Here is a 70,580-nt window from a genome sequence, read left to right on the forward strand (position 1 = left end):
AGTGTCGGGCCTCCACCAGGGCGCTGGCGGCATTTCACCTGGGGGACTTCTTGGGCACTGGAGGGTATTTAGGACATCTGGTATCTAGGACCCACTAGAGACTATTTCAACCTCTCTAACTGGGACAACCCAAAATGTCTTCACACATTGTCAGATATTCCCTGGCACAGGTGACCCGAGGCTGAGAACCACTGTCTTAGGATTAATCAATAAGCAACAAATACTAATCATTCACTAAGCACCAGGCCACGCAGTGGGAAAAGCAGTCAAAGTGGAGAGAACAGACACACCGAAGCAGCCCCCCCCCCAAGCAATTCATCAGATGCCCGTGTTCTTCAAACCCACAGGCACCATTTTCAAGGACGTGCAGACCGTTTGCAGCCAAGATCTATATGTATATCCCTAGACCTCAAGTAAATGATGCCCCACTGTGTTTATTTATTCTGATGGTACCATTTAGTTACAGAGTATAGAAGCTGAGTAGATCTGAGTGTGAAGGATTATTCCTAAGAAAATTAAGTTGAGTACTTTGGGAAAATATGATAAGCAATTATTTGACAAGTTAAACATGACTAAGAGCACCTGTAAAGAGGCATAGGAAAAAAAAATCACGGTGTCAATTCTTCGTATACTTGCAAGGATTCCAAGCTGGAAATTTCTGCCAATGAATTATAGATTTGAATTAGATAATACGAAGATGTTAAGTTCAGTGACCTGGTCTTTCTCAAGGAAAAGGCCTGTGCCTTACAGAAAGGTGAATAAAAATGCACACTGTGTACCAACCAGCTACCTGTCTCTGTTGCTTCAGATGGCTGGCATCTCTCAGATTACCCCCACTTCTAATACGAGAAGTTAGAATCACAGAAACTTGCAGGGTTCTTTCTAAAGAAGATGTAGTCCTTGAGTTATTTGGACAATCGAATGTAAAACACAAACATCAGGTCAAATAGTATCATTTATTTAATTTTTTTTTCAGGCAAGGTCTACAGTGTAGCTCAGATCGGCATTGAACTTATACGGTAGCCAAGGCTGCCCTTGGTGCAATCCCCTTGTCAGCCCTTAAGTATTGGGACTATAGAGATGCTGCACCACATCCATGAAACCACACAATTTATGTGGACAATATAAATGGCAAAATTAAATGGGGACACTTGAAGAACTCTTTGTGCGCTCGGTTTTCTGTTTACCTTCATGGGAGATGCGGTGGCCTTAAGGAGCATGGGGAAGAGAAGGCAGGCATTTGCTGCAGTCAAGGAACTTCCCATGTGTGAATAACCAGAAATGATTACAATAACTTCCATGTTGTGGGGAGCCAATGCAAATCCAGTGTGCAAAGGCAAATCCCAATAGAACATCTACTCCAACTCGGAGTGCTTAGGGGACGGTCCAGCGGGCAATGAGGGAACACCAGACACACACACACACACACACATGAACACTGGGACAAGATGTGTCATGAGGTAGGATGGAGATCCACCAATAGCAGCCTGGAAAGTCAGAGAGTTGAAGGAGGCCTGTGTCATCTAGGAAGAAGAAGCTGCTGTGAGTGAGAGTTCCTGTGCACACTGGTCTTGGCTAAAGGTCAATCATTACTCCAGCCAGGACAAGACTTTGGTATTCTGGTGATCCTGACTGGGGAAGGCATGGCCATCCCTATGGGTCTGAGTCACTGGGGTCCATGACAGGACCATGCTAATGACAACAATATGCATTCATCAGGGCTTTAGCTATTCCATATAAATATCAAAAATGTCTTATCTTGGTCCAGTATAGTAGCTCATGCCTATATTTATAGCACTCTGGAAAAATGAGTGTTGGCCTCTGGTCTCCACATAGCTACAGATGCACAGGCAGCCACGTGCGCATACTCATATGTGGGAGAGAGTTTGTAAACTCAAAAATATGAAAGTGCTTAACAAGATAATATAGTAACTCAGACATAGTGAGTCTTAAATAAAATCAGGGTGAACCTAGCCATAGTTGACTGTCCAGTTCCAGATTATAATAAAATTAAGAACTTTAGTTTAACTCAAGACACCACAGATAAAAATTACTAGGTGGCAAATTGGGAAGTGTTTGCAATGTCTAAAGCCCATAAAGGTTCAACATTTAGGATCTACAAGGAGTTTTTACACATAGTTTCTTTCATAATTAAAATATAAAAATAGAAACAATGAGGGGCAGCTGTGGTGGTGCACACTTTTTAATCCTCACAATTGGGAGGACAGAAGCAGGAGGATCTCTGTGAGTTCGAGGCCAGCCTGGTCTACAGTGTGAGTTCCAGGACAGCCAGGGCTACAATAGTAAGACCCTGTCTCAACAAGCAAACAAACAAAAGAAAAGAAAAAACAAAAAAGTGTATACTAGAAAATTGACAGAAAAAGAACAGCTGTAGAGCAGTAAGTACTGAAGAAAAGATAATAATTTTAGTAATGGTGGGGGGTGAAGGAATGACATCATCCTACGTCTGGCAGAAGGAAGTTCGGGATAACGAGTTCGGTAGCAGGGAGGCTGTGCTCTCTCCACATTCAGCTGTGAGAATCCGGAGACTATGGGGGCAGCCGCTCCAGTCCTCTATCCCTAACCTCTCGCTCAACAGCTTCCTCCTATGCATAGATCTCCAAGGAATCTTTATAGCATTCTTATTTTGGCTATGTAACGTGTGTGTGTGTGTGTGTGTGTGTGTGTGTGTGTGTGTGTGTGTGTGTATACCTGTGTGTGTATACAGGTGTGTGTGCACGTGTATGTATACCTCTCTGTGTGTGTGTGTGTGTGTGTGTGTATGTGTTATAGCATTATAGGTGAGCATGGGTCTGCTATGAAGCAGATGCCAAGACAGACATGCCAAGTTATTACCAGGTATTATTAAAGGAAACACCTGTGTCTATAACCTGGGAGGGATAGAGACCTCATTCCAGAGTCTAAGCCCAAGTCAAAGAGCGATGGAAAGACTGGCGGGTGCTCTGTAAGGTGGGTTGATAGAATCTACCAGGAAGACCTCAGATAAAGTTAAGTGTGTGAGGAATCCCACTCCCCTAGGACGGCGCTTATCTCAGTGTCACTCTTAAGGTAGTTCATGTTCATTGTCAGCTTGAGTGAGCCAAGACAGCTGAAAGGGGAAAGGAAGAAAGCCGAGTGGGCATAGAGGTTCTGCCTCACTCGGTTCCTCCATCATGTATAAACTCCTCTACAGGGATGCCTGTGTGTGTGCGTGCATGCGCTCGTACGTGCATGCAGGAGAGCATGCGTGCTTGTGTGTGAACGTGTGTATGCGTGTGTGCATGCATGCGTGTGTGTGTGTGTGTGCGTGTGTGTGTGTGTGTGTGTGTGTGTGTGTGTGTGTGTGTGTGTAGCTCTCACAGAGGACCCAAGCTCGTTTCCCAACACAAGATTCAGCTCACCACTGCCTATAACTCCACATCTAGGAAGATCCACCACCGCTGGCCTCCATGGGTGCTTGCAGTTACATGTGCATTCATGCACATGTGCACGTGAACGTGCATGCCCCCCCCCCTTAAAATTTAAAAGCCGGGCATGGTGGCTCACACCTTTAATCTCAGCACTCGGGAGGCAGAGGCAGGTGGATTGCTGTGAGTTCAAGGTCAGCCTGGTCTACAAACCAGGACAGCCAAGACTACACAGAAAAACCCCATCTGTGTACGATGTTGGTACACAAGCTTTTGTGTAGTGGTATACTTTCACTGAGCATATTCCTAGCAGTGAAATGCTGGGTTGTAGGCTAACTCTACATCAAGCCTTGTGAAGAACTGACAGGCTGCTTTCTAAAGCAATCTACACAGTTTCACGCTCCCACTGGCACAGGCAAGGGCTCCGGTTTTCCACATCCTTGCCAACAGTTGTCATGGTCCATTCTGGTCCCTCTCTGGTTGTTTCTGGAATATTTTTGCATGCTGGAAGGAAGGAAGCACTGCACTGCCTACTATCCTGGAGCTGTGTCACCCGCCTCACCTGGGCCCCCGGGGCTCTTGGCTCCAGCTCCTCCTAGGCTCTTAGGCTCTGAAGTGGCCGGTCCTCACTGACATGCTTCCTTTTGACAGGGTTCTTTAGGTTTCCCATGCAAGGCATCCCACATGACTCTAACAGAGCTAGCCCTGGACTTTGTCTACCAGGAAGGGAGTGTCCACAGCAAGGTACCCAGCATCCCACTCTCAAAGGGAAAGGGGAGTGTGACCGAGTTACCTTTGACTTTGTCATGGTAACCTGACTGCACTAGAAGATAGCTGAGAAAACGTTTCTGGTGTCGGAGAAGATGCTTCTGGGGGAGAGTGACATTTGAGTCAGCAAAGAGAGTAAAGATGGCCACACTTATCTTTGGTGTGCATTGTTGATTAGTTTAGCTTCTTTGTTTTGTTTTGTTTTAGTTTTTCCAGACAGGCTTTCTCTCTGGGTAGCCCTGGATGTCCTGGATTCGCTCTGTAGACCAGGCTGGCCTTGAACTCATAGAGATCTGCCTGCCTCTGCCTCCCAAGTGCTAGGATTAAAGGTGTGTGCCACCACACCCGGCTAGTTTAGGTTCTTAACCATGAGAAGGCAGAGGAAGCAAAGACTTGCTTTCTTCTTAAGCTGGGACATCTAGTTTCTTCTGTCTTCAGACATTGGAGTGCCTGGTCCTCAGCCTGCAGATGTGGAGCAGTTCACACCTCTGGCTTTCTTGGGACTCTACCATTGAGAAGGCAAATCTTGAGACACATTGGCCTGTTCTGGAGCATAAATCAAATTCTATAGTAAGTCTCTCTGTCTGTCTATCTATCTATCTATCTATCTATCTATCTATCTATCTATCTATCTATACACACACACACACACAGATGTGTGTGTGTGTGTATATGTGTGTGTGTGTGTGTGTGTGTGTGTGTGTGTGTGTGTGTGTGTAGCCTTGGCTGCTCTGGACTCACTTTGTAGACCAGGCTGGCCTCAAACTCACAGTGATTTGCCTGCCTCTGCCTCCCAAGTATTGGGATTAGATTCTTAACAGGATGAATTTTTAAATTTATTGTGCATACAATGTTGTGTCTGCATGTACACCTGCATGCTAGACGAGGGCATCAGATCACATGACAGATGGTTGTGGGCCGCCATGTGGTTGCTGAGGATTGAACTCAGGACCTCAGAAAAAGCAGCCGGCGCTCTTAACCTCTGAGCCATCTCTCTCGTTTCCTTAAGTCATTTTATTTCACAGCTGCAAAGTTGGGGAGAAACAGCAGTGGGTGTGGGGTACCATAAATCAGGGTTTTTGCTGACAGCAGCCTACATTCGATAATGTTAATTGTTTCTCTTATCAATGGCTTCTCTTTTATGGCTGGCTTATTTAGAAACAGCTGTTGGCAATTGTACCATTTCTGCTTCTTCCAGGATGAAGAGTTCCAGTGCAGGGTGAAACAGATCTCAGGGTTCTCACGGCTGAAGGAGCAATGTTGTCAGCACACAAAGAAGAATCGGAAAGCCTTGGGTTGTGTTTCTGTTTAACTCTCTGTTCTGAGTCTGAGATCATGTGATTAGAGGGTTTTGCCTTGATTAATGGACCTGCCGTGGCAGTTCTCAAATGCATTTGAGGTTTACTTCAAGAAAACAGGCTGGACCCCTATGTGCCCATTTCCTGAGTGAGGGTGAGTAATCTCTTTAAACACACACACACACACACACACACACACACACACACACACACACACACACACACACACACACACGCTCTTGTGGCCAGGTGTAATGACATGTGCTTTTAATATCAGCAGCTGGGAGGCAGAGGCAGGCAGCTCAAGGCCAGCCTAGACTGCATAGTGAAGGAAAAAGGCCAGCTAGAGTTACATAGTAAGACCTGGTGACAAAACAGACAAACAACAACACTCTTGGGGCTATCACAGGGAGAAAATAACACCATCTTGCAAAATAGTTGATAAAGTATTGTGCATTTAATGCATAATTCAATATGTGCTGATAAAATGAAATATTATACTCATGTTTAGTTATTTGTTTGAAATATATGAAAGAAAACGATACTACTTAAATGACACAGGTCTTCTGCTATTGCAGAAATATTTCACAATAATACTTTTAAAAGAAGTTAAACATTTTGAGATAGGGTCTCTCTGTGTAGCCTTGACTGTCCTGGACTCACTTTGTAGACCAGGCTGGCCTAGAATTCACAGAGATCCACCTGCCTCTGCCTCCCAAGTGCTGGGATTAAAGGCGTGCACCACCACACCTAGCTGAAAAAGAAGTTAAGCTTTATTTATTTCTTCTTTTTTTTTTAAAAAAAATAGAAAGGCCTTACTAAAGCAACAAGAAAGTGGGTGCATGTGTAGTCTCCCCAAAAGCCCAATGCAGGCAGCTCTCCTTCAGTGCTGGGCATTTCTCTAGTTGAATACCACATGAAGGAGCTGGCCTGAATTTACAGGCCATGTGGTACTAAAAGGAAAAAAAAAGTAGTGTTTCTTTAAACACCAGAGTTATGCTCAAGATGTTTTCACAATGAGAATCCAGCCAGTGAATTAGAAGGTTCCTCTTGTCCACCCAAACCTAACCCTGGAGGAGGGAGAGCAGAGTCACTGATCTCTTTCCTCACACTCATTCCTCCAGCTGTTCTAGTGACGAGGTGGTCATGGAGAGGGCTCCCCTCTCTGTTTCTCCCTCACAAGTCCAGTTCCCAGAGATGTGTGGCTCCAACTCCTTTGTCTGCCTTTCTTTCTTTTCTTTTCTTTTCTTTTTTCTCTTCTCTTCTCTATCTCTCTCTCTCTCTCTCTCTCTCTCTCTCTCTCTCTCTCTCTCTCTCTCTCTCCCATTCCCTCTCTCTCCTTCTGTTTCTATTGCTGAGACAACTGTAGCACAGTCTAGCCTGGAACTTGCTCTGTGTAGCCCAGGCTGACCTTTAACTTGCAATCCTGCCTTGGCCTATCAACTGCTGGGATTTTTATAAGCAACCATGCTCAACTTATTTGATACTTTTAGTCTGTGTGTGTGTGTGTGTTGCACATGTGTGAAGGTCAGAGGACAGGCAACTGCCAGTGTCAGCCGTTGCCTTCCCCTCGGTTTGCTGTGATGTAGGATCGCTTGTGGTTTCCCTGCAGCGTACACAAGCCTAGCTGGCTATGGGGCTCCAGGAACTTCCGTGGGGTTTTCGGGTCTCTGCCTTCCACGGGGCTGTAGGAGTGGGATTGCAGGGTCTGTTTTCAAATAGATGCTGGGTGTCTGACTCAAGCTCTCACACAAGCGTGGTAAATGTATCATTCATTGAATTATCTCCTTCGTGAAGATTTTTTTGGTTTTGTGTTTTGTTGTTGTTGTTGTTGTTTGTTTTTTTCGAGACAGGGTTTCTCTGTGTAGCTCTGGCTGTCCTGGACTCACTTTGTAGACCAGGCTAGCCTCAAACTCAAGTGATGCCCTTGCCTCAGAGTGCTGGGATTAAAGGCATGAGCCATCACGCCTGGCTCTCATGACAATTCTTTTTTTTGTTTTTGGCTGTTTGTTTTTTTCGAGACAGGGTTTCTCTGGGTTTTTGTTTTGTTTTGTTGGTTTTGTTTGTTTTAGTTTTTCAAGACAGGTTTTTTCTGTGTTATATTGGCTGTCCTGGACTCACTTTGTAGACCAGCCTGGCCTTGAACTCACAGGGATCCGCCCGCCTCTGCCTCCCGGGTACCGGGATTAAAGGCGTGCACCACCACACCCAGCAAGAAAGATACTTTCAATGTTCGATGAGATACAAGCATTTTACTTCTAAATACTGCGTTGGCAAGAGTATATGAAGTTAAGAACACTTGCATTTTGCCTCTCTTTTCTGAGACTGGTGAGGTAAATAGAAATTTCCAGGCAAAGGTAAGTACTCTTTTCTCTCTTTTGCTCTGATACTGATTTTGATGGGATTATAAAAGGCTAGCGGGCTGAATAACCATTCTGCAAGTCAGCTAGTCTTTCATTCTCTATCTGCAACAAAACTTGAGTTTATAGATCATTTAAAAATATGGGTTCTCACTGCGTGGCGGCGGCGGCGCACGCCTTTAATTCCAGCACTTGGGAGGCAGAGGCAGGTGGATCTCTGAGTTCGAGGCCAGCCTGGTCTCCAGGGCAAGTTCCAGGACAGCCAAGGCTACACAGAGAAACTCTGCCTTGAGAAAAAGAAATATGGGTTCTTTCTCTCTCTCTCTTTCTTTTCCTCACTCCTCCTCCTTCTCTCCTTCCCTTCCCCCTCCAGTGCCGCTTCTAATAAACCTGCATTTATATACTAAAAAAGTATATACATATATATGTATACATATGGGTTTTGCCATGCTGTATAGTGTATGCCTTTAGTCCCAGCTCTTGGGAGGCAGAGGCAGGCAAATCTCTTTGAGTTGTTGGGCCAATCTGATGAGTTCCAGGACGGCCAGGGCTACACAGAGAAACTGGATCTTTCTTTCTTTATTGGTTCTTCGAGACAGGGTTTCTCTGTGTAGTCTTGGTTTTCCTCAAACTCACAGGAATCTGCCTCCCAAGTGCTGGGGTTAAAGGCATGTGACACCACGCCCAGTAAGATAAACGGATTACAAAGAATTTCAGACAGATTGGTTGTTGTGGTGCACACCTTTGATCCCAGAATTTGGGAGGCTGAGGCAGGTGGGTCTCTTAGTTTGGGGTCAGCCTTGTCTACAGGCTGAGGTCCAACAACAAGCAAAAAAGGTTTTAGAGATGGGAGTGGTGGGACATGCTTTTAATTCCAGCATTCAGGAGGGAGAGGCAGGCGGATTGCTATAAATTTGAGGCCAGCCTGGTCTACAGAGGGAGTCCAGGACAGCCAGGCCTACACAGAGAAACCCTGTCTTGAAAAACCTTTTTAAAAAGTAAGGTTTCTAGATGGCAGTGGCTGGGTGGTTGACGGAGAGGCAGAGGTGAAGGCTTCTTAGCAGAAAGTACAGTGGGACCGCCTGCTAGGTGACCTCGATGTCCTTGGAGCCCTGAGTTGCCTTTTTTTTTTTAATTTGATGAAGAACTCCATCAACATGGGACGGAGATCAACATCCTCCACCAAGAGTGGGAAGTTTATGAACCCCACAGTCCATGCACGAAAGGAAGCCCGGAAAAGAGAATTGAAAAAGAACAAAAAACAGAGCATGATGGTATGAGCTGCCGTGTTAAAGATGAAAGATCCCAAACAGATTATTCAGGACATGGAGAAACTGGATGAAATGGAGTTTAACCCAGCGCAACAGCCACAGTTAAATGAGAAAGCACTAAAAGACAAGCGTAAAAAGCTGCGGGAAACTTTTGAACGAATTCTACGACTTTATGAAGAAGAAAATCCAGATATTCACAAAGACTTGAGAAAGCTAGAAGTAGGGTATGAGCAGAAGCTAGCTCAGCTGAGCCAGTACTTTGATGCTGTCAGGAATGCTCAGCATGTACAAGTAGAGAGCATCCCCTTGCCAGACATGCTGCATGCTCCTTCCAGCATCTTGAGCCAGGGCACTCCGCTTCCTGGTGCCCAGCCACGCTCCGTCCTTAGGAAAACCTCGGCATATGGGCCTCCAAGGTGAGCAGTTTCTCTCCTTCCTCCTCGGCTAGGCATGATGCGCCCACCCTTGGTGCCTCCTCTTGGACCTGCCCCACCTGGCCTGCTCCCATCAGCTCCCTGGCCCAACCCAGGGGTGTTGCGTGCCCTACCCAGCCTCATTCAGTGACTGAAGGCAGACTATGCAAGTGCAGCTACCATCGAGAAGAAAGCCACAGAAACCATGCGTTTTATTACACCGTTTTTGTAGATATGTGTTTTTATACTTTGTTCTCAATCACTTACACGTCCAGTGCTGTCACTGGTGCTCCTCTGCTCGCTGGTCCCCTTCCTCTCCAATAGTGCCCCCATATGCTTTTTTAATCACATGGGCTCCCTTCCTCTTCCCCTTCACTACCCAAGACATTTTTCCTCTGTAATGACTCAGTTCCTATTGTCATAATTCACCCCCTACCCCCACCCCCGTAGTGAGAAGTTTGGTGTCTTTAAATGTGTTTTTGTTTCAGTCCCAGGTGTGGGGTTATGGGGTTGCTTCAGATGGTCCACAGCAGTGACTGTGATTTGCCTCATGCTCTGGCATGGCTGTGATTTTGCCAGAGGCAGATAGTGTCTCCAAGTGTATGCTGTTTGGAATTCTGGGGACTCTTGACAGGGTATAAAAATGCTGCCCCAAGCAGGGCGGTGGTGGTGCATGCCTTTAATCTCAGCACTCAGGAGGCAGAGGCAGGTGGATCGCTATGAGTTCGAGGCCAGCCTGGTCTGCAAAGTGAGTCCAAGACAGCCAAGGCCACACAGAGAAACCCTGTCTCAGAAAAACAAAACAAACAAACAAAAAAATGCTGACCCCCAAGAAGGGCTGCTGCTGCTGCTGTTGTTTGTGGTGGTGGTGATAGTGGTGGTGATGGTGATGGTGGTGGTGGTGGTGGTGGTGGTGGTGGTGGTGGTGGTGGTGGTTGCTGGCTGCCGTTCTTGAGGTTGGCTGCTGTTTGTCAAGTAGTCCTGTGCAGAGTTGAGAAGGTGACATTGAATATCCTGAGGGCAAATATCAAATTTGCTCCAAGGAACTCGGCACCCCTTTTTATTTCTCTCCATTCTTTTAATTTCTCTCCTATCTAGTGTTAGAGCCTTAATAAGGGTGGAAGAGAGGGGAAAAAAAACGCACAAAGTAGCAAAGTTTGGTTACAGATATCCCTTTTTAATTTGTTTTATGTGTGTTTCTGTGCACCATGTATGTGCAGGTACCCATAGAGACCAGAAGAGAATGTTGAGTCCCCAGGAGCCAGAGTCATGGTGGGTCGTCGGGCACTCTATGTGGGTGCTGGGAACTGAACCCAGGTCCTTGCAAGAGCATCAGATACTCTTAGTTCCTGAGCCCTCTCTCCAACCCTGATTTTTTTTTTTGTTACTTGTTTAAATAATGGCAAAGGATATGATTTAATGACCATTAAAACTAAAGTCTACATAACACTTCAAAATGTGTGCAATAGACGCTTAAATACCATATAGAATTGATATCATTCTTTAAAAAAATAAATAAACAGTGTGTGCACACATGTGTATATGGGAGGTGTGTAGCCAGACTTTTGGGTACTTTGTGGGTTCATTTTTTCCCCTACTCCACCCTTCTAACCGCCCTCCCCCCCCAATATTAGGTTGGAGAAAAGACTGTTAGAGGCAAATGGGCAAGTCCTTGGGGAAAGTTTCATCTTTGCTGTCTGGATACCTAACGTATTCTTCTCATCTCTTTGTTTATTCTTTGTGCACAACTACGTAACAAACCGCAACCAACAGCATCTGACCTCTAAACAACTAACAACAACCGATCGTGGTGGCGCACGCCTGTAATCCCAGCACCTGGGAGGCAGAGGCAGGCAGATCTCTGTGAGTTCGAGCCCAGCCTGGTCTACAAAGTGAGTGCAGGACAGCCAAGGCTACACAGAGAAACCCTGTCTCAAAAACCCAAAAACCAAACCAAACCAAACCAAAAGGAAAAGAAAAATATCCCCCAAACAGCCAACAACAGCAAAAACACCTCTCAGGCCCCTGCTAGAGCACTAGACAAATCATAGTCACCAGCCATGAAGCAGTCCTAGGTCTCTACACCTGGTACTAAGATGAAAATAGAGTCCTATAACATTGCTGCATTTTCAAGAGAAACCCAAATTACAAAATTCTCACTACAGATATCCAGTTGAGTTCGTGAGAGAGAGCGCACAGTTATTAAGAATATTTTGAAGACTGGAGAGATGGCTCAGCTGTTAAGAGCAGTTGCTGCTATTACAGGAGTCCTCAGTACAGTTGCCAGCACCCACCCTGTGGCTGACAACCATCCGCAACACCAGAGCCAGGGGATCTGATGCCCTCGTTTGATCTCTGAGAGCACCAGGCATGCAAGCGATGCACAAAATACATACAAGCAAAACACTCATACATGTACAATCAAATGAATAAATCTTGTGTGTGTGTGTGTGTGTGTGTGTGTGTGTGTGTGTGTGTGTTGTAACTTAAAGGTAAAATCAGTTAGCCTGGAAGGTGGAATTGGGGCCACTAACAAGAACTGTAATTGGGGCCACTAACAAGGACATGTTAGCTTAAGGAGTCCATCTTATTTTGGTGGCCTTGACTCTTGGAGAAGTCCTCATGTCTGTGGACCAGCCTCCAGCCTCCAGCCTCCTTTCGCATGGACGGAGAAGACCCTTTTTGATCTGTGTGAGGTCCTCTTTTACTTACCATGTAAACCATTTCCTTTTTGTCGGTAAATCCTTATTAGGCAAAGCTTATCATCATCAGTTCACCTCCTCAGACAGTAGCCACTCTTGCCAGCAAATTGTTCAGGCTAATTCTTGAAACTGTATTAAGCCTAAAATCTCATTTAATTCAATATCATAGTGGATAAGTAGATGCAATTAGGGAAAAAAAAAAGGAAGTAGCTTGGCTTGGTGCTGGCTTGAATTATTATCATTACAATCTTATTCAAAGCCTTACAGAGCAGTAATTTGGTGTTGGGAATTGTCCTGGGGTTTAACACAGGGCTTTGCATATGCTAGGTAAACCCACAACCACTGAGCTCAACCCCTACCAAGAGGACGAAAGTTTAAGTGACTGTTCAAGGGGGGATGTTTATTTATTTTTGTTTCATGTGCATGGTATTTTGCCTGTATATATGTCTGTGTGAGGGTCTTGGATCCTCTGGAACTCGAGTAGCAGTTGTGAGCTGCCACGGGGCTGCTGGGAGTTGAACCTGTGTCCTCTGGAAGAGCAACCAGTGCTTTTAACCACGGAGCCACCTCTCCAGCCCCTAGATGAAAATTTATATTGGAAGCTCCTGGGACGACCATGACGTACTTAACTGTGTTCTTTGTTTGTTCGGTTGCTTTTGAGGCTGGGCTTTGCTACATTGCTTGGGCTCTAGACTCCTGAGTTCAAGAGATCGCCCTGTGGGGACCACAGGTGTATACCACCACACACAGTTCATAACCCTAACAAAACAACAAAAACCCAAGCAAACAAAAAGCAAGAAATGTCACCACAATTCTGCTTCTCTGGGACTCTGGGTACGCTGGGATGTACGGAGGTCCTGGCTCCACATTTTCACTGGTCAAGAGCCTGTCTGCTGCTGAATACTTACTGCTGCTCTGTTAGCCAGTACATACCAGATCTGCATTTGCTGTATTTGCTGTCTCTCTGGCTTGTGTTTATGCTAGCCTGCCTCACTCCTCTCTGGGTTCTGCTTGACTTTGATAGGCATTTTAAATGGAGGTGTCAAGTTTGGATAGCTCATTAATTATTCCCCCTTGGGTCAGAGAGAGTCTATAGACAGCTGAGTGTTGATATTGCATTATTGTAACACCACAGCAGACAGTAAAAAGCTGCAGTTCTCCCTAAAGAAGTTAGGGGAGAACAGTATCTCTGGTGCTAGGCTGGAGAGATGGCTCAGCGGTTAAGAGCACTGCCTGCTCTTCCAGAGGTCCTGAGTTCAATTCCCAGCAACCACATGGTGGCTCACAACCATCTATAATGTGATCTGATACCCTCTTCTGCAGGTAAAGCACTCATATGAAATAAATAAACAAGTGCTTTTAAAAATATATCTTTGGTGCTTTAGAGGTGAACATATTTACAAACCTAGGGACAGGGATCCATTTTAACCACCCTGAAGTTCAAGCATCTCTGGCAGCAAACCCTTCACCATTACTGGCCACGCTGACACAAAGCAGCAGACAGAAACGCTTCCTAGCATCCTAAACCAGCGTGGTGTAGACAACGTTAGTTTAAGAAGACTGGCTGAAGCTCCGCCCAAACAGTCTGAGGATGGAAAAGCACCACTTGCTCCTGGAGAGGATCGTGATGAAGTTCCAGATCTGGTGGAGAATTTTGATGAGGCTTCTAAGAACTGGGCAAACTGAATTGAGGCAGCTGCCCCTTGTCGGTCAGGTCATGATGGTCCACACTTTTAATCCCAGCACTTGGGAGACAGAGACAGGTGGATCTCTATGAGTTCAAGACCAGCCTAGTCTATAAAGTGAGTCTAGGACAGCCAGGGCTATTATACAGAGACACCTTCTCTGGAAAAACTTAGAAAAAAGAAAGAAAGAAAAAAGGTGACACTTGCTATTTTATTTTTGTTATTTATTTAGGTTTTTAAAGACAGGGTTTCTCTTCATGTATCCCTGGTTATCCTGGACTCACTTTGTAGACCAGGCTGACCTCATACTCACAGAGGTCCGCCTGCCTCCGCCTCCCAAGTGCTGGGATCAAAGCAGGCTTGAGCTGCAATTTTATATCACGACTGCTTTTTACAATTCTTTTTATTTATGGATCTTATAAACTCTACATCTCTAATATTTTAAAGCCCAAACCTCCTGGGCACTGCAGGTCTTGTCAGTTTTTGTTTATATACAATTGATTCTTTTTGGCAAATTAAGCTGAAGAAGCCTGGGAAATAGGCTTGGAATAGGGTTAATAAAAGTCTTTCCCTAGTTAAAAAACCAACAACAAAACACAACCCTGCTAATTTATTTATCATTTTATGAACTTTTATAGACACAGACAAAGCTTCCCCTGTGATGTGGAGTTTGTAAGCTGTCAACATGACAAAAGAGAATCCGCAGGAACCTCTCCTGTTCATGTGGAGCTGTGAGCCCACAGATTTCTCAGAACTGGCTAATAGAATCTAAGGCCACACTTATGTGGATTTGCCAGCTTTGGTAGGATGAACCATTTTTTTCATGGTGTAACAAATAGGCAGGCTGCTGGAGTTGCCAAGGGCTGTGTCTATGGCTCAGCCCACCTGTCATGCTCGCTGCCTGTCCCTGAAGCTGATGTCTTGCACTCCTTTTCAAGCCAGTCTTTTAGTTTGAAAAACTCAACGCCTCATTGAGGACGGTAAGGTACAACATGTGCCAAGCCTGTTGAGTTATTTGACTGAACAAAAGGTCGTGTGATAATGTTCACAGTAGAGAAAAGTGTAATTTTCCATGTCTTTTGGATGTTTTAAAGTAGTTGAGTGATTTTTTTTTTCTGTAAAATTTCCACAAAGAAATAACTTTTACCAGTGTTCTTGGCTTGCTTTTGAGCGTGCCTTGGCAATACTCTTCACGGTAACTCTTCCTTCTTCCCAAATCTTGTCTCCAGCCGCATCCTCTCCAAGGGATAGGAGAGACCCTAGGCTAAAACCCGAACAGTTCAGTTTGAATTAAGAGCATGAAAAATTTTAGCTTTTTATAATTTTTGAAGTCCCCCTCCCCCACCCTCCACTTTTCTGCGTAACAGAGCCCTGGCTGTCCTGGACTCACTTTGTAGACCACACTGGCCTTGAACTCACAGAGATCCGCCTGCTCGAGCCTCCTGAGTGCTAGGATTAAAGGCATGCACCACTACACCTGGCAAAATCTAGCCTCTTAAAAGTGCTTAAATTTGCGGGCCGTGGTGGTGCACGCCTTTAATGCCAGCACTTGGGAAGCAGAGGCAGGCAGACTACACAGAGAAACCCTGTATTGAGAAACAAAGAAACAAACAAACAAACCAAAGTGCTTAAATTTAGGACGTTACAGTGCAAACCTCACTTTTGCCGTTTATATTCCACGGTCCTAGCAGCTGGGAGGAGAGCTCTGGTGTTTGCTGGCACTCTTTCTAGACCCAGGTAAGGCCCTAATGAACTTTTCTGTTTGTGTGTTCATCTCCCATGGGTCCAGGTAGTGAAGACCACCCAAGGACACTGTGTCTTCCAAGTTTGCCAGGGTGAACCCCTCAAACTGTCTTACACAATCTAACTCTGCAGGCCACTAGCCAGGTAGTGTATATTTTTGTGTACTTTGCTCAGTGAGAATGTAGACCTACCAAAGGCTAGACTTCCACAGTGCAAAGAAAGTGGCAATCTAGCCCATGTCGGAACAGACAGATCTGCTAAATCTACTCTCTCCTCCCCATATCCACTTACCCATGGGACTACATTTACTGTGTAATCTCAAACAAACGTTTGCCCCTTCTCCCGGGGGAGAGGTATGAAAGGCAGTTTTTGGAATTCAGTTCCCTCCGTCTTCTAATAGTTTTATCAAGTGTTTATCTCTGGGTCATCTTCCAGACTATTTGTGACTAATAACTCCCAGGACTGGTCTTTTTTTTTTTTTTTTTTTTAATTAAACGTATAGCTTATGGATGTCTTCTTTGGGCCGTGCAAGCGTGCTCATCATGTCTGCCCTGTCAGTCTGCGGCCTTTTCTTCTGAATCGTCCTTAACTCTCAGAGCCTGTCTGGCAAAGGTCTTACTTCCACACAGTTCACTCCACTCCAGTGAACGTCACACCGATGCGCATTCCGTTCCTGCAGGTGCCTTGGTCGACGGTGGTGTGCTTCCTGCAGGCTCGCCCTTTGCCGTCCATCAGCCAACTCGCTCACTTTCCATCGCGTACTCTTCTCACTTCGGGAAGTCCGTCGAGTCCTTCTCCAAGTCTGCCCCCCCCCCCCGCCCCCGCCGCCACCTCTCACCTCCCTCCCGCCCCCCCACCCTCCCACCCCACCCCGGGCTTCGGGTCCTCCACCGCACGGGCCGGCCCTCCGCGCCTGCTCGTCCGCAGTTCGCCTGGAACTTTACTCCAGCCGGGGCAGAGCGCCGTGGGCGCGCGGGGCGGGCGCGTGCAGGAGCGGCGGCCGCGGGAGCGCCGGACGGCGTGGGTGTGCGAGCGGGCCGGGGGGCGTCGCGGGCCCGCCTGCCCTATAAGGGGCCGAGCCGCCTCTGCCTCCGGGCGGGTGCCTGGCGGGCCGCGGCGGCGGCGGCGGCGGCGGCAGCAGCGGCGGCGGCGGCGGCGGAGGCTGCGATTGGCTCAGGCGCCCCATCCGGGGACTGGGCTCGGCGCTGCTCGTTCGCCCTAAAGGTACCAATATGGCGGAGGTGAGCGGAGAAACCGGGCAGCGGCGGCCGTGCGGGAGCGGGAGCCGGGGCGGGACCCCCGGAGCCCCCTCAGCAGCTTGCCGGAGACCCACGGCTCCTCCCGCGGGTCCTCGGAAGGCGGCGGGGCGGCGGCGGGGGGGCGCGGGGCGGCGGCGAGGCGCGGCGGGGCTGCCGGGGGGGCGGGAGCGGGCGCGGGAGCCGTCTCCCTCCGGGACTAGGCCGCGGCGGCTCCGACCCCGGCCGGGCCGGGCGGCGGGGGGCCGGGCGGTGGCGGGCGACGGCAGCTAGCCTGGGGCCGGGGAAGGCTCCGGGCTTGGCCCCGGCGGGTGACGCGGGCCGCCGTTCGCTCGGCGCCTTCCTCCCGGGGTCTGGGTGGGTGGAGAGCGGACGATCCTCCGTCGGCGGCCGGATTGCAGCGCGGAGAGCGGGCTGCGCCACTGCCCCGCCGGAGTGAGCCGGCCCGGCCCGAGGCTCCCGGACAACCCGCCGCCCCTCCTGAGCCGGGGCTCCGAGGCCAGCGGGACTCCCTGCCCCGAAGCCTAAGAGGTGCGGCGTCCCCGGGCACAGGGGACCGACCCTACACCTCGACGCCCTCTGTCTCCGGCCGGCCGAGCGGCCTCAGAGTCCCTTGACCCCGGGCCGGACGGCGGAGGTTGGGGGGAGCCGGGCTGTCCCGGCTATCTCCCCTGGGACCCAGAGCTGGGGGAGGGGACGGCGGGATGGGAGCACCGGGGCTGGGCAGGGCCGAGCTGGCGGGCCAGGGTCTGACCGCTCACCCGGGGCGGAACCGGCTCCCCCCAGACCCGGTGGCCGGGGCTCCGGCCTCAGTAGAGGTGGGGGTGGGAGGCCTCCGGCTCTGGGTTGGGGACCAGAGTCTGGGTCGAGCTGGCCTCAGCTTGGGACAGGAGGACAAACCCCAGAGTTTGAAGCCACCCGCGCCCCCAAAGGGCAGGCTGGGTCTCAGAGGGTGAGATCCTCCTTAGGGAAAGGGGTTGCGTTTCAAGGAGTTGCCCCGAGGCCAGCGGAGAGAGGCAGGGTGAGCTGTGCCGGGGACTCCCGAGATGCCCGGGATGAAGGACTTGATGCTACGAACCGACTAGCCTCTGGCTTGGGCTTCTCGGCTTTCTAACTTGCCGAGACTCAAACGGTGGCTCGGAGTTGCCTGTCTCAACTCCAGCCTTTCGTCCGGAGTCTGCGAGTTTGTACACTGGGGACTCGGGGAGGAAGGCGAGGCAGCCAAGAGGGGGCCCGAAAGGGGCCGGGAGCGATTGGAGCGAAGCTGTGTCTTGCACTTTTTGGCAGCTGCCTGGGAGCGCTCGGCTCCGCCCCCTCTGCGCCCTGTTGCCTGCGCTGCCTCCTTTCCTTTCCTTGCGAGTCAACCTCACAGTTTTCTTTCTCTCTCTCTCCCAGGCTTCTTTTGGAAGTTCGAGCCCAGGTTTGTTCAGTTTTCTTACCTCTTCTGGGTAGGCGTGTGTGTGTGTGGGCGGCGGTGTCCCAGAGGGAAGTCGGGGCTCAAAGATCTGTTGCTAAAAGGGTTCTGCACACAGAAATTTATCCTGGGAGTTTTTCCGTTCTTTGGAGCTTAGAGTCCTGCTATGATTACTCTTTTGGAGGAAGAGATAGTTTACTGCTATTCTCTGTGCATGTTGAAAAAAAAAATACCGCAGAGTCCTTTTTTACAAAGCTTCTGACAGATATTTTTTAAAGTAATGTTTTTTGTTCTTGCATAACTTTCTCCTTTAAGCTAGAAATAATGAATCCCAAATCAACTTTCTGCAAATTTTAGCACTTAGGTTTTTGTTTGTATGTTTTTTCGAGACAGGCTTTCTCTGTGTAGCCCTGGCTGTCCTGGACTCACTTTGTAGACCAGGCTGGCCTCAAACTCATAGCAATCCACCTGCCTCTGCCTCCTGAGTGCTGGGATTAAAGGCGTCTACCGCCACTTAGGCTTTATTTTTATTTATTTATAACTATTTATTTATTTTTATTGTATGTGTCTATATGTATGTCTGTGTGAGGGTGTCAGATCTTGGAGTTACAGACAGTCGTGAGCTGCCATGTGGATGCTGGGAATTGAACCCGGTTCCTTTGGAAGAGCAGTCAGTGCTCTTAACCGCTGAGCCATCTCTCCAGCCCCTATTTATTTATTTTAAATTGTTCTAAGCTGGAAGTGGTGGCACACTCAGGGAGGCAGAGGCAGGCGGATCTCTGTGACTGACTTCGAGCCCAGCCTAATCTACAAATCAAGCCTAGGACAGCCAAGGTTACATAGAGATAACGTTCTATGCCTCCAGAGCGCTGGGATTAAAGGCATGCAGACCACACCTGGTTTGTTTTGCATTCTTAGTTTTCTATTTAGGTAACTTTCAAAGAACTATTTGACTGTCTTTTAAGTTGGTAAAATTGATCAACACAAAGTGAAAGGAATTTGTTTTTTTTGTACAAGAAATGCTTTAAAATTTTTTCCTAACTTTAAGTCCGGGTGTTGGGGGCATGCCTTTAATCCTAGGCAGGTGGATCTCTGAGTTCAAGGCTAGCCTGGTCTACAAAGCAAGTCCGGGACAGCAGGGGCTGTTACACAGAGGAATCCTGCTCAAAAAACAATTCTCCCCACCCCTAGCTTTTAGACAAACAGTTCTAAGTTCAGGGAAGAAATGTTTATGTTCATGATTTGAAGCATCAGGTCATCTTGTCTGCATTTAAGAAGTTGCAATGTAAGTAAATCCAAAAAGCAACCTGGCTTCAGGATCTAGACAGACACTTAGTATGTAATGACTTAGCCAATGTTTAGAGAGAATTTTGGAGCTGGAAGGGACTCAGTTCATCTCCTTAGCTCCCTGTATTTCACAAATGAAAAACTCAAGCTAGATCTATACATTTTGAATGGCCTGCCTCAGGTCTCAAGTCAAGGACAAAGCCAGGAGTAGATCTGCAGACCCTTCTGTTTGATCCTCACTTTGGCATACCACAGGTGTTTCTCAGGAAAGAAAACCCATAGTAAACTCTAAAAGTAAGCTAAGCCATAGCCATCTCAACCAAAATGAGCATGTGCTGTTTTTTAGCTTAAAAACAAAAACAAAAACCTCCTGGCAACTAAAGTCTCAGGGAGATAGTGTTATTTGTGTGTATGCATGTGTGACAGAAGTGTGTATGCGTGTGTGACAGTGTGTATGCGTGTCCAGACAGACATATTCTCCCACTTTGCGGTGTGCCCAGCCCTTGCTCTTGTAAGCAAATGAATTTAACTGATGAGAAGTTGGACTGATTTTTCTCCTCAGACCATGCCACTGAAATCGTTGTTGCGGTTGTAAGTTGTCTGTTTCATGGTCCAGATGGCAGTAGACGCGTTGGTGAATACTCTGCTTCCTTCTTTTGCTGGTTTAGATGATTTTTCAAGATCACGTAGATATCAAAAGCAACTGGAAGAGCAGCACACACTTTTATTTTCTTTTGTAATTGCCTTGTGGATGTGTAAAGTGGCTCGGTGTGTTTCTTTCTAGTTGGGTCTTTGTCTTCTGAAGATCATGATTTTGACCCCACTGCTGAGATGTTGGTCCATGGCTATGATGATGAAAGAACCCTTGAGGAAGAAGAGCTGATGGAGGAGGGTAAGAACTTCAGTTCGGAAATTGAAGACCTAGAAAAGGTAAAGGGTTTTCTTTAGTATTTTACAACACAGAATTTGGCAAAGGCTTACATTTTTCTTTTTGGTCCTCACCTCCTTCCAGACTGGGTTTCCCTGTGTAGCCTTGGCTTTGGACTCACTCTGTAGACCAGCTTGACCTCAAACTCAAAGAGATCCACCTGCCTCTGCTGGGATTACCAATGTGTGTCACCATGCCCTGCACTGGCTTAAAATTTTTACTATAAGTTATTTTGGAACCTTTCTGAAATAAAAAATATTTTATATGTCTTTTTCTTTTTTAACCTAACTTAATAAAGTATTATAGATGTCCTCGTTATTTTGAGAGAACTTAGTCCTGTAATAAAATAGGGAAAAAATATTTTCCTTCAAAAGAGTTATGCTTGGTAGGATTAAGTTTTACTGTACTTTCAAATGTAAATTAGTAATACTCCATCTTTACCCTCTAGTCATATCCTGAAAACTTGGCTAGGTTGAGTATAGTTCATAACTTCTTAAACCCAAAGTTAATATAAATTCCAATGAATTCACTTACACTAGGGCTGTAGTGAAAGACATCCATAGGGTCACCTTGGAAAGCTGTAGGATTACACTGTTGTAAATTAACCCCATCGGGGAGTTTCAAATCACACAGTAACAAGCCTTCAGGAATACAAGGAGTATTAGCGGTTGTCCGAGTTTCCCTCTCTCCCATGCTTCCTGTTTGTTAGAATGCAGACATCGTGCCCCTTGACTGTGGAGATTGCTGGGCGCTGTAGTCACCTTTACCTGTTAGCAAGCAGGGAAGCTGACTCGGACGCTTGCTCCAGCACACCTGACGTCAGTCACTGCTTAACCAACCCAGTATGATTTATAATTAAGTTTATGTATTCATTTTATCTCTAGGATAGACGCTTACGCCTTGTAAGGCAGAGGCAGGAGAACCACAAATAGAGGCTAGTGCAGCCTGAACTATAAACACACAAACAAGCCTATTCAATAATAAGAAAGACTTACCTGCTTAAGTGTGCAATCCCTCTTTCTGTGCTTTCATCTTTATACATCTGGTAATTACATCTTTGGCGTTTGACACCAGTCTCTGAATTTGTACCCTGAGAAAACTTATGCTTTCATAGTCTCTAAAGTGTAACCGTGCCTTCATTTAGACGGTTTTGCTTCTTGGCAGAATACAATGGTCTTTAAGTTTCTGTGAAGACTCCAGAGCTATGTCTACATTCAGGAGGAGAATTTTTCTTGAATTCTGCTGCTTCCCTTGATTGGTGGCTCTTCCTGCAAAAACATAACTTTCTACCCTTTGTAGCTATTTAATGAAATACAAAATGAATAAAAGAAGCAGATAGAGTTATTTTGATTTATTTTTATATAATTTAAGATAATATGTTGATTTTTATTATTGGATCCACAATTTAGGCAATTTTAGGATGTTAATGCTCATTTTCTGTTTTTTCATCTTTTTTTGGTTTTTCGAGACAGGGTTTCTCTGTGTAGCCTTGGCTGCCCTGGATTCCCTTTGTAGACCAGGCTGGCCTCCAGCTCACAGCGATCCGCCTGCCTCTGCCTCCCGAGTGCTGGGATTACAGGCAAGTGCCACCACGCTCGGCTCAGATCTTGTTCCTTCCCGCTATCAAGTAATTTAAAAAGCTGTCTTTTCCTCTCTCATATGTTACAGAAATAGTTCTCCTTAGTTCAGGGTTCCATTCCCCTTGGTCTAGAACACGTTCTAAAATAAAGATCCCATTTTAGTATTTGTAGCTGTACCCCAATGCCTATAAACTCCTGTAGTATCTGAAGTTCTTGGAAGAAAGCACAGACCCTCTTTCTCCCTGCCCTTTTTGTAGGTGAGCTCATCAGCTCCCATGGCTTTAAATATCATCTAGATGCTAATGAATGCCAGATTTATATCTTTAGCCCAGCCTGGTTCTCTGAGCTCCAGGCTCCTGGCCAACCTGACTTTTCTTCTTGGATGCCTTGAAGTTCTCTCAAACTTGTGTCCTCTGTAAAAGTCTTGCATATAAGTCCTTAAGGGGAAATACACACAAATGCCCTTTCCCCTTTGTCTTTTCTGTCACTCTAAGAGTAACCACCCTCTTGCTCAAGGAGAGGTCTCAGCACCTGTTCCTCCTCCCTGCGCCCCCCACACCTAGTGTGATTCCACAGGATTCCGCCTCGGCGCATCGCATCCCTAGCCAAGGCCAGCGCAAGGGTCCTTAAGTGCCTTGCCTGTCTCTCCACAGCCCCACAGCTTTCTGCAGGCAGCTTTCCAATATTTTAAGAAGAAACAGTGCTCTATTCCTCCTTTAGAGCCGTGTTCTGTGCTTCTGTACACGTGTTTGCACTCATTTGTGCAGTACACATGTTGCAGGAGTCGGTTCTCCCGTCATGTGGCTCTCAGGTTGTTCTCGGTCAGGCTTGGCTGAGGTGCCCCAGTGCTGAGCCGCCGTGCTGGCCCTCCTGTGGTTCTCTCCAGTGCTTTCCTGCTTCTTTGGAATATAGTCCAAGTTCCTTTCCTTGTCCTGAGGCCCTTTTGATCTGTCCTTGCTACTCTTGCCGTTCTGAGTCAACTCTCATTCATCCCGCTGAGCTATGGCCACCATCAGCTTTCAGGTGCGTCTTGTTTCCTCTGACTGCGAGTGCTTGCCACTGGACGATTACATCCGATGCTTTGAGACTCAATCAAAGTCCATTTTGTGCCTTTTCTCTGCTAGTCAATGCAGATGGACCCCAGCCCTGCTCTTTATCTGCGGGTCCTTTGTGTTTTATGTGTACTCAGCAGAATTGGCAGCTTTATGTTTGTGTATTGTTGGTTCCCCTAATTAAGACCAAGCTTGAGAACCAGCATAGTATAGTGGCCTCCCACTGTTGCTCACGGTGGAACGCAGCCTGAAATGCAGCCTTTATCTGTCCTTTCCTGGAGTCAGGTCCCTTCTCTGGGTACACAGCTGGCTCCAGAGCACCAGTTGGGCATCACAGCCATTATGTTGTATGGCAGTTAATTTGTCTGTCTCTCTAAGTAACACTGAATTCCTTCAGAGAAAGAATTTTCTGTAACTTTCTATATCCCTGTCAGAACTCTCAACAGAGTACTAGATAGAAGTCAGTGAATGACGGTAGATCATCAGGGACCGAGGATCAGCAGCAGTTTTCTCAGTACTGAGGGGTGTCACCAGGTAGTCTTAGAGAAAGGATGCTATTGACAGGTGGTTGGCAAAGGTTGCAGCCCCATCACCTCCTACAGTGCAGTGAGATAAAAGGGAAAGCTGCTGGTGAGAGACTGAGTTAGGTACTGGTACCATTCAGGAATTCTTTAGGTTGGGCAAATTATCCTGTGGGTAACGTGTCTCAGTTTGGGCTGACTTCAAATTTGTAAGTTAGTGTTATTTATGTCATATGACATAGTCTGAGCTTTGTCTGTGGTCAGGCCCAGTGCTGTATCTACGTTCTTATTGAATGAAAGGCAAAGTTCAGGGACCTTGAGCCTACATTTCCCTGTGGGCCCTGTGGTACCTAGCATTTCTGTGGGCACTGTCCGTGCTTAACCCACGTGGTGGTCACTCAGGGGCACTAGTTACATGCTCCACCTTAGCACCTCTGTACAGTGTAACTGTATGACAGAGGTGTTTGTCTTAAAGGCAATACTAAACCAAGAAGCAATCGTGAGACAGAAATTTCTTAATTGATTAGGTAAACATGTAAGTTACTGAGCTTATTGTGAAGTTATTTGTGGGTGGTAGTCACAAGCAGTTCTATGCACTGTGGTAGTCAAAGCAAGCCTGCTTGAGACGCCCATGGTCCGTGGGGACCAGTTCTGGGCCACACTGAAGCAGGACACAGAAGCCCAGGGTGCAGTGCTGCAGCCAAAGCGCGCAGCGCATCAAAGCGGTGCTGTCAGTGCACTTGGGACTGGGCTTTAAACTGGGAATGAAGAACATTAAAGGATAGTTGTGGTTTGGACATTATATAAATATTGTTGGTGCTGGTTCAACCAAGGTTTCCTTTGGAGTCTTCAGTTAACGCAAAGAAGAATCTAAGAGTTGAATAGTTATTTAACTGTATGGAAACAAACCGAAAATGATGTGAAGTTCTCTGTCACTTGATGTATTGGAACTATTTGCTTTTTTTTTAACTTTTCATTTAATGTGCATTAATTTAAAGTGTCATCCCTTGGAACTGGAGTTACAGACAGGTGTGAGCTGCCATGTGGGCGATAGAAATTGAACCCGGGTCCTTTGGAAGACCAGTTGGTGCTCTTAAGCACTGAACCATCTCTCCAGCCCCGTATTTGCTTTTGTTAATGCACCAATTAGGCACTAGGTTTAGTCCTATTTTCCAGCAGCAATACACAAGAAAACATAAAGCTTGGCTGTGGTTGATTTTGCCCTGTTGACACTGTGCTATACAAATTGCAGTTGACCCACATTTCTGATTATGGCATTACTGAGTCCATGTCTACCTTGCTTAAATAGGAAGGAAATATGCCTCTGGAAGACTTACTGGCATTCTACGGCTATGAATCTACAATTCCAGCAGTTACAAACTCTAGTGCAAACAGCTCCCCAAGTGAACTTGCAGATGAACTACCAGATATGACTCTAGACAAAGTGAGTACCGGCCTTTGTAAGAAGCGGCTTTTCAAGTTTCTTTTGCTTAAAGCATCGTCTACTTTTTTTTTTTTTTTTTAGACAGGGTTTCTCTGTGTAGCCCTGGCTGTCCTGGATTTTCTTTGTAGACCAGGTTGGCCTTGAACTCACATCAATCCGCCTGCTTCTGCCTCCTGAGTGCTGGGATTAAATGCACGGACCACCATTGCCCGGCATCTTCTACTTCTGAAATATAAACTTTCTATTATTTTGATGCCTGGTTTGAACATCGTTTGCCTTTGATCCTGTTGCTTTTCCCTTGCCCAGTATTTTTCTGCGTAGATGTTGTATCTAGTGGATTTTGCCTTAATTACATTTGATCTGTAAACACATGAAAATATCTGTTAACAAACCTCCCAGAATCATGCGAAGCAAGTTGGCTTAGGCATAGAGTTCTGTTTCTGGGCTCTGGGAGTGACAATGGTCACAGCAGCTAAGGCAGTGGTGACCTGTCTTCACACAGGCTGCTGTAGGGAGGTCCACTCCTTGCTGAGGAGAGTAGCGTAGCGTGGCTTTGCATGGGATACACGAGAGGTTTTCTTTGTCAGGCTTCAGGCAAGAGGAGAAACCCACATCTTGGAAAGTCTTTCTGTGCCTTTTCTTGTCACGCTCTTCAGTAATCTTTAGTGCCTACTGTATACCAGCACACTTAGACAGGCTGGCTTCTTTTAAGAGTGTCACAGTTAGTTCAGTGGACTTCTTAAATAACTGGAAGAGTAGAGCTTGGAGACAGTTGTACATTTTTAAAAAATTCGCTGGAAAGAAAAGTAGTTGCTAGCTACTTAGAAGTCATGTTTTGTTCTATTGTTTTGAGATCCCTCTCTCACTGTACTGCCCAGACTTGCCGGGAACCCCCGCGTCCATGAAGCGCTCTCCTCGTCCTCTAGCTGCTGTGGCCGCTCGCTGTGCTAGATGGTTTTTGTTATAAAGTCACTGATAAGTGTACAATTGCATGTTATTATTTGATAAGACATTCAAAATGTAAAATATTAAGTATAATTAAAAATGAAATGTTATTAGTAGTTATACACTTAGAGTAAGTTATAGAAGTCCACCTTTTCAGAACTAAAGGCACAGGTGCTGCTTCCCTGTTCTTCCAGGAAGAGATAGCAAAAGACCTGCTGTCGGGTGACGATGAGGAGACGCAGTCCTCTGCTGACGACCTGACGCCATCCGTGACCTCGCATGAAACTTCTGACTTCTTCCCTCGGCCCTTACGATGTAAGAACAGTAGCCCCAGGCTTGAGGCCGCTGTGCTGCCGTCAGCAGTGGGAAACACTCTACATGTCGTACGGAGCTAGAAGGAAAGGTTATGGTCTGGATAGGATTGCAGCCTTTGCTTTTAAGACGGAGTGAACCCATATGCTGTTAAAATCCACACACTTGCCTTGTTTTACAAGGCTGTTCCCAGACCTCATCTGTTGCTTGGTAATGTACCGAGTTCAGCTGCAAAATGTTATTGATTTTATCTTGGGGCTTGTTAAAAAGTCCTTGCCTAGCTGTTGTGAAAACTTATAGGGCTCAACAAGTATTTTTAGTGATTTATTTTTTTTCCCTTTTAGTTCTTGGTGTTTAATGCTTATTAGTAATACTAAAAGGGCTTTACACTGAAACAAGTGCTTAGCTGCAGCCCCATTTATCTTAAAAGCTGGTGTTAGGTAGTATATCCCCATGCCTGGCTGTGCGTGGGGATAGCTTTGATGGACTCCACTGTCTGCAGTCTGAGGTTAGCCGGGGTTAGCCCAGTGAGAACAAACCCCCATGCTTCACTTCACTTCACTTCTCAGGTGGTGGCAGTGGCTTCCGTTTAGTTCCTTGCACTGGAACCTAATAAGGAGACTATATACATAGAATATTAGCATTCTATGTGTTTCTGTCATTGTGACAGGTGCCAGGTAAGAAAATACTGCAGGCTTAATGATAGGTGAATCTTAACTATTCCACAAGGTTTTATAATGTATAAATGACCTTCTCTTGGGTGCTTCAAACCTTTTTGCATTTTCTTTAAGCAAACACAGCATGTGATGGAGATAAGGAGTCAGAGACTGAGGATGCAGAGACGGACAGTGGTAACTCACCGGAAGATCTGAGGAAGGTTGGTTGAGTTTCCCGTACAGTCTGCTAGAGCATTCAGACTGATTTAAAGATGCTTGGGAGGCCTGGAGAGAATGCTGAGAGGCTAGGGGTATATACTGCTCTTGCAGAGAACTCGTGTTTACAACTCCCTGTCACTCCAGCTTGAGGGGATTTGACTCTCTGGCCTTTGTGGGCTCATACACCAATACACATAATTAAGAAAACATTGAACAGCCCAACAGTTAAGTGTGGTGCTGTGGCAGAAGACAGGAGTTGAGGTTCCAAGTGCCATGTTGGATGGTCCTCATCCACCTGTGACTCCCGCTCCAGGGACTCCATCACTTCTTCAGCCCGTGGGCCTGCACCATCCTCCAGGACACATACAGGGACACACACTTAAAATAAATCTTAAAGGCCAGGTGTGGTGGTGCACACCCTTCAACCCAGCACTTGGGAGGCAGAGGCAGGTGGATCACTATGAGTTCGGTGTCTACAGAGCAAGTCCAGGACAGCCAAGTTAACACAGAGAACCCTTTCTCTAAATACATACATACATACATACATACATACATACATACATACACACACAAACAAACATAAATCTTAAAAAAGAAAGAAAGAAAGAAAGAAAAAACCTTGAAATTTGTGATAATTTTATTGTTGCATGAGAAGGTTTATTGATTTGTAAGAGCAGGTTAATGATTTGGAATTTTTCTAGTGTTATGTTTTTATGACAGTGTTGCCTTTATTTCTCAATTTTCCTATAGGAGATAATGATCGGTTTACAGTATCAGGCAGAAATACCCCCTTATCTTGGCGAGTACAGCGGCGAGGAGAAAGGTAAGTTCAAACTACCCTACCACTCTGTGTGTGACTTTAAAAGTCTGACTGTATACCAGCCGAGCTGATGTAAAGATATATTGTTCATCAGAGAACATTCTAGACTCCAGGTATTTAGCATTGTCTTGGGGGAAATGTATCAAAATTATTCATGAAAATGGGCCTGGTGGGGCTTCCTTATGATCTTAGCACTGGGGAGCCCGAAGGGAGGACCACAGTAGCAAGACCTTGTTTCAAAAAGACAAAAGGTCATGAGCCATGAAGCCCCACTGCAGCGCGTAGTGCTCCCCAGCCTGTGTGTGCCGGGCCTGCCTGGGGCTTCAGGAGATGTGGGCAGAATCTTTTTTGGTTTTGTTTCTGTTTTTCAAGACAGGGTTTTTCTGTATAGCCTTGACAATCCTGGACTCGATTTATAGACCAGGCTGGCCTTGAACTCACAGTGATCTGCTTGTCTCTGCCTCCCAAGTGCTGGGATTAAAGGCGTGTGCCACCACCTCCCGGCAGCAGAATCTTATCTTAAAAGTTAAAGTCACTTTTATTCACCTGTTGTAATTGTTGCCTTGGAGGCTAACTTCCTCCTTCTGATAACCTAGTCCTAGCCCTGGAAGCTTCTAGCCTCTGTACAATCTAACCCAGGTCTAGACTGTTTTCAGCCTCTGAGACTTAGTGCTAAATAAGAGAAGGTCACCTTTTCTAGTTCTTTCTGAACTCTGCCAGGCTGGTTCAACTCAGCTGTTCTGGCTCAAATGCCCTTTTCAAGCTGACTGATTGAAGCTGACTTCTCTCTCAGCCTCTGACTAAATTGCTCTGCTTGGCCTCACGCCAACCTGGCTATAAGCTCTAATCTTCTGACTCCTTCTCATCCTCATCCTCTGGCTCATTCTGTCCTCACCTAGCTTGTTCTCTCTTCAGCCTGTTTCTGTAAAACTATCTTGGTAAAAACCGCCTCTGGAATTCCACCAACTGAGCTGCCACAGACTCAACTCAGCGCCACTGCACTGCCCATCACTCTGTCAGAGTGCCTGAACAGACTCAGAACGCAGAGGTCTGCTTGCCTCTGTCTCCTGAGTGATGGGATTGAACGCGTGTACCACCATGCCTAGGCCTAAGCTTTTCTTTCCCCATAACTTGCTCTATACTAGGCTGGCCTTGAACTCAGGGATCTGACTGCCTCTGTCTCTTGGGATTAAAGACTTATCTATATTCTAGCCAGATCACACGGACCTAGCTCTTTGGCTATGATCTCCTGCCAGAGCAGCCATGTTCTGAATTACAATCCCTCACCAAAGTAGTGAGAATGTTACAAACATAATCCTGTAGATGGAAACCCTGGGAGGAAAAAGAAACCGGAAGGATTCTTCGCCCCGCTGCTGGAAGCAGAAGGTTGAGTGTCCCTTGCTGCCACCACTCAGCTGGTGCTGCCTCTCACTTGTAGTAGGTTCCAGCTGTGTTTGGCCCTGAGAGTGTAGGGTGTTGGGATTACAAATGCAGCTGTGCCTTCCTCGCTGCTCTGCACTATTTCCATGGGCACTGGGGTCTTGGCAGGGATGAATTGACTCTTCTCTGGGCAGCCACCCAGGCCACCTTCTCTTTTCCTCCGTATTACATTGCTCTATTTAAGAGCCAAAGGACTGGCCACCCTGCAGCCGTTAGCTATGGCAGCTGTTAGCAGCACTGTTTTCCTCCTTTGCTTGTGAACTGATTGAAGAAGCTCGTGTCAGGAGGCAGGGAGAGCGTGCTCAGTGCATGAGTGTCCTTCCCCAACTCACAGACCTGACATGGGCCTCAGCCTTCGGCCAAACATAGCAGAAGCACTGTTTTTTCCAGCCTGCAAACTCAGAAGGGAAGGAGTGCACCTTCTGGAATTAGCCTGAACATCTATTTCAGTTAAAGAAACGGTTCTAGAAACTGCTCAAAAAAGACAACTGAGGCTTGACCAGGCATGGGGGCACACCGATTACTTGGGGCTCAAATATTAGACCAGCCCACAGGCCTCAAATATGTTCTGAGTAATGATCTTGTGTGCCCTCTTACTGTAGTGATGTCTGTCTTATTGGTGCGTGGGCATCTTTATTCTTAACTTCCCTGCTAACTGGGAAAGAGACTGCTTATCTCACGTAGTTCAAAACATAAGCATTTTGCTCATGCTACCAATAAATTCTTTTTTGTTAATTATATATAAAGGTATTGTGTGCTTGAAGAGTGGATTGCGCTCCAACACTGGGGTGAACATTTGGGTCATCTGTATTTGCTCCTGTTTAAAGTGATAGAGTGCATTAATAAAATGCCCAGGACTGTACTCCCAGGACTCAGAAGGCAGAGGCAGGTGGATCTCTGTGAGTTCGAGGCCAGCCTGGTCTACAAATTGAGTCCAAGACAGCCAAGGCTACACAGAGAACCCTGTCTCAAAAACCCAACAGGCAAACGAGCCTTGTGAGTGATGCTCTGCGCCAGCGCCCCGGTCACCCAACGAGCCTTGTGTTAGTGATGCTCTGCGCCAGCGCCCCGGTTGCCCTAGGACCATACAGCTCGCTTCTTAGCTTGGCCTTCTTAAGCCTCTGGGCCCTGACCAGTCTTTCTTCTTCAAATAAAAATCCACTCTTGACTAAAGCAGTCTGTAGAGGAAAAAGTCCTCAGGTACCAGGTTATTATTTGATACTTGGCCTTTATTTTTGTTTTATTTATTTGTAATTTTAATCTCTAGAAGGTTTATAGGGTCATTTATGGAATTAAAAGAAATTCCAAAGAGGTTGTTAGAAAATTTGGCAGGGTTTTTTTTTTTTTTTTTTTGCTTGTTTTGTTTTTTTACAGCTTCGTTACAAGATAGCATATGGGCTTTTACATGTGTACTTTACAGGACACAGAGGACCTAAGTGGTCAGTAAGTCCACCTTCCAGAATAGCTCTGTGCTCTTGACCGTTGGCCAAGATAGGTTAAAACAGTGCTTTCTCATGCCAGCAAAAGGCTGTACTTGCCCAAAAGCCCCACTGCTGCTCAGTGACTTGTGCAGCCAGGAAGCTCCGCCCAGGAGGAGACGGCTCAGTCTGAGCGCTTGCTGTGTTCACTGTGTCACGGATTGATGGGTTCCCTTTCTCAGCTTATGACAGTGAAGACCAGCTGCTGTGGCGCCCTGGCGTGGTTTTGGAGAGCGAAGTGAAGGAGTACCTTGCTGAGACCTCGCTAAGAACTGGAAATGCAAAAGTCGCAGATAGGAGTTCTTCAGGCGCACACACCAGGGATAACGAACAGGTCAGCTTCCTCCTCTGTCACTGCAAATGTGTGATTTAAATAGTCTGCATGTGAATTGGGTGCCTTCTCTTAGGGGTCTCTGTGTGTTGGCGGTGAGGAGTGAGTGGGAGGCAGAATTCTTTGAGACAGGATCTCAGCAGGAATAATGTTGGCATGCAGCTTAGCGTGCACTATTTTTATTACTGTGGGACAGTGCATCCGCATAGAACTAGTATTGCCTCCCTCTCAGTAGACGTTTGCACTGATTTATCAGGTCCTTTTACAACAGCTGTTAATAATTATTTAAACTTTTTGGATGTTATATTGTAGGTAGATCGTCTTCCCCTTCCCTTTCCTCCCACGCACCGTCCCTCTTGCCCCTCCTCCCCTCACCCGCGTGTTTAATTTCAGATTCATAGACTTTCTTGTCACGTGCTTGTGCGTGCACGCGTGTGCCCCCCCACATTCATATGTGTGTGTGTGTGTGTGTGTATATATATATATAAGTACACTTAGTCTGTGTAACATTACTGGTATGGATTATGTGTTCAGGGCTGACCATTGGGGACTGGATAAGCAATTGTGTGTTTTTCTCTGGGGAAGACGGGATCTCCGGCTCTCGGCATTCCTTGGTTGCCTGTAGTTCTCTGTAGCATTGGGGCCTCCTGAGCTGTCACCCTTCCCACGTTAGCAAGTCTGTCGTGTGGCCCTTATTTAGCTCATGCTTATGTACCCCTGTTGTGAGACTTTGGGGTGTGGCTTCTGACACAGCAAACTCCCTGGTCCTCTGGCTCCTAGGAGTCTTTCATCCCCCACATCCACAGTGGCCCCTGAGCCTTAGGGGCAGTTGTCTTGTAGCTGTGTCAGTTGGAACTGGGCACCACAGCGCTGCCTTTGATTGGTTGTGCTTTTCTGTGATGATGTCTGTCTGATGCAAAGAAAAGCGTCCTTGCTGAGGGGTGAGGACTACATTTACTGTGCGCGTAGGACGGATATTTGTACTCCCTGACTGCACCTGGAATGCTCGTGTTTAATGTGGGTGCATGGGGCACTTGTCTCACCTGAGGCAGCCCCACCTTTCCTGGGATTTCCTTTGGAGGTGCTCCTCAGTGGCCTCTCAGTGGAATTCTGTCTGCTGCTACGTACTGCATCAACAGTCTCAGACATTTAACAGCGAGAAGATGACTGACATAAATAATACCCGTGCTGGTTCCCGAGAAAGCAGAGCCTGTTTGAAGCCAAGTGCTTCTCTCTCAGGCCTGCTGCTCTTCCCTTTTATTGCAGCTCCAAAGAGGGAGGAGACAGCAAGAGACACACCTAATTTCCCCAACTGCCAGAGTTATCTACGCTTGGGCAATTTGGCCCGGCATGGTGTTGAATCCCTGTAACGCAGCACTTGGGGAGTTGAGGCAAGAGAGTTTCTTTAGGGCTAACCTTGTCTAAAACTCAAGGCCAGCCTGGGTTCTATCAGACCCTGTTTCAGAAAACTGTATTTAAAAAAAAAAAAAAAAAAAAAGAACCTTACCAGGTGAAAAGACCCAGAAAAATGTAAAAAGTCAAGATGGTGACAGTAAGTGACTATCTACTCACTCAGTGAGTAAGCCATCAGGACCAGAGTTTGAGTCCCCAATACTGAGAGCAGTCTAAGAGGATCCTTGAATCAACCTCTGGCCACACAGGCGCACGGAGGGTTGTGTTCTTGCACACGCATGCACACACCACATGTAATACACAGATATGCACACATGAGTAGTCAGTTTGCAGAATGGTTCTGTACACTAAATATCTAGGCACACATGCTCATGTCAAGACAATTTGTTTGGTTTTTGAAACAGGGCCTCTACATATCCCTGGCTGTCTTAGAACTCACTATGTAAACCAGGCTGGCCGTGAATTCACTGAGATCCACCTGCGGGGATTAAAGCCATGTGCTACCATGCCTGGCTTCTCCTGAGAGTTGAAAGCATTTGGTAGAGTTTCTCTTATGCGATCCCGTCTGCTAACGTGTTTTTCGATGGGAACGGTTGGCGGCACTCATGGATGGTCTTTTCTTTCCCTCATGGTGTAGGCATTGTATGAACTTCTCAAGTGTGACCACGATGTAAAGGAAGCGGCTGAGAGGTACTGCCGTAATGGAAAGGCGTCTCAAGGTGAGAGGGCAAGGAAAGGGGAAAATGAGAAGGCTGTCTGTCTGAGGACCAGGATAAAGGGCAGAACAGCCCTCTAACATTTTGTAAAGTATTTTCTTGGCCTGTTGTCAGGTTCAAATTACCTGGGACTCCACCTCCATCACCTCTTCTTGTAGAAACAGTTACAGAACAAACAGAGCCCACTAACAACAATAGAGCCAAAGTAATTTAAAATGATTTTTATGTTTTGATTGAAAATGTTGAGCATATTTTGGGCTTGTTTAAATCAGAAAATAAAATGGAAATTTAGGAGTAAGGGAGACCTGGCGAGTTGGCTCAACAGGTAAAAGCAGTTGCTGCCAAGCCTGGGGACCTGAGTTTAAATCCTGGGGTACACATGGTGGGAGGAGAGAGACGTTTCCTGCAGACTGTCCTCTTACCTCCACCCACACGACACACAAACACAGGTAAGTAAATGAGAAAGAAAAAGATGTAGAGCAGATTCCATGGAGCTTGTTGAAGGAAGTATAACTTCAGTGGCCATGTGATAATAAATGTTTTAAAGCTGGGGCTGTAGTCTCAGCACTTGGAGGGAGAGGCAGGTGGATCACTGTGAGTTCGAGGCCAGCCTGGTCTACAAAGAACCCCTGTCTCGAAAAGCCCCCCCCCAAAAAAGGGGATAAATGTTTTAAAGAGCTAATAGTCTGTTTATGAGTGTTAAGGAACATAGTAGCTATGTTAATATTTCATCTTTATATATGTGGATATCATGTACTATAGCTGCCATTAAGCGTATGTGGGATGGAAATGTACTTAGTGATATTATATAAATGGCAGGGCAAATGGAAAAGCTGGAAATTTGTAGGTTGAAAAATATATTGAAGTATTTCTCTTGTAGAAGATGCTTCTTTGAAAGGATTGTTTTAAACTATCAGACTTTCAGTCTGTAGACACCAGTTTTTTCCTGAGTTCAAAACAGGTTTTTTTCTCTTTCTTTCTCTCTCTTTCTCTCTTTCTCTTTCTCTCTTTCTTTCTTTCTTTCTCTCTTTCTCTCTTTCTCTCTCTCTCTCTTTCTCTCTCTCTCTTTCTTTCTTTCTCTCTCTCTCTTTCTTTCTTTCTCTCTCTCTCTTTCTTTATTTTTTTCCTTCCTTCCTTCCTTCCTTCTTTCCTTGTGTTAATGGCTTTGAAGGCCTTCCTGCCCTAACTAGAGTTTTTAATTTAGCAAGCAACATAGTGTTTGCTGGGAAATTTAAGGTATTTAAGTATTTGAAGAGCATGGATGAATTCTTACATTTTCCCAGCACTCACATTCTGACTTTAATTAAATATATATAGATTATTCTTTATTTATAGTCTTGAATTAAAGAACTTGCTTTTTATGTTTAACCAAAATAGAACCTTCCTTTTTACTCCAGAAAGAGCACAGTTATTGTTACTTCACTTAAGATGTGTTTGGGGTTGGAGCAATAGCTTAGTTGGTAAAGAGCCAGCGTTTGATTGCCAGAACCCACGGGAGAAGCTGTGGTGGTGCACACCTGTAATTCTAGATCTGCGAGGCAAGCACAGGTTGATCCTTAGGGAGAGACGGTGGGCAGGTCGGCACTCACAGTTGACCTCTGGCTTCCACCTGAGTCTTTATGTACATATACATACATGCATATGTATACATGTAAGTGTTCACACTGACATGTGCATACACAAAGTTTTTAAAATTAGAAAAACACCATTAAACCTTGTCCCACAGTACAGAGAACAAAAAATGGTTTTTTGTTTTGTTTTGTTTTCTTTTTTGATTACTGGTTTTGTTGTTTTTCTGGAGTTACGGGGGGGGGGGGGAGGGCGTTGGGGGGGAAGTGTTGGTTTTTCAAGACAAGCTTTTTCTTGTAACCCTGGGTGTCCTCTACTTCCCAAGGGCTGGGAAGTTTTTGTTTTTTTACGATTTAGTTATGTAGATGTGTGTGTGTGTCTGTGTGGGGATGTGTACAGATGAGTGGAGGTGTCCACAGAACCCAGGAGAAGGCATAGATCTTTGGAGCCAGAGTTACAGGCTGCTTGATACAGATGCTAGGAATGGAGCTCAGGTCCCCTACAGCGGCACTCTCTTAGCCCAGTGTTTGTATTCTAAGTGACTAGTGTGTAGATGCCAAGGATGTTGTCTGAAGTGCCCAGCATTCAGGATACGTGTGCCAGGTAAGAGCTGAGTTGGTGCCTTTCCCAGGGAAGCACAGTAAAGGTTGTTGAGATGCACAGGGAAGAGTTTTGAGGCCAATTAAGTTCTTTTTTCTTTTTCAGAAGGAATGACAGCATGGACAGAAGAAGAATGCCGAAGTTTTGAACACGCACTCATGCTTTATGGGAAAGATTTTCATCTTATACAGAAAAATAAGGTAAATAGAGAAGTTGTTCACTAGTCACAATGGTTATAAGTAATGCTTTTTGTTATTTAATAGGGAAAAATGAGCAATCTAGTGATGTTCCCTGCTAATAGCATTCCTTTTTCTCTGTCTCTCTGTCTCTCTGTCTTCCCCCCCCAACTCCACCCCCCTTTCTCTGTCGGGGCTGGGGAGGGCATTACTGAGTCAGGGTTTCTCTATGTAACAGTCCCAGACTCACTTTGTAGACCAGGCTGGCCTTGAACTCACAGAGAACCACCTGCCTCTGCCTCCCTGAGTCCTGGGATTAAAGGTGTGCGCCACTATGACTGGCTGCTAATAGCATTTCTAATATTCTAAATGTGATTAGAATGTGATTACAAAGATGCCTCACCTGTTCATAGGATGGTAGGACTTAGCTGCCATATTCAACTTAATACATCAAGAATTTGGTGTATTTTTCAGGAAGCTTTCTGGTTTTCTCCTTGACTGTCACTTTCTTCCAAGCTATTCTGATATTTGTAGTCTCTCATATTTTACAATTGCTAAAAAGTCAAGGGAGGTGGAGGAGGGAGAGAGACAGACGGGTTCAGAGCAAGGGGCTACTAATATAAACATCTAAGAATCTATGCTAATCAGTGTTCCAGGGCAGGCAGGACAGGACAGCAGCAGGAAGTCCCATTCATTGCTAGTGTGGCTGCAGCCACTTTGGATAACTGCATGTGTCTGGTATGCTAAGCTTTTACTAAAGGAGTTAGCAGAGTTAGTAGTCGCACTCCATGCATTTATCTAAATGGGTTGAAAACTTCAAGTTCAGGCAGAACCTGCACACAAATGTTCAGAGCAGATTTAATTAGCTTTCATTGTATTGCCAAAACTTGGAGCCAATATCTCCTCAGAGCTAAATCCATACACTAGTGGCAGTCAGAACAACAGGGAATCACTTAGCACCAAAACCAGTAAAGCTAGCAAATGGCAGAAGATGTGGGAACAGCTTATTTATTAATTTGTTAAGTGAAAGAAGGCAATCCAAAAGACTGCATGCATCCTACGAATCCCAGCAGCCCAGGAGTCAAGTGAGTGCGGCTGCTAGGCAGGAGGGAGGGGCAAGCAGGCACAGAGAGGACTTAGGGAAGGGAGCCTGCTTAGTCTGATACCAGACTCTGGGCAATGATAGACATGTCAGTGGAGGCGTATCACGTTCAGCAGGTGTGGGGCACTGATGGTGGCAGCAGTGAGTGCAGGGGAAGGCTGCATGAACGCAGAACTACTCTGAAAGACTGGAGACACAGGTTGTATGTAGATGTGTTGTTCTGGCTCCACTTGTATGAGTGACCATCTTTCCTCTGTTGATGTGCCTTATTCCTTGGTTGTATAGCGACGCCTACATTTCTGGGCTTGCCTTTTCTTCCTGAGCACCCCAGTATCATACCATCTTTTCCCTCCTTCCCGCTCTGAGACAGGGGCTCACTGTGTAGCCCTGGCTGGCCTGGAATTCTCCGTGTGGACAGGCTGGCTTCAGCCTCTTCCTCCTGAGTGCTAGGATTAAAGATAGCTGCCTGACATGCTGTTCACACTGTTGCTTGTTTAGCTAGAAGCCGCAAGGCTGCGTCATCCCTGCCCTTTGCTTTTTCCTGGGACCCTGTGTTAGCTGTTCTAGGACTTGTGTGTTCCACACAGAATTCTCATGGCCCATAAAATAACCTGCTGCTTTGGGTTACACTAAATCATCAGTCTTCTTATCCATGGACGTAGAATATCTCTCTGTTTACTCATTTTCTTCATTAAGTATCTAATAGTTTTTCTCTCAGATCTATTTTAGAAGGTACTGATGGAAGTAGAATTGTTTTCAGTTTTAAATTTCAGCTCATTATTAGTACATAGCAGAGGAATAGTTTTTCTGAATTACCTTTTTTAATATATTTACAAATGCATATATATTTATTTAAAGCTAATGTCTCACGTAGTCTCGGCTGACCTTGTCCACTGTGTAACCCAGGCAGGCCTCACACTGCTCAGTGATCTCCCTCCCTCACCTGCCCTGTGCACAGACTCTAGGCATGGAGTCCTGTGCCTGGCTGGAGACTAGTTCAGGCTTTACCACTGAACCCTGTGTATTAGTGTTTCACTGTTTTCAGTATTGGTGCCTGACCCTGCCTGGCAAAGCCTCACAGCTGTACTCACACCCTTTTCCACTGAGCTGCATTCGCCCCTGGCCCTCTTCATGTTGAGACACAGTCTCCCTGAGGTGCCTAGGCTGACCTTGACCTTACTCTGAAGCCCAGGCCCTAGCATACCTGTTTTGTTGCTGTTGATTCTCTGTGGTCTCTATATAGCTGCTGCCATTTCTGAGCTTTGTGGCTCTTTTCCTCCTTTCTGCTATTATGTTTGGAATGTCATGCTTTTTGTATGCTGGTTTGTGTGTGTGTGTGTTTTCAAGAGCTGGGAGTGTTGGCACATGCATGTAATCCCAGAGGCAGGTGGATCTCTGAGTTCGAGGCCAGCTTGATCCACAAAGCCAGTCCAGGGCAGTCAAGGCTACACAGAGAAACCCTGTCTCTAAAAACAAAGACAAAAAAATTAAACTAATTAAACTAAAAGGAATAAAATATGTATATGGGCTACACAGAGAAACCCTGTCTTAAAAAATTGAACCAAACTATCCAACCCACCAACCAACCAAACAAACAAAAAAAGAGCTAGTGTTTTCTTAATGGTAAGTTGGAGCTTTTAGTATGAACAGATTAAACATGTTCCAAGAAGTCTGGGTCGTTGTCCTGAAGGTCAGTTCTACAGTGACTTATGGAATTTACTCTTAATCTGCTAACACCATAAACAGTTATATCCTTCACTGACCATAGACACTAGAGATGCATCAGTGAATACGACAGAAAAGCTCTGTGTCTCCAGGATGCAAGCCTGTGTTCTCTGCTGAGACTTATAGTTATGTTTATTGAAAGTTATACTCTAGTTCATGGTTTCACTAGTGACTGTAGCTCACGCCTTACTCTGCTGTCAGGACAGAGACTCTGAACCCTCTGTACAGGCACTCATGAGTCAGGGAAGAACGTGTTGACTGAATAAAGCCAGGTACTTACTGTGGCTGCTATGGATGTCTTTGTAGTTTGGGTATGGAGCCAATTGTTTGACTTTTAAAAGTTGTTAAGCCTGTTGGAGCTGAAAGCCAAATGCAGGGATCAGAAAGCCTGCCTTTGGTCAGCGAGCGGCCTTAGGCTGCGATGCTACGGTTTGCTCTCCTTTGTCAGTGGCTCATGGAGCCATGAGTGAGCTGCTGAGGCTGTGTTGCTTCTCCCTGCTCACCCGCCCATCATTGGGGGGTCAGTAGGTCCCAAGGAACCCCATTCACAGACCTATCCTTGGAGGTTAGCTAATCCCAACAAGTCAGTTGCAGTAAGAGTTCAATGACAATTGTTTGAGGATTTTCGTAAGCAAATAATTGTGCTGTGCTTTTAAATAGACTTACACTTTTGAAATCTGCTCATTATTACATATAAAGACACGCCGCCGACACACATATTTCATAATTACATATAAAGGCATGCCACTGATACACATATTTCATAATTGTCCTATGGATTCAAGCTTCTTTGTTGGGGGTGTTGCTAAATATGGAATCGGGAGCCTCAGTTTGTTTGCCTTTCTTAACTAGGTGAGATCGAGAACAGTTGCTGAGTGTGTAGCCTTCTACTACATGTGGAAGAAATCAGAACGCTACGATTACTTTGCTCAACAGACAAAATTTGGGAAGAAACGCTATAACCATCACCCTGGAGTTACGTAAGTAGAGTGGAGTTGACTTGAGGGACTGTCATGTTTAACCGATGCACAGGCGAGGTTATCGATCTGTGTTTTTCAGGGACTACATGGATCGTCTTGTAGATGAAACAGAGTCTCTGGGTGGTACGGTCAGTTCTTCAGCCTTAACCTCTAACCGGCCTGAGCCCGTTCCTGACCAGCCACTGAACATTCTTAGCTCCTTCACTGCCAGTGACTTGACAGGTGAGGCGAGCCTGCTGTGTACAGCGTGCTGCAAGCCGAGTTCTCTGTGGTCACACACTCACCTAACTACTTTCCATTTCTTTTTAGCTTTGACCAACAGTGTAGCAACTGTCTGCAACCCCGCAGAGGTGAATTGTCTGGACGATAGCTTTCCTCCACTGGGAAACACACCCCGTGGACAAGTCAATCATGTGCCTGTCGTAACGGAAGAGTTACTCACCCTGCCCAGCAATGGTGAAAGTGATTGTTTTAATTTATTTGAGACTGGATTTTATCACTCAGAGCTAAACCCTATGTGCAGTGAAGAATCAGAAAGACCAGCAAAGAGATTGAAAATGGGCATTGCTGTCCCTGAATCCTTTATGAATGAGGTTTCTGTGAATAACTTGGGTGTAGACTTTGAAAACCATACACATCACATCACCAGTGCCAAAATGTCTGTCTCCGTGGCTGACTTTGGCAGTTTGCCTGCCAACGAGACAAATGGATTCATCAGTGCCCACAGTCTGCACCAGCACGCTGCCCTTCATTCAGAGTGACGTAATGAGAAGCCAGAGACAGTGGGTGTGCAGTACCAGTAAACTTGAGGGGAGCTATCAGGTTTGCATAGTCTTTCACTGGAAGTTTGAACCTTTTTCACTATGACATCAGTGATGTCAGTATGTATAGAACTATATCTTGATTTATCAAGAGTATTTTCATTTTTCAATCCATAAATGTGGAAACGAACTATGATCAGCAGAGTTGGGAACTAAGATTGAACTCTGTGGTGCAGCTTTAAGCTCTGCGTCTCTTCCTCATCCCTAATACCTCTTCCCACTTCCTCCTCCTCTTCTGTTCCCTTTGCCCTCATCCTGGTTTTAAAACCTGTAGACAGAGGCCACAGGCTCAAAACCAGCACAGACCTTCTGAACTGATGTGTGGCTCTCTTGGTGTAAATTCCTTTTGCCGTAATGGATGCAGTGGAATAACAGTGTTTACAGGTACCAACCCCAATCCCTGCTCAATGTAGCATTTTTTTTGTTTTGTTTTGTTTTCTTTATTAATAAAAGCAGGGGTAGGTTTCTTTAAACTGCACAAACATGCAAGGATTTTTTTTAAAAAACAGGAACTTCTCTCATGTTCTTCAGCTAGAGCACTTCAGTTTACAGAACACAAGGCCGTCTGCTGGGAGCTTCACGAGGAACTGTGCAAGCGACGAGGAGCACTTGGGTCCTGTTGCAGAGTTGTAGACCAGGGCGACCTTACACAGAGTTGGTCATTTTACTGCCGTGAGATTTCTGTGTTTTTAAAAAGAAATTTGTGCTTTACTAAAAAATTTGGCATTTTAAGATGTGGTGTTCATAAGGGGTTTTGTCCACCATTGTCAAGATTGTGATAGTAAAAATCATACTGGTCATTCAGTTTATTCTGAGGCAGAGGACTTGCAGAAGCACAGTCTACAAAGCCCAGGAGTCGCCTCTCATGTTCGGGGCACTGCAGTTCAAAGTGTTAATGCTTAGGGAGGCTTCGGGATGGCACGCAGTGCAGAAGAACCTTGAAGTACAATTAAACTATTTTGTTTAGCATAAATAGTTGGCAAGAAAAATGTGAGTTTCCATCTGAAATAGATGGTACATTACACTTTTATGTTTTAAAAAGTGACAGACCGTTCACATGCATCTCACACAGGATCTTACTTTTATTCTGGACCTGAATAAGAAGCCATTGTCATAAGCTTTGAGCATTTTTGCTTTATTAGACACCGTTCCTTTAAGTTTTAAGGTAAATCAAACCATTCAATACAGTATTAGGACATAATAAGCTTTGCTTTTGTAGTACAGTTAAAGCAATTACTTTTTGCACCGTCTTAATTAAATTTTTTGACTTTTTTTTTAACTAGTTGTGTTGCTTTTCAAAAAACCATAAGCGTTTGACTGTGTTGCTGTTGTAGTGTAAGTCGCTTCAAGGTTGTGCTGAAGGGTAGATAGAATGTAGTGGCCTAGTGATTGGAAGGGAGGGTATTTATTATACAAACTGTGAACTGCAATGACATCCTTAGTTTGGGATGGTGTGTATTGTTTTTCTTTGCAGCATTTTCATGAAGATTGCTTTGAAGTGTTTACGCAGTAGCACATTAAGTATAAAATTTAGTTTAGCACAGAAGACAAAAGGTAGTTAAATTAATAACTTAAAATCAGTCTCTAACTTATACATCTAAAATCTAGTGTTCTTGTGTGCACACAGTAAATAATGGGTAGCCTGGGCTCTGTGTTGCTTTCTGGTAATTTTTATCCAACTGGTTAGCTTCTTATGCTGTGTTGTGCTAAACTTTGAACCTTATTTCTTTTTTTACCTTCAGTATACTTTCTTTATTGTAGGAGGATACTGGGCACACTCTTCCATTGTTATAATTTTCACTCTGGGTTTACAGAGGCTGGTCTGTATAAGTAATGTTCACAAAGATGGCTGAATGCTAATACCAGTTGCACTTAAAGGAAAATGCCCATTCTCAGTAGCTGATGCAGTAATCTATCCAGTTTATCTATGCATTGCTGGGGTCCTGATACGAGATGGAAACAGTGTTTCTTATCTAGAGCTTTGATTATCAGCAAGTTGAATGGACACTTTAGTTATTTAAATAGATTTTTGACCAAAATCCAGAAAATGATATGAGAGAAAAATAAAATGCAGCTAGTGTAACAGATTTTTAAATGCTCACCAGATTTTAGCCTCTTAGCGAGTGCTACCTAGCTGGGAACGTTTACTTTTAATTCCTTGTTAAAATGAGGCAATAATTTGCAAGATTTTTGTATATATGTGTAAAGTAAATTCTTCATATCTTTTTAGATCTAATTCAATATTTTCTGACTACTCCTGCCATGTATAATACCATTTTTGTGCATGCTTGATGTGACATTCATAAATTGTACCACTATGACTTTATCCATGTAAAATAGCTATTTATTGAATTTTCTTTCAACAGCTGGACTTATTTTTTTTTGTCTCCATTTACACATCTTAACAGAGAATTTGTTACTGTTTATTAAAAGAATTGCGTTTGAAAGCATAAACACCTGATTTGCAGTCATATGAAGAAAAACAATGCCTTTATTATCACGTTAAGCACAATTCTTATAAGCAAACTGTGATAAATTCTTTGTTTTTTTCATTTGCCGCAATATTTTCATACGAACAAACCAAAAATTCATGGTGAGCAGTTGTGGTGTCGGCGGACCCATCCTTTGTGTACAGGGAGCTCGAGAGGACGTGGCCTCACTGAGAGGTGCGGCTGCTGCTGTGACTATAGCAATACTTTCCTTTTGTTAGCCGTGCTTCACCTTGCTCATGCTAGGCTTTTCAATGTTTAGTTTTCCTCTTGTCGCGGTCAGCTGCTGACTTTACTTGAAGGATGTAGAATACTGTTTAAAAAATACTAAAGTCTGTACAATTAGGTCAAAGAATTGTGCAATCGTTTCCTTTTTAATTTTTACAATTGAAAGTCATAAATATTTGAGATCAGACCTAATAGAGTAGTACTATTTAATTTAACCAAAGTCTAGTAACTATTTCAACTTTGAATGTAAACAAACAAACCCAACCACCAAGGAGATTGTTTGCCCAGAGTTTCAAAGCACATTGTCTACGAATGGAAACAGATAATTTATAAAATATTGACATTACTATGTTTTTTAAAAAGTTCCTAATTTTTTTCACTAAAAGGAGGGAAACTATTAGTTTTATTGTTAAATATGGTAGATATTAATATTCCTCTTAGGTGACCAGTGATTCCATTGTCCCGGTTTGAAATAAGTACCCTGTGAGTATGAGATAAATTAGTGACAATCAGAACAAGTTTTAGTATCCAATGTTCAAGAGGAAGTTGCTATTGTTGCATTGATTTTAATATTTGTACATAAACACTGATTTTTTGAGCATTATTTTGTATTTGTTGTACTTTAATACCTGGTGTACAGTTCCAGAAATAAAAATCTGGAAATCCGTTTTTCCTGGTTTGTGTGATTACTTAGCAAAAAACTTAAAACCAATCTTAAGCTATGCCAGATATATAGATATTCCGCTTGAGAGACAAAAATCGCTTCCTTAAATCCTCTCTACTAGTTTTTGATCTGAGGTGAGGATTCTCATTTAGTTCAGGAGGCAGCTACTGAGTATCTGTGCCAAAGAGGCGTAGGCAACTGTCTTGGGAAGGCAGAGAACTGCAGTATGATCAGCTATCAATAGTTAACAGGCTGGCATCTGTAATCAGTTACTTTTTAATTCATATTCGCCATAATCCCACTGCCTCTGGTCGTACCTTTCGCAGGCCTTCATCTTTTCAAGTCGAAGATCTTAGATTAAATCCCGGCGCTCTCAGTTCCCAACTGAACATGCTGACCAGGGTTACACAAAGCAAGATAAAAAGGGTGAAAACCTTAACCCCTTGGCTGGGCTAGAAGCACACCCCTCTGTTCCCAAACAACACAGTGCCTTCCCAGGAAATGCCTGTGCAGATACAGGCACAGAGGTCCCATGAGTGCTGTACGGATGGTCACCCTCTGAGAGCATCAGTGAGCTTCAGGCTTCGAGGGAGGAGGAGCCCCTGGCTGCAGGAAAGTAGTGACTTCTAGAACATTAAGGCTCAAAGGACTTAACATTCCGAGTTGCACTGTAAGATAAATGGGGGCCTTAGAGTCTTAAGTGCTGTAGAGAAAGTGGGACAGAAATTAGGACTGCCAGGTGGGAAAGTGTCCCCACCAGTCCAGCCTCAGTAAGGGGACAAGCTCTTAGGCCAGCTGGGGAGAGGAGTCTGCATGAGCGAGCAAGGAGGTCTGAAGTCACAGCTAGGTCGTCTCTGAAAGAATTATTTCTCTAGGGTTTCAAGTAAAACATCACCCTTAGCTGGGTGTGGTGGTTCACCTTTAACCCCTGCACTTTGGAGGCAGAGGCAGAGGGATCTCCAAGTTTGGAGGCCAGCCTGGTCTACAGACCCTGAGTTCCCAGGACAGCGGGTACACCCTCTCCATAGAAACACAAGAGGGGGCCTGGTGCAGTGGCTCAGCAGTTAAGAGTGCGCTGTCTGCTTTTCCAAAGGACCCGGGTTCAATTCCCAGCACCCACATGGCAGCTCGCAACTGTAATTCCATTTCCATGGATTTGGACACCTTCAGACCAATGCACATAGAAAAAAATTAAATTATTTAAAACAAAAACAAAAAACCGCACAAGACAGAAACAGGTGGTTTTTTGTCACTAGCCATGTCCTTTAATAGTATTCCCACACCTTGCATTTCTTTTAATTACTCCCCCTGGTGCAGTGACTAGAGGAAGGACGGGCCTGGGCTGTCCTGTATCTAATTGGGATAATTTGTGGATTATAGACACCGAGAAACCCTATCTTAAAAAACCAAACAAAACCCCTTGGTGATATATCTGATGCCATTCCTATCGAAGCTTAACAGTGAGTTGGGGCAGGAGTCAGGTAGATGGATCAAAGAAACCATATATCTGGGACAGATGGCTTCAGGTCTGCGTGCAGCTGGTCTGCTCTGACAATACCTCACCTCTAAGTACGGTTTTGTTAACGCTGGGGCTGGCGTCTGCGCACAAAGCAGGGAACCCACAGAACTGGAGGGTATGAGGCAAGGAAGCCTCCAACTCCAGAGATGCTCTCCTCCTCTGGCTGTCTAGGGAGAGGCCCATCATTTCAGAGAAAAAGCCACAACACAGCGTGAGAGTAAAAACAATAGTGAACTATGATGCTTAGTATATGCTTTTACCAGACTATTGTAACATACTCAAAATACTATTAATATGTAGGAAAATAAAAGCTTTAATAAGTACAAGTACTTAGATTATACATAAACTATCTATATAGTCAACATGTAGATTTTATGTTTGTTTGAGACAGGGTCTTATGTAGCCCATGTTGGCTTGAACTCGATCCTCTTGCCTCAGTCTTCCTAGTGATGGGATAACAGCCATGCACTACTTGGCTTCATAAAATACCAGGAACTCGCCTTTAATCCCAGCACTCGGGAGGCAGAGGCAGAGGCAGGCAGATCGCTGTGAGTTTGAGGCCAGCCTGGTCTACAAAGCGAATCCAGGACAGCCAGGGCTGCACAGAGAAGCCCTGTCTCGAAAAACCAAAACAAACAAACAACAATAATAAGTAAATGAATAAAATACCAGGAACTAAGGGTTGCAAACAGTTAAGTAAAGGAGTCAGACCCATGTCCAGCTGCAGCCAGGTGCTCATGCTTTTGCCTGTAGGAAAACCAAGCCAATAAATGGATGACTCACTACTGAGTGGCAGGAAGGGGGCGCTGGTCTAGTGATTACTTTGTAAGGCTATATTATAACACTGATAAAATTCTCAAGTCATTTAAAAAATTTAAAATAATGATCTAAAGCTATCTTTTCTCAACAAGTGAAAGCTGCTTAAGTACTGTTCCTCAGCTGCCTTTGTACTCAGTCAGGTGGTGAAGAGGAATTAGGCATTGTTGTACCCCCTTCAAAAGCCCCAGCATGCCAACTTTGAATGGTTGTTGACACACTGTCCTGTAGCCGGTGGATTGTGAGTTTCTGATGTTAACCATGAACTGTCACTCATTCTTAAAGACCCAAGCCGATCTCTCCCATTGCAAGATCTCAAACAGCCGAAAGCATTAGCTACAAGAGGATGTTAAGGTAGAATCCGACAATACAACATGACCCTACAAGTGCAGTTTCTTTTCAAAAAGATTTTGGCTACCAACTAGCCAACTACATTGCTACATAGCAGCCATCTAAGTAGAAATGGTTAAGCCACAATCATTATGACAAATGTGGTTCTACAGCCTATAGTTGAATTTGAATATGGATATTACGTGAACATAGTTTTTATATTCCTTTGTCATTTCCATCAATGAGTATCCCATCCAAGTATCTAAAAATAAATGATTTTCCAATGGACTGGAAAAAGATTAGCCCTTATTTCTGATACACTGTATTATTCAGCAAGGTTAAGACATAGCCACATATAAAACTAAAATATCCTAATAAGGACAGTTTAAAGTATAAACCTAAGAAAGACAGCATGGTGGTACGCACCTTTAATTCCAGCACTTGGGAGGCAGAGGCAGGTGGATTGCTGTGAGTTCAAGGCCAGCCTGGTCTACAAAGCAAGTTTAGGACAGCCAAGGCTACATAGAGAAACCCTGTCTCAAAAGAATGGGTTTATTATGACACTTTTATATATGTTCTTTCTACCTTTCTTAAACAGTTAATTTCCAGTCTAGGAGTCATGTTTTGGGGGACGTTTCGCTTTATAGATTTGGCAGATGATGAAGCACAGAGCCAAGTTGCCCATGCAGCAGACAGAATGGAGTTATCTTAATGATAACATGAACAGTGTAGTTTAGGCTCAGTTTCACAAAGTTGTGTACACATATGTACGCACGCACATATCTCTGCTTACACTGTGCTCTTGATATCCACTGGAGAGTGTTCTTAAAAGTGCATTTTGTTAATGACAAATGGAGACTTGCATGGGAACAGATGAATTTGACTTCAAGGCTGTTATTTCCTTTACTGGTAAAGAAGGAAAGGAGAACATAAATATTTATTGGAATCTCATGACCAAAAAGATGACCTTAAAAAATTGCAGTTGTCCCATCAAACATGTGTTTCAACACTCTGCAAACACAATTCATATGGTTAATTATCAAATTACAATTTTTAAAAGTATGGAAACTTGGGTTTCAAATAGAAACCTTTACTCTGATTACAGGACAAAGCATATTGTTTTGGTATATAAAAGATTTTTGGCAGTACTAACTGAGCTGTTACCAGGATGTGTCGAGGCAACTGTTCCTTTGGTATCAGTCCTTCAGTGATGAAGACACCTACCTCTTCCTGCAGAAATCAGTGAGTTGCTCAAGCAACACTGAAACCCAAGGTCTTAAAAAGAATGTCTTCTGGTGGCGCAGGCCTTTAATCCCAGCACTGGGGAGGCAGAGGTAGGTGGATCTCTGTGAGTTCAAGGCCAGCCTCAAAAAAACAAAAAACCAACCAAACAAAGAAACAGACACCCCCACCCCTGCCCCCCCCCAAAAAAAAGAGAGAGAGAGAATGTCTTCTGGTTTTAAGATATTTTGTTGTTGAAGCATATTTTCAAGCTATTTCACCCTTTGGTGCTCAACTTCCAGTAGGGGTTGGTATTTTGACACAACAGGTCTGGAAGCAGAGTCGAGAGGGGTCTGATTGTTTACTACAGTGGGTTTTTTGTTTTTGTTTTTTAATGGAGCCTTAGAAACCTCCAGTAACGTTCCTAATGCATCGTCACATGAGATAAATTTGTCTTTGTATTCCTCTGAAATGTATCAAAGAGTCTGAAAAATGGGAACATTTTCATTTACTACCCGGGTCAACCCGCTAAAATGTTCTTGATGCTTTCTGGTTTGGGGGCTTAATGGATTAGGCTATTCTCAGGTACATAGAGGGCATTAAACTAAGATGAATAGAAACTAATAGAAAAAGCAATTATTTGGGAAAGCTCAACGCTACCAACTCCCAACAATGCACACCCAAGCAGCCAGTACTTATGAAAAGGTCAATAAGCTGTTCGATAAGCTCACAATGTTACTAAGCATTAACATACTTTATTGCATTATGCAAAGAAACCGAGGCATGGCGATGTTAGGGAACTTGCCCAAGATAATAAACGTGTTTACACAGAAGGGTCAGAAGAAACATTCAGTTCTTCCCTCAAAACATTTAGCAGCAACTTGGATACTTTCAAATAAGAATCCTCATAAACACTTTTACTCATAGGCGTATTCTTTTCGAAAGCAAATTGAAGCCAACTTCATATCCCTTGTCATATTCTTTCTCTGACTATATCACTTTTACTTCCACAACTCTTTTTTTTTCAATGAATTGTTGCACAACTTTTTTTTTCCCCAATGAATTGTTGCTTCTGAACAAAAAGGAAGCAACCCCCTTCACACTATAGAAACGATGCACCTGAATTCTCATCTCCATAGTGAAACTTCGGGAAAGCGCTTCGGTGTCTCGGTTTTTCAGCTTTCAGCTGAGTCTTCTGCTATGGTGGGTTCTGCTGACTGCAAATCTGCTGCACCCTCTGAAATGCGGGCAGGGACATGCTGGCGGCGACCCACCCCGAGCAGTTACTTTCTGCTGCTTTCTGTGCTGTTCTTAGCCGATCTGGGCTATTTTCTACACAACATTTCGTTCTTCGGAGCGCTGAGACTAAACCTTAGTCCCCCACCCCCTCCTAGCCCCCCACCCCACCCCACATTTTGTTAAGTTTCTGCTTGCTCCGCTGCGTCGTCCCTGCAAGGGCCGATTAAGAAAGGGAAAAGAGCCCGCGTGAGACCCTGCCGCGCGGCGGCGCACACTGGGAAAGGTCCCCCACTCCCGTCCCCCCCCAACTCCTCTTCCCCCCTCCCCCGTAAGGTGGGGGCATCTGCCTTCGCCTGTAGCCCCTACATCCTCCACCGCCCTCAGTCTCCAGGTCCCGCCTACTTGGCCCTCTGCCCGTTTAAGGTTTCGCCCGCCTCAAACCTGTGGTTGTCCCAGGCTCCACCCACCACAGGCCCCGCCCCCTCGCCCCCTCGCCCCCTCGCCCCCTCGCCCCGCTCGCCCGGCCTCGGCTTTCCTCCGGGATCCACCCACTTCAGGCTCCTCCCCTTAGGCCCTCCCTCCTCACCTGGCTGGCTGGGTCTAGCTAGCATCCTTAGCGCCTCCTGGCAGGCAGCTCTGTGCGGCAGGGACCGGGAAGGTGTAGGAGAGGCGAGTCAAGTCTCCAGCCGGCTCAGGGAGGAGCCCACCCAGGCCTCTGCCCGAGGTGTCCCCCCTCCGCCAGCCTCTTGCCGCCCGGACGTACGGAGCTGGAGCAGTCTGCGAAGCCTCCTGAGTGCTGGGATTTAAAGGTGTGTGCCATCATGCTCAGCTTGGTTAAGATTTCTAAAGTTTTTGCATGTGTCTTTAATGACAGATATGGGTCTGTAATCTTGTGTTGGGTGTTTTTTTCATCCAGTTTTGATATTCAGAGTAATACTGGCCTCCTGGAAGGTGGGAAGCCGTTTCTCCGCGGGTGCTATTTGGAAGAACTTCTATAAATTACTCAGGCAGCACCCGTGTGATAGCAATAGCAATAGTTCAGGTGCCCACACAAAGTTGAGTTCCAGTGAGGACCGTCTCTAAGAATTCCTGGACCATCTTCAAATCAGCACGTGTTTCTTACTGCCTGAATCTGCTGCTGCTGCTGCTGCTGCTGCAGGCAGGAGGGTTAACTTTCCTCTTCTTTGCTTGAGAGTGATGGTGAATCCCAACCAGACTCTGAAAGCAAACGGCTCAGATTTAGTGAAAATTCAGGCAGAGGCCTGGGGCCTTGGAGCTGATTTGTTCTTTTCCAAAGAAAGAAAGAGACAGAATGACTGTTTGTACCCTGCTGTCTCACTCTAACGCCATGAAGGGTGTGAGCAGAAGGGAGCCTTTCCTCCCGGACTCTGCTTTTGGCCATGGTGTAGAAGAGATTTATCTGACTTGCTCAATGAAGTTGGTTCCGTTTCAGAATGTGTTCTGCTACTATATATTTAAATCTTAATTAATTTTAAGTTACTGTATAATGAAACAGGTTTCATTATCACATTTGCATGCCTGTATGTCTTGAATTGTTCATATTCACCCTGTCATCACTATCTTCTATTCCCTTTCCCACTCGGCCTTGTTGGCACCCTTCTTCCCTGAAAATGGTCACCTGCTTTTATGTCAGAAATGCATATATAGTTTAATATAGGTTCCACATATTACAGAAAACATAGTCTATATTTCTAACTCCTATATTGCTCCCTACCGTTCCCTGCTCTCTCTCATAGTCACTTTTATACTTTGACATAACGTATACGTATATGTTTATTGTTTTAATTGAAAATCCCAGATCATTCTATTTTACCAATAAAGACTCAGGAGCCAGGTGCTGGGGTGAAAACCTGCTAGCTCAGAGAGGCAGAGAAAGCACCCAGCTGAAATTCCTGCCCAGTTCATGTCCCAGTGGAGAAGGCCCAAAAAGGCTCACTTAGCTCACCTGACAGCTCAGAAGAAAAGGCCAAAAAGGCCAAGGAGCTGAGGAGCTCAAGAGCTAGAGAGCTGAGAGCCAAGCTAAAACTCCAAGCTACAGAAGCGGTAAAGACCAAAGACTCCTTCTGCGTCTCCAAGCTGTCTTAAAAACCCCTCAGCTCAAAGTCCCTCCTACTCTTTAATCCCTGTCAGCTGGCTTCTTGCTCTGCCTCTTGACCTAGGGTTAACTTTATTAAATCTATGTACAGATAGCTCTAGGATTAAAGATGTGTGTGGAAGGCTGGCCAAACCATGCCTTAATCACCTGTTTACAATAAACAGAAAGTTCTTGGATTAAAAGTGTGTGAGGGCTCACTACAAGAAACAGGGATTTACAGTTCAGTCTTAGAGATCACAATGAGATCAAAGATACTGTAACAGTTTATCTTAAATACACACACACACACACAAATACACACACGTGTCTAGGTTCTGCGTGTAATAGAAAATGTGATATTTGTCTTTCTGAGCCTGAATTAATTTGCTTAAAATTATTTTTTTTTTTTTTTTTTTTTTTTTTTTTTTGGTTTTTCGAGTCAGGGTCTCTTTGTAGCCTTGGCTGTTCTGGACTCACTTTGTAGACCAGGCTGGCCTCGAACTCACAGCGATCCGCCCAACTCTGCCTCCCGAGTGCTGGGATTAAAGGCGTGCGCCACCACGCCCGGCTAATTTGCTTAAAATTATGATTTTCAGTTCCATCCATTTTCCTGCAAATGGCTGAATAAAACATCGTAGTGGTATATAGTGTATTTTCTTAACCCGTTTACCTGTTGATGGGAATCTAGAGATGTTGGCCATCATGGATGATGCTATGGCAAGCAGGAGTGTGCAAGGGTCTCTGTGCTATGCTTAGGATCCTTCGGGTACATACTCAAGATAGACATAATTGTATCGTGTGTGTGTGTGCGCGTGTGTGCGTGTGTGTGTGTGTGTGTGTGTGTGTGTGTGTGTGTGTGTGTGTGAGAGAGAGAGAGAGAGAGAGAATGTGTGTGTCTGAGAGAGAGAGAGAGAGAGAGAGAGAGAGAGAGAGAGAGAGAATGTGTGTGTGTGTGTGTGTGTGTGTGTGAGAGAGAGAGAGAGAGAGAGAGAGAGAGAGAGAGAGAGAGAGAGAGAGAGAGGCAGGAGGAGAGAGATTCCATGGTGGGTGCGCCAGTTCACATTCATATCAGCAATGGGTAATTGTTCATGTTTGTCAAAAACTAGGTGCTATATCTGTGCAGGTTTATTTCTATGTCCTCTGTTCTGTTTCTCTGCTTTACCAGTGTATTTTTTTTCCTCCTGAAACCTTGCTGGCTCTGTTACTGTGGCTTATAGTATAATTTAGGTTACATGTTTTGATGCCTCTGGCTTTACCCTTTCTGCTTAGTCTTGCTTTGGCTGTTTGAAAACTGCTGAGCTTGTGTTTAAAATTTAGGACTATTTTCTACTTCTGTGTATCACAGAATTGAAATTCCGATAGAATGTTCTAGACTATCTGATAGAGGTTATAGAATCTATATAACTGCTTTTGCCAATAAGATGCCAGTCTCTGTGCATGGCAGTCTCTTCTATTTCCTCGGCTTTTCTTTTTTTCTTTCTTTCTTTTTTTTTTGTTTGTTTGTTTATTTTTGGAGACAGGGTTTCTCTGTGTAATCTTGGCTTTTCCTGGACTCACTTTGTAGACCAGGCTGGCCTCGAACTTACAGCGATCCGCCTGCCTCTGAGTTTAAAAAATTTTTATTTCATTGATCAGTATGAGTATTTGTCTACATGTATGTATGTGCACCATATGCATGCCTGATGTACTTGAGGGTCAGAAGAAAGCATTGGGTCTTCCGGAGCTGGAATTACCGATGGTTGTGAGCCATTGTGTAGTGCTGCTGGGGGTTGAACCTTTGTTCTCTTAAAGAGCAACAAGTTCCCTTAACCACTGAGCAATCTCTCCAGCCCCATATTTCTTTAGTTCTAAAGGGTTCTTTGTGATGTCTTTCACCTCTTTGATTAGGTTAGTTTTTTTTTTTTTTAAGCTACTATGAATAGGATTTTTTTTCCTCCTGTATCTTTCTTCCAGATTCACCAGTGGGATATAGGAAAGCTACTGATTTTTTACGTTAACATTGTATCTTGATACTTTATTAAAACTGTTTATTACTGCCTTTAATCCCAGCACTCAGGGCCAGGGCAGAGGCAGCTGGATCACTGTGAGTTCGAGCCCAGCCTGGTCTACACAGTGAGCCCAGGACAACCAAGGCTACACAGAGAAACCCTATCTCGAAACCGCCCCCTAAACCCCCCAAAACAAACAAACAAACAAACAAACAAAAAACCTGTTTATTATACTCAGGAGTTTTCTGGTAGAGTCTTCAGGATCTTTTAAGAACGGAATCATACCATCTGCAAATAGGGATAATTTGACATCTTCCTTTCCTGTTTTAATCCCTTTTATTTCTCTCTCTTGCTTTGTTCCTGTAGCCAACACATCAAGCAGTCTGTGGAGTCAGAGTGGAGATAGTGAACTCTCCTCTCTTGTTTCTAGTTGTAGAGAATATGCTTTCAGTTTTCCTCGGGCCGTCAAACTGGCTATAGGTTTGTTATGTGTAACGGCTACTGTACTGAGGTGTGATCCATCGGTTCCGAGTGTCTCCAGGGCTTTTATGGTGAAGCCATGTTGAATTTGAGTGACAGGCCTTTTCTACAGCCATGGAGATGACCAAGTGATTTCTGGCTTTGCTCCTATTTTATGTGCTATATTATATGTATTGATTTGTACATGTTGAAGCATTTTCATATTATATAGAAATTAATCTGTCTTGGTTGTGATGTGTGATCCTTATAGTGTATTATTAAATTCATTTTACAAGTATTTTCTTGAGACATTTTGCAAAGCGTTTATTAATGATCCTTTAATTATTTTTTGTGCTGAAACACTTAAAACGCTGCGTTAAAATGAGAAAAGTGGTCTCTGCTGGTTTTCATGCAAACTAGCAAAGACCACTTCTTCCTTGGGCCACTTTATCTGTCAGGACATAACTGTAGTAACCACACGAGTCTAGTAAGACTACAGCATACATGGTGCTCATAGAAGTGGGTAGAACACAGGTGGTTGTAGCAGCCCTGAGTGTCAGCTGGCAGGTGGCAGCAGTTCTCAGGTGCTCTGAGGGGGAAATGAGGTGGAGAGTTACTGGCCCAGGTGCAGGGGTAGGCGAGAACACGGAGGTTTTAAGAGAGGAACAGGAGAAAAGCAGGTTTTGTTTTGTTTTGTTTTGTTTTTGCCAATAGTGAGAAATAAAGGTAGGGTGAGTCATTGCACTAAAGCAGGAAGTATCAGGTAGTCACCAAAGGTTTGGAAGCAGAGCACTAGCTGGGCACGGTCTTCAGAATTCAAGGGACAGCGGTTGGCAGTCTGCAGGAACGTGTAGATGGAAAAGTGCGTGGGTGGGTGGATGGCTGGCGGGGGGGGGGGGGGGGGCAGCCACTGTCCGGACTTAGTCTTTGCTTTGCTACAGATTGTTGAGTGGAGAAGGAACAGGCATGTCCTTTTAGGCAGTAGGTAAACACTAATTCTAGGTTCTGGTTTTGTAAAAATGGAATTAGTAGACATTGTGTGTGTGTGTGTGTGTGCGTGCGTGTGTGCTTGTGTGTATTTTTCAGCTTTCTGAGGAAATCATTGGGATTTATGCTGTAGTTTTGAGTAGAGAGTAACAAAATTTAAGATTTCTTAGCAAAGTTAACATAGTAAGAAACCCTTTAAATCAAAGCTTTACTCTGCTGCCCTCTTCTGGACATGGCTTATGGTCAAGTGTATTCTTTTTAGTAGGTGCAGGAAACTGCAGGCATATGACAATGAGAAGATAAAGATTTTTTCCGTTTTCGTTCTTTTTTTTAAGATTTATTTATTATTTATTAAGTATACAATGTTTTGCTGGCATGTACGCCTGCATGCCAGAAGAGGGCACCAGATCTCATTATAGATGGCTGTGAGCCATCATGTAGTTGCTGGGAATTGAACTCAGGACCTTTGGTAGAGCAGGCAATGCTTAACCTCTAAGCTGTCTCTCCAACTCAAAGATTTTTTTTTTTTTGAGACAGGTTTTCTCTGTGTAGCCTTGACTGTCCTGGACTTGCTTTGTAGACCAGGCTGGCCTTGAACTCAGAGAGATCTGCCTGCCTCTGTCTCCCGAGTGCTGAGATTAAAGGCGTGCACCACCATGCTCAGCTTTATTATTTTTTTAATAAAAGTTTTTCATACATCTAGGTGTACATGGTGGCACATGCCTTTAATCCCAGTTCTTGCGAGGCAGAGGCAGGTGGATCTCTGTGAGTTTGAGGCTAGCCTGGTCTACAAAGAGAGTTCCAGGATGGCCAGGGCTGTTGCATAGAGAAACTTTGTCTCAAAAAAAAAAACCAAAAAACCAAAACCCAAAGACCAACCAACCAACCAAACAAAAAACACCACCACTACCACCAAAAAACCCCAAAATATTTTTCATACAGTATATTTCAATCATGTTTTATCCTTCCCCAACTCCCCCAGATCCTCCCCATCTTTCTACCCACTGAAGTTCATGACATCTGGATCCTGTGTGTGTGCGCGCACGCGTTTGTACAATTATGGAGTTCAGAGGACCAACCTTAAGTGTCAGTGTCACCTTTTGTTTTGTTTGAGGTGGAGTCTCTCATTGCTTGCTGCTGTGCTCACCGCGTCAGCTGGCCCATGAGCTCCCGGGGATTTCCCTGTCTGTACCCCACCCCTCCATATCTGTCTGTAAGCGTGCTGGAGTTGCAGACGTGTGCTCCCGTGTCTAGCTTTGCTGAGCTCTGAGGCTCCAAACTCGGATCTCCGTGCTTGTGAAGCAGCTGCTTTACCCGCTGAGCCCCCCTTCCCCACTCCAACCCTGCCAGCCATTCTTTGGTTTCCTTTAAAAAAAAAAAAAAACATAGGAAAATATAATAGTTTTATGTTTTGAGAGAATAATCAAAGACACCATTTTCTTCATTCCTCTAGCCCAGTGGTTCTCAATCTGTGGGTCGTGACCCCCTTGGGAGGGTCGAAAATGACCCTTTCACAGGGGTTGCCTAAGGCCATCAGAAAACACAGATTCATTACGATTCACAGAGGCAGTTATAAGATAGCCTCAAAAATAATTTTATGGTTGGGGTCACCACAACACAAGGAACTGTATTAGAAGGTCACAGCATTAGGAAGGTTGGGAGCTGCTGCTCTGACTCCTCCCATGCATTCCCTTGTTCCCTTTCAAATTCATGGCCTGAAGTGTGTGTGTTCTCAGAGCTGACCTTTCGGTATTGCTTCACCAACCGGTGTGTGCTTCCCTGGGCAACACTGTTTCTCCGAGTCTCAGTATTCTTGGCTAGGACTGAGACCTCATGAGCTCTCTCTCCTTTGCAACCCAGCGCGGCCTGTCATGGGCTCTGTCCTTGTTCAGCTCCTGCCCGGCTGGCCTCGTTGCTAAGGCTTTATGGGCATAGCTTCTCTGATGTTTCCAGGGACAACAGTCTCACAGGAAACTCCCTGCATCTTACAGTCTTTCCGCCCTGTCTTCTGCAATGTTCCCTGAGCTGCAGTTGCGGCAGGTGTGTTGGAAGAGGATCTGTTGGGACTGTGCTCCGTAACTCGGCGTTTGCTTGCTTGTTGATTTCTGTAATGGTCTCTAGCCATTGCAAAAGAATATTTCTTTGTTTTTGTTTTTGTTTTTTGAGACAGGGTTTCCCTGTGTAGCCCTGGCTATCCTGGACTCACTTTGTGTACCAGGCTGGCCTCAAACTCATAGCAATCCGCCTGCCTCTGCCTCCCAAGTGCTGGGATTAAAGGCGCATGTCACCACTGCCATGCAAGAAGTTTTCTTGATGAAGGGCATGAACTACTCTTACCTGTGGGCATAAGGATCTATATTTAGAATGAAGTCAGGGTAGGTTCTCCTCCAAGGCCCGTGGCTTTATTACACCCGTCTTTAGTGGTCTATACTTCCCTTGTTTAGCTTTTGCTGGACCTGGACCAGGCGAGTACCAAGTGTTTGCCAGAGCTCCATCCCCTTAATAGTCTTCCTTTCTTTTCATGTCAGGAGACTCTGCTGGTCACCTTCGGCTTTGCAGTCTGTGGGCTGAGCAAGCTACAACTCATTCCTAAAACTCCCCAGTTACCACCCTGGAATGGCTCATGGTCTAGCCTAGGTGTGTGTGTGTGTGTGTGTGTGTGTGTGTGTGTGTGTGTGTCTTGGGGGTGAGGAAGTAGGTTGTGGGTGGGTGAAACATTCCACAGGGGCCTTCCAAGCACTCCAATGCTTGACGTACCTACTGGCCTCAGGTTCAGAGCTTTCACAAGGTGCATTTGCCCTCGGCTCCAAGGCCCTGAAGGAATGGCCACTCATCACTGCTTCCTTCGTGGCCCTGGGTTGAGCCTCAAGCCACCTCAGACTGTTTGGTTTGTCAGAGTTTAGCTTTCTTTCTCCATGACTGCTTCCTGTGGTTGTCTTCCACCACTATGGCTGTTTCAAGCTGTCCCCAGGTTCCCTGACTTGTGGCAGCTTCTTGTCATTGGCCCCTTCCCGAGTAGCTCAGTTCTAAACAATAGTTGCCTTCTGTGGCATTGGTGTGACACTGTGTGCCTCTTCTCCACCACTGACTAATTCAACTAATTTGAATTAGTTTTACCCTCTGTTAGTCAGTCACTGAGAACATAGAAGAAATAAGGCTGATATTGTTTCCGTAGTGGCAAACTCACACGCCATAAAATGAGAGACATGCAACTCAACCGCCATATAGAACTGGGGAAGGAACAAAGGAAGTTGTGGGTAGGCATGATTTCCTAGAGGAGTTAAGAACCTTATGGCCTGGAGAGGTGGCTCAGCAGTTCAGAGAACTTGTTACTCTTGTAGAGGACTAGGGTTGAGTTCCCCAGCACAGCCATGGAAGCCTCCAACCTGTCTGCAGCTCCTGTCCAGGGCATCCGATGCCTTCTTCTGGCTCCCATTGGCACACACGTCCACACACACAGGCAAACACTCACAGCAAGAGTACATCTTCAAAGTGAGCAGCCCTAAAGAGTAAATGGGAGTGAGTCCAGTCTACGAGAGGGGCAGCGTGTCCTGGTTAGATGACTCTGATAGGAGAGATCACGGTGGCGCTGATGAGCAGCAGCGACTGGTAAGATATCTCATTGGTCATGGGAGAGTGTAGGGAGGGGTCAGGATGACTGGTAAGATATCTCATTGGTCCTGGGAGTGTGGGGCGGGGTCAGGACAACTGGTAAGATATCTCATTGGTCATGGGAGTGTGGGGTGGGGTCAGGAGAGCCCCTGCCTCCCAAGTACTGAGATCAAAAGTGTGTGCCACAACACCCAATCAAGCCTTGACGTCTTGATTGTCCCATCGTAGCTGGAATTATAGGCATGGGCCGACATATTTGACTTTCTACGATGTCTAGACATCAGGAAACTACACATACGAATTAGATATCCTGGTTCTTTTGAACGCTTCAGGGCTCTGGCAACAGTCTAACATGACCCTTTAGACGCGAGTTCTCAGGCTTGCCTCGTGCCCTGACTAGGCTTTTCTAGTCCCACAATGGGCCTTTGATTATGTAACTGTTAGATCATTTGTTGTTCAGACAATACACAAATGCACTGCAGCCACTGCATGCTGGGTGCAGTCCAAGGCCATTTCCCTAAGTTCCCTCATTATTGATCCCAGCTACTCAGGAGGTGGTGTGCCGTAGGTTGAAAGTTCAAGGCTGACCTGGGCAACTTAAGTTATATTCTGTACCAAAGCTAAAAGCTAAAAAAAGGGTTAGGGATAGAGCTCAGAGGTAGAGCACTAGCATGCAGAAGGGCCCAGGGTTATTGAGTAAAGGAGGAAGTCTGTATGAGGTGCTGTTGCACACTGTAGGGTGTGTTCGGATAATGACGATGCACTATGTGTGTGTGTGTGTGTGTATATATATATATATATATTTTTTTTTTTTTTAAGATAGTAAAACTGAATGGTTTTGGCATGGGGAAATGTTTGAGATGTTTACTTTGAAGGTGAAACAGCATACACACACAGAGAGGCAAAAGTCAATTCTTAAAACTATACACACAGAAACAAATTTATAAATGTTGAATTATTGTGTCAGGTAAAGACACACACATACAGACTAAACAATGAGAGGCTGGGCATGGTGGCACAGGTCTTTCGTACTAGCATGCAGGAAGCAAAAGCAGACAGATATCTGTGGGTTCCAGGCCAGTTAGGGCTGCACAGTAAGACCCCATTAAACACACACACACACACACACACACACACCACCACCACCACCACCACCACCACCACCACCAATACAAAGACAATGACCAAAAAAAGTCCAGTAAGAAATTAAGCCCCTAGGTGCATTGAGGAGGTGGCAGTAGCCAGGCGAGGTGGCATACCCTTGTAATCCCAGCACTCAGAGAAGCAGAGGCAGGTGAGTTCTGTGAGTTAGAGAGTCTACAAAGTGAGTCCAAAACAGCCAAGGCCACACAGAGGAACCCTGTCTCAAAAAACAAAACAAAAAAAAAATAATAAAGAAAAGAAAGGAGGTGGCAGTCAGGTGTGGGGATCAGGAGATTTACAGAGGGGAGAGAGAGAGTGCAGCTAAAATCAACCAACACGGCGGGATGATCATAGCCAGAGAAGAGAGTTAGGAATCTAGAAAGGAGGAAAGCATCACTGAACCTGCTGGTGTTTGATCAAAACCATGACACAGATTCAGTTTCTATGTGTAGCTATGTGCATGTAGGTTTACCGTATACTAATTTGCATGTGTACAAAGCTGACTGCTGTAGTTCTGTGAAAAAGGTCTGAGGGCAACAACACCCAGCAGCCATTAGCCTAGCATACTGTAACATGCAGGCCTGCTTAGTTTTTCCTTTTTACTTGGATGCTTATTCAACCTCATCATAATCACTGGACAGTAGATTTACTGATTTAGGTTGTAAACTTATATTTTCCATTTGTTTCATCTATTTTCCAGATCTCCTGCCCCCCTAGATAGTGTAGCCTTAGCTGTCCTGGACTCGAGGCTGTCCTCGAACTCACTTACCTCTGCCTCCCAAGTGCTGGCATTACAGGTGTGTGTCCCCGGGCCCGTCTCTTTTAATTCCTCCTTTGGGGTTGGGTGTTTTTACATTTAATTGTTTTTGTTTTTTGAGACAGGGTCTCTCTGCATAGCTCTGGTTGTCCTGAGACTCACATTGTTAGACCAGGCTGGCCTTGTACTCAAGAGAGATGCACCTGCCTCTGTCTCTGGAGTGTTGGCATTAATGTTGTGTGCCACCATGGCCTGCTTACCCTTATCTTTTGATACATAACTTAATAATGGTACACATCAATAGGGTGTCATGTGATGTTTGACACATGCTTAACTTTTAAATGCTACCATCCATCAAAGGAATCGATACTCTTTGAGAAAAAAATGTCTGCTCCGCGGACTACACAAGATGGAAGTAAAAGTATGAGGTATTCCAAGGACAATGGTGGCTTGCTGTGCCAGGCAGCCTTGGCTGTAAACTGACTGGATTTGGCGGATGTGCCTCTGGGTAGGTCTGTGAGGGTAGCTCCTGGAAGGATTAACTGAGTGAGGGGAAGCACCTTCTGGTGGCAACCCAGACGCAAGGAGGCCCAGAGGAAAAGCTGGCGTTTGCTTGCCTGCCTTCCTGTTGCTGCGGCCCCTGTCAGACCCCACCTTCTTGCGTCTTCCCACACAACTGCCACCGGAAGACCAGTGGCTGCCCAAACATCTCCTAGGCTTTTGGCGCCAGATGGCGCTGCTGAGGTGTTCAGCCTCCTGACTCGGCCTCTAGACAACTGTAGACAGCTGTTGTTGCCTCAGCTGGAGGCTAATGGTAAGCCGACCTAATAAATAATGCCCTTCGTAATATACGGTCATTCCTGTTACACAGACACACATCTGTTGTTACACAGAACCCTGACTGGTGCACGAGACGAGGCCAGAGGTGCTAGTCCTCAGAAACTGACATTGCGTCATTGTCACAGATCTGTGATAATATGATGATGATACATAAGTAAGTGGGAGGCGTCTCCTCACAGCAAAATCCCAGTTGACCCATGTTAAGGAATGAGGACATTAAAAGAAAACTCACCATCTGGCAACTATCAAGGTGACATCTCAAGCAAGAAGGCTAAGAGCATATAGCTAAACTGATGACGAACGGTATTTACGTGGTCGCAAAGCATCCCTCTTATAGAACAGCTAAAATAAAGGGCAAAAGGTGGCTTCCCAGTGCTGCTCGGGTCGTCTCAGCAGCAAAGAGGGAAATGCATCCCTTCCACAGCACTGCCTGGAGTGTTGCAGCCAACCTGGATATTCCCAGCCCAAGGAAGAAGCGCCACACTCAGACCAAGGGTCTTCCATAAGCCAATGGCCTCTGCACTCATGAAAACAGGAAGGCCAAGGAAGGAGCGAGGCATGGTTCTAGACTGAGTGAGACTTCAGAGATCAGGACAGCGAGGGCATCACAAGTTCCTGTTTTGCAGCTTCTGGATGACAAGGCTATGACGGAGGGCAGCCGAGGTGTGACCAGGGTGAAAGGTGACGTACTGTGCTTTCGGAACCTTTCTATTTGTATGAAATTACCATAGTACAGGTTGACTTTTGTTCAAAAACTTTTATTTACTATAAAGACAAAACACCAAAATAGGTACAAATACTATAAAATTGGTTCAAAGGGGTAAAAATTTTAATTAAAATATCTCGATATATTTAAAATAACAAAGGATACATTTAAGCCAAATTTTCTTAACCCAGAGGTTTCTTTTGTAGCATTTGCTTACATAGTAAGGTGCTAATAGGAGTTAGCCCTTAAGCCCTGGAAGTCTTAGGAATCACAGTCACACAGCACATAGAATTTCATTGTGAGAGTGAACTTTGGTAAAAGAAAAATCTATAGGAACCTGAGGTAGTAGAAATGGAACAAACAGCAGTAGACGTTATTTACAACTTGAGTACCAAATAACATTAAAAACACAAAAATAATTACACAATACAATTTTCAGTCCAGCTTTGATCCAAAGAAAATAAGAATATTACATCACATTTGCATCGAAAACAAAACACCACAATTACCAGCAAGCTGAGGGAACTGCAGACAAACTCAAACACAGTGGGTCTTGACTTCTGGGGATAGTTTGAGTTTGCAGTGTGGTGGGTACGTTGATCTACACAGTTAACACTGATTAGCTGAGGTTCCTCAGTTTACACAGTTTACCTCTCTGTCAGACACAGGGCAGCCTGACCAGTGATCTTCCAGTACACAAAACGGCAAGAGTGCGTCCTTTAAAGCTTGCACATGAGAGACTTGGAAACAATCTTATTAGAATTGTGAAAATTCTAAGTAGTCAAAAAGTAAAAAGGACAAGAAAAAGTCAAGTACAACACAGTTAGCATTGCCAGATTTCACATTTCTGTATTGTTTTTAACTCTTCAAATACTGCCAATCTTCCAAAACAAAGGAATGTCGAATTTCACCAAGAAACGCACTGACCAAGACTGCCTCTGAAGATTCTCTGCAATATATCCCTGTAAACTTATCCTGGAATTTATTTTGCTTCTGATTTGTGCTGTACATTTCCAATGTACTACGTACATATATAGCTTATTTAGTTTATCCTGAGTTTTTTGAGAATAACCAATCCTATTTCACACTGGCTTCTGAAGAGTTAAAACTTAACATCTCAAAGTTACATTTAATAGCTAATCAGTACTTGATTTAAAAGACACAAAGACGAAAGGGCTGCCATCTTCCTTCAGGACGCCATGCATCTGACTTGGACTCAACGCTAAGACAAATTCAACAGTTGTGCAACGTCCAGGAATTAGCTCCCTTTCCTCTCTGAATGTTTTCCTAAACGCAAGGCAGATTTACTGTTTGCTTAAGAACATTACTGACTGGCAGATGAGTGGAAGACTGTATCAGCCGGGTCTAGTATGAAAACATGATGCACAGCAGAAGGAGAACAGCAGCCATGTTACAATCAGTGGGGGTGGATGGTCACAAGAGGACAATTTAAACGGTGTGAATTTCCTACAGGCTGGCAAAATAATGCGAAACGACTCACCGAACTTTCAGACAAGCTTGCTCTGCCTTGTGAGCTGAACCCGAGACCAGTTGACTCTGAAGTGAGTTCATACTTAACTCACACAGTATGGACAGAGACTGACTCGATGTAGCCAGTGTCCCATTACATGCCAATGAGGAAGAAAACCGAACTCTGGCAACAGGCACAGATTTAACAAGCTACTTTCACACCTATTTCTATGTATTTTTTTTTTCTGGTTTGAAGAGATCACCTTTCCCTGAATATTAAACACAAATGAAGGTGAAATGAAAATACAGAACCATATTTTCCAAAACACGAAATGAACGGGCCAACAGTAAAACGCACAATGGACCACAATCGACCAGGAGTAGTTTTTTTTTGTTTTTTGTTTTTTTAAAAAAAGGTCAGTTGTGGGTCATAAAGAAGTTATTAACGTTTAAAAATACAAGTATTTACTGCTACTTACAGCAAACCTGACCTAAAAGAGGCAGACACTGATTTTTATTTTCTTTATAGCCAGTGACAAAAAAAAAACCAAAAAAAACAAATGGAATTGTAGAACCCCCTGCTGTGATCACTAGATGAAATGGAAGAAGTGACACATTAAAATAGATCCTGAGCCCTCAGCTGCTAATATTGCTGAAAAAGTGCTCCAAAAATAAGTTTATGCTTCTGTTATTTAATCATGCAAACTCCATCGCTTTCCTGTTCACCTAGAGCCAGTCCTGTGAAAGGCACGGTTTACAGTTCCTGCGTAAGTTGTGGACTTTTGCATCTTGAGCTTAGGTACAGGTCATGATTTGTCAATCACATACTTAGGTACGGGTTCCCCACTGGCCTCATTTCTAGCTGTCCAGCGGTGTGAGGGCCAGCAGATTATCAACGTGGTTGCCCACAAGTTCTCTTTCTCTTTCCTTGTCGTGTGTACATCCTGTACACAGCTGGTCTGAACAACTGACTACCACGTAGTACGAAAGACGGGGTGCTTCAGCAGCTCTCTCGATGGGGGCCTGTCCTGAGGTTGAAGTTCTAAACAGCGCAGCGCCACGTCGCGCAGGCCCGGGGACAGATGTGATGGGATGGACGGAGCAGTGGTTGCACTAGCGATCTGCGGGAGACAAAACCAGAGCACTGAGCTTTCATGACAGCTCTGCCTAGAACACGGACGTGAAGCTCACAGACTCCCAGCTGCACTTACGTGGTGTACGCAGTTGAGTTTTTCTTCAAGTTTGGACAAATCTTAATTCTTAGTATCGAACACTAGAAACCACTAAGTTTAATAGGTTGTCTCTTTTCTTTTGGTAAGGTCTCAGCACAGGCTGATGGCTTGGATCTTTCTGCCTCTGCCGCCAGGGTACTTCGATTACACGTGTGTGCCACCATGCCTGGATAGTAGCTGACTATCCTATATGCAGCTAAAGGATGAATCTAAATTTAAACCTACCTACTTACTCTTAATCACAAGAAAACTCTCCATTTCTCCTCACCTTAGCAAACCCATGAATGATTATTAAAAATACAAATTGATAAAAGAGGGAAAAAAAACACCTAAAAAGTCCGTGGATCACATACCTGCGATCCCACGTCTATCTGGAGGCACCGAGGGGGCGCACATGCATCTTACATCCATCAGGCAAAACGAAAACAGCACCCCCTTCCTCCTTCCCAAGTGTCACCACTCGCTGCTCTTGCTATCCTTCGCAGGGAGGAAGAAGGGCAAACGTGTCTGTGGACACCTGAGCTAGCCTGGGCAAATGTGTCTATTGACACCTGAGCTAGCCCAGGGTTTTAAGTGCTCTAGCCACAGTGCAACGCCTGACCCTGAGTTTGATGACAGGGAGTAAATTCCCTACAGGGAACACAGATGAGTCAAAAGCAGTTCACTTAAGCTGGGCTGTGGTGGAGCACACCTTTAATCCCAGCACTCAGGAGGCAGAGGCAGGTGGATTCTGTGTTTAAGGCTAGCCAGAACTATATAAAGACTCTGTCTCAAGCCCCCAAACCACCCAAACAAAACAAAACTGGGGGAGCAGACTAGGGAGCTGGCTCAGTGGGTAAGACGCTTGTTGTACAAGCCCGATGGCTGGCCTGAGTTTGGATCCCCTGAACCCATGTAAAACGGCAGACATGAAGATGATGCCTGTAGGCTTCGTAGTCCTGCACTGGGGTGAGAGGCAGGAGAATCCCCCTGGATAGACATTCGTAGTCCTGGGGTATGCAGTGCAGTGACCAAGAAAAACCCCACCACAAACAGGATGGAGAGTGAGGGCTGACGCCTGAGCTTGTCCTCTTATCATTGTATGTCATGGTGTGCACACGCTCTCTCATCCAAACACGTACACACATACACCACCTACAAAAAAAATCAGTAAATAAGCGTCTAGCAGACAGACGTCAGCACTATCCATCACTCTGGTCCCAGGGGATCTGACTTCCTCTTGTAGCCTCTGCAGACACTTTTCATGCATGTGGCACACAGAGATACATGCACCCGAAATGGGCCGCAACACCCATACATGCAATACAAAATAAAAACAACCACAAAAAAGTTGGGCAGGGACAGCCCATTAAGAATCTGTCTTCTGTCAGTCTTAGCACAAAAAAGGAATCGTCACATCATAGTCACCTTAAATATCAAGGCGAGATGATTGGAGTGTTTTTCTGCGTTCCAAGGTGGTTTTGCACAGGCCATTTCTATGATAGCGCAGCCAACACTCCACACGTCACAGCTTCTACCATACTGCTGACCTCTCAGCACCTAAAACAAAGGAGAGTTAATGAAGAAATGGGACCTGTTTAATAGAGCGAGAGATCTAGTTTTTATGTGCTAAGTTCAGAGCAGACAGCGGCACAGATCACACAGACGGCCCGGGGAAACAGTCCCGCAACAACACAGACAACTTGGAATCTCATGAACAAGCTTCATGTTCATGTGGCGCAAAGATAAACAGGATTCCAAAGCAGCCCTCTCCTCTTGCACAGTGAGGCAAGAAACAAGTCGTCACTGCACTGAACGCGAAGAGCTGTGAGCTCAGGACAGGCCACACGCGGAAGCGCATACCGTGTTCATGTCGACACACAGGGCTGGCTCCGTGGTTTGCCTCCCTTCAGAAGGGAGAGGTAAACCTTTGCATCTTTCTACCGTGCACACTTTTGTTTTACTACAACAAACTAAATGTGCTTTATTTATTTTTTAAAGACTTGTTTATTTTGTAGTGTTCTGCCTGCATGTACATCTGCAGGCCAGAAGAGGGCACCAGATGGGAATTGAACTCAGGACCTCTGGAAGAGCAGTCAGTGCTCTTAACCTCTGAGCCATCTCTCCAGCCCCATATAAGTGTGTTTTAACTATTACAAACTAACTCCACGATTCAGTGTTAAATGTGTATTAATTGTGTTCAAGCTTTTAAGCAAATCTATGAATACTTGTCTTTTATAATTTAGTTAAGGCAGAAGTGGGAAGGTTGAGAGGCAGGGTCTGAAATGCAGGGTACTATTAAGAACTAACTTACAGGGCCCTGGGCTTCCAACAAATGCATACTGGACCCTACTGTGAAATAACCTGGCCCAATGCTGTCACACAGAACTCTGCAATGCTGCCTTCGGCACACTTGAAGCCACGTCTCACCTCGGGCGCCATAAACGCAATTGTCCCCAGTAACTGTCCCTGGAACTCTCCTGCGCCGGTTCCTTTTGATGCCAACCTGGCGGCAGCTCCAAAGTCTGCGATCCTCAGCCTCTGCCCTGTGCTGTCGATGAGCAGATTGGCACCTGTCAACAGAGACAGCAGATGACCTCGCATGTTAAAGTCAGGTAAGGACACCTTAGAGCCTCAGGAAGTCCCGCTGATGAACCAAGACAGTGTGGGTACAAGCCACAGCCTCCGAGAAAGCTGCTCCTGTGCTCCTTGGTGCTGAAGGCACACTAGGGCTCTCTAGTGTGGGTCTGACCTAAAGCTTCAGAAGGAAATTCTGAAGGTCAAAGTCATATGGCACGTGGAGATAAAGGAATAAACATAAAGACCTTTTAAAGTAAGGATTAAGACCCTGAAATGCTGACTCGGCAAAAATCTATCCAGAAATCAAATTTTGGTGCAATTTACATTTCAAGACCAAGTCTTCTTGACATATACTAGCATAGGCCAATTTATATGTTTATTTCATAATCACAGTTTAATAAAAGTTAATATTACAATAGCGCCTCAGTACATTGTCAAGTAGGGAAGAGATTCACAAGAGAAAAATCCAAGTGGCCTTTAATAAATACAATCTAAACTCCAAGATCTGACAGGATTTTCTTAAGTTTGTGATACACCATTTATATAAGAAAACTCCAGGACAGGGATCTCTTGGGAATACATTATAAAGCCAAGATGGAGGGTGGGAGGAGGCCAGGAGAGCTCATCCTACACTTCCTGTCAAGTCACAGCCTTGCTTGTATTGAACACAATCCACCCTCTTGTTGGGTAGAACATTGACTGTGTTGAATCTTTTTTTTTTTTTTTTTTTTTTTTAATTTTTGAGACAGGATTTCTCTTATAGTCCTGGCTGTCCTGGACTTACTTTGTAGACCTGGCTGGCCTCGAACTCACAGATCTGCCTGCCTCTGCCTCCCAAGTGCTGGGATTACAGGTGTGCCCCCCCACACCTGGCCTGAGTGGAATCTTAAGGGTCCTTTTAGTTCTAATACTCACAGGGTTATTCAATCCCAAACATAAATGCTTGTGTTAGATACCAAAGGTCAAGTTTAAAGATGACGTTTGTTTTCTTGCTGTCACTAGAAAACGGTCAGGATTCTTACCTTTGACGTCTCTGTGAATGATCTGGTTTTCATGGAGATACGAAAGGCCACGGAGTAGCTGCTCGGTATAGTTAATGACGACTGACTCCTTGAAAGCTCCGTATTTACTCAAGAGATGAGCCACAGATCCTCCTGAAAGGCAAGCAGAATTGTGGACCTGGCCAGAACTACACTTGCTTATCAATCACACTGTAGTTTCTTAAGCTTACAACAGGAGCTCACACGAAACTTTAAAACTCATCTCCTGCATCATCTCAAAACTGTCAATTAGGGAAACTTTTTATAGAACCTTCAAGAAACCAACTTCCTACAGGGCTAAGATTTCAGAAAGCAGTAAAAGTTATAATTTTAGATTAAACTATTTCTGCAATGTAGATTGCGCTCCTTTTTTAAAAAAAAATCAGCAGTGTACAAATTATTAGAGTTATGTAAACAACACTGACGTGTTACTTAGCAGAAAGTGAAAAGAGAAGGGGAGGAGTCAGAAGGCAGCTGGGCATTAAATACCGTGTGCTAGTTCTGACGGGACACGTCACAGACACAATGAACCTCACTTATACACACTTACAAGAGCCAAGCTATCTGTTTAGAACAGTCTCATGGAAAACAACAGGCAGGGGACGTAAGAACTCCTGGGTGTCACTGGGGAGACAGCGCAGGAGGCAGAGTGCCTGTTGCATGTATGTAGACCTGAGTTCAATCTCTGGAACTCCCGAATGCTGGGATTAAAGGCGTGCGCCACCATGCCCAGCCCAAAAAAAATCATTCTTAAGATAGGTTTCTGGGCTGGAGAATAAAAATAGCCCAGTGGTAGAGTACCTGCCCAGCATGTAGAACATTCTGTGTTCAGTTCCAAGGATAACAAAACGAGCCAGCAAGATGGAACAATTTTAAGGTCTACTAGACTTAGAACACAGACAAAATACTTTTTGTGTCTCCCTGTTCATCAGGAGCAGTTTATTTCTAGAGACCTCAAAGTATCTATCTATAAACGAAGTGCCCGGTGACTGTGCTTAGGCAGAGGAAAGTCAGGGCTGTGGAGTCACTTCTGCTGTAAAGTGGACGTACCCGCCATCCACTCGATAAAGAGGTTGTAGTTGCTTTTCTCGCAGGTGGCGCCCAGCATCCTGATGATGTTTGGATGGTTCAGGCAGCCCATCATTCTGATCTCTTCCCTCAGCGCTTCCACCACCTCCTCCTGCTCAGAAGATGTGTTTCTGACGTAAGTCACCTGTGTTAATAAGCATGTCAACAAGAGTTTGAGGTTTTGTTTTGCTGTTCTGGGTTTTTGAAACAATCTGTCTAAAATGAACAAACCCAAACCATCTTACACACACTGGCGGCCAATGGCACTTAACCTCGTGGATGCAGTATGCCTCACAAAACAACAGGCCACCCGGGAAACACAGTCGGGGAACTTTCACACAACAAGAATACAGTTTAAGGAGATGTAGAATATCAGAAAGAAAGAAAGAAAAAAAAATGACAAAAGGGGAGAGTACTGTGGCCAAGACTGTAACAGTAAAGAAACAGTCACGGTGAGAAAAGCCAACTACAGAGGAACAAGCAATATGACTTTAAAACGGAAAGTCATTATTTTTGCATCCTGGGAAGTACGCCCCTCATAGAAGGCAAAAGCACAGGTCAGGGATGACCAACCATCTCTGGCCGACTTCATACTGTGTCTTCAAATGAACGGCTTCATAAAACCCAGAATTCATGTTTGTGCCACTTTTGGCAGCATCTACTTTGAGTCGGGAGCTTTTCAGACCTGTCGAGGGTGGTGGCACACTCGCGTAACCCTAACACTCTGGAAGCGGGGGGCAAGAAGGCCCCAACACCACACACCGGCATTGACTCCTGTGTCTTCATAGCCGCACAATTTGAACAGTTTCAGCCCGTGATCCCGATACTAACCTGTTTAACCGCCATTAGAGTTCCAGTCCCCACATCTTGTGCTTGGTAACAAGAAGAAAACGCTCCAAGGCCTATCTGCTGACCCTTCAGCCATTCGCTGTCCTCTCTGTAAGGTTGTTTCGCTTTGGTATGTCCTGGTAGAGTTTCTGGTGTCTGCATATTACATAAAAACAACTATTTTACTGTTAAGGGCGCAAGATCCTGTAAAATTTGTCGGAGGAAACACTATTGTAATTCCCAAACCACCCATGAATTTGACCTCTGACAAATTCATGGACACTGTTGGTTTGTTTGTTTGCTTGGTTTGGTTTTTCGAGACAGGGTTTCTCTGTGTAGCCTTGGCTGTCCTGGACTCGCATTGTAGACCAGGCTGGCCTCGAACTCACAGCGATCCACCTGCCTCTGCCTCCCGAGTGCTAGGATTAAAGGCGTGCGCCACCACCGCCCGGCTCATGGACACTGTTAACCACCAGCATCAAGTGTGTGAGTGACAACTGGTTCAGAACCGGCAGGAAGTATCTCTGAGATAGGCTGAGCATTGCTATGGCAACGACTCACAATGATTGCCACATACTTATACACGGAAAACCCTCACAGTCAGCTCATCCCGAAAGCACCGCTTCTAGAAGATTCTAACATGTCCCAAGGAGACTGTAAGACCGTGAAGACCCTATACTCACATCCTGCTGGATGATGATAATATCTTCTCCGTTCTCGACCTGTAGCTGAGGAACTACAGGGAGGGCATCTTGAGATGCTGACATTGCCATGGCAATTGCTAAAGCTTCTTCTTCTTCCGCTTCCATCTTTTCTTTGCACTTTTGATTATGGCTGACGTCATCTTTGTAGGTGTCA

General features: G+C 45.2%; 3 protein-coding genes across 6 annotated transcripts in view; 1 reads left to right on the forward strand and 2 right to left on the reverse strand.

Annotated features, from left to right (window-relative positions):
• Positions 1-4,559: 4,559 nt before the first annotated feature.
• On the forward strand, positions 4,560-43,818 carry MIER3 (MIER family member 3). 3 transcript variants are annotated; one of them, XM_084802494.1, is made up of 17 exons: positions 4,560-4,745; positions 5,374-5,627; positions 7,626-7,830; positions 8,979-9,520; positions 16,327-16,871; positions 18,299-18,323; positions 20,389-20,534; positions 24,995-25,129; positions 26,269-26,389; positions 27,178-27,263; positions 28,012-28,084; positions 31,182-31,333; positions 33,381-33,462; positions 35,734-35,828; positions 39,484-39,611; positions 39,691-39,833; positions 39,921-43,818. In XM_084802494.1, the coding sequence occupies exons 4-17, from the start codon at positions 9,508-9,510 to the stop codon at positions 40,370-40,372; spliced, it is 2,196 nt and encodes a 731-aa protein (XP_084658620.1). In that variant the 5' UTR covers positions 4,560-4,745; positions 5,374-5,627; positions 7,626-7,830; positions 8,979-9,507; the 3' UTR covers positions 40,373-43,818. The 3 variants fall into 3 exon arrangements, with proteins under 3 accessions (XP_084658620.1, XP_084658621.1, XP_084658622.1); XM_084802495.1 differs by lacking the exon at positions 7,626-7,830; XM_084802496.1 differs by lacking the exons at positions 4,560-4,745; positions 5,374-5,627; positions 7,626-7,830; positions 8,979-9,520 and having other exon boundaries at positions 16,747-16,888.
• Positions 43,819-46,326: 2,508 nt separating this feature from the next.
• SETD9 (SET domain containing 9) lies at positions 46,327-48,957 on the reverse strand (the record flags this gene model as incomplete). Its single annotated transcript, XM_084800361.1, is given in 5 exon segments — positions 46,327-46,462; positions 46,682-46,697; positions 46,700-46,784; positions 46,788-46,798; positions 48,918-48,957. Coding segments are annotated over 5 exon segments (288 nt in total).
• Positions 48,958-61,556: 12,599 nt separating this feature from the next.
• Positions 61,557-70,580, reverse strand: part of MAP3K1 (mitogen-activated protein kinase kinase kinase 1) — a 70,764-nt gene continuing 61,740 nt past the window's right edge. For both annotated transcript variants that reach the window (XM_084802493.1, XM_084802492.1), the window contains exons 14-20: positions 70,406-70,580; positions 69,726-69,878; positions 68,877-69,039; positions 67,809-67,940; positions 66,637-66,779; positions 65,635-65,766; positions 61,557-64,116 (exon numbers count right to left, since the gene is read on the reverse strand). The exon at positions 70,406-70,580 is cut by the window's right edge and continues 1,095 nt beyond it. In XM_084802493.1, coding sequence (XP_084658619.1) covers positions 63,967-64,116; positions 65,635-65,766; positions 66,637-66,779; positions 67,809-67,940; positions 68,877-69,039; positions 69,726-69,878; positions 70,406-70,580 — 1,048 coding nt within the window. In that variant the 3' untranslated portion in view covers positions 61,557-63,966. The remainder of the gene's footprint in view (positions 64,117-65,634; positions 65,767-66,636; positions 66,780-67,808; positions 67,941-68,876; positions 69,040-69,725; positions 69,879-70,405) is intronic.

The sequence above is a fragment of the Acomys minous genome (assembly GCF_964271855.1).
Source record: "Acomys minous genome assembly, chromosome: 11".
In the NCBI taxonomy this organism is placed as follows: Eukaryota; Metazoa; Chordata; class Mammalia; order Rodentia; family Muridae; genus Acomys; species Acomys minous.

What these genes read in the sequence shown, in the direction of transcription:
- MIER3 (XM_084802494.1), top strand. An exon ending in AAATTGAAGACCTAGAAAAG is followed by an intron (nt 20,535 to 24,994) that starts GTAAAGGGTTTT and finishes TTGCTTAAATAG; the next exon opens with GAAGGAAATATGCCTCTGGA. An exon ending in CAGATATGACTCTAGACAAA is followed by an intron (nt 25,130 to 26,268) that starts GTGAGTACCGGC and finishes CTGTTCTTCCAG; the next exon opens with GAAGAGATAGCAAAAGACCT.